The sequence below is a fragment of the Rattus rattus genome, chromosome 13 (genome assembly GCF_011064425.1).
Source record: "Rattus rattus isolate New Zealand chromosome 13, Rrattus_CSIRO_v1, whole genome shotgun sequence".
Taxonomy (NCBI): Eukaryota; Metazoa; Chordata; class Mammalia; order Rodentia; family Muridae; genus Rattus; species Rattus rattus.
The window spans coordinates 78,382,788-78,454,876 of NC_046166.1; positions in this window are offsets into that span (position 1 = coordinate 78,382,788).

A 72,089-nucleotide genomic window follows, 5' to 3' on the forward strand; every position below is an offset into this window, starting at 1 on the left:
CAGTGATGTTGGGATGAGTCTTATGAGGATGTCCTCAAGCCTGCACTGGTCAAAGAAGACAGGACCACCACTGACCATGTGAGGAAGAATATTAGTATGTGCCTGAATGTATATACCATTGGCTTCAGGTTGAATATGACCTGTAGATGTTTTTTGTTTTGGCTAGCTGATTGTTTCATTATTTTAAAATTAACTACAGGTATTAATAGAGAGTCAAATCTCACTATGCTGGCAGGAACCTAATATAGCTGTTTCCTGAGATGCTCTGCCAGAACAGGACAAAGACAGAGGTGAATGCTTGCAGCCAACCACTGAACTGAGAGTGTGGTCCCCATTAGAGAAGATCGAAGGAGCTGAAGGGGTTTGCAACCAACCAGAGAGCGCAGGGACTAAACCACCATACAAATAGTACACATGGGCAGACCCATGGCTCCAGCTGTGTATCTAGTAGAGGATGACTTTGTGGCACACCAAATGGAGGAGAAGCCCTTGGTCCTGCCAAGACTGGACCCCACAGTGTAGAAGAATATCAGGGCAGGGAGGCAGGAAGGGGTGTTTGGTTGGGTAGGGGAAAGAGGATAACATTTGAAATGTAAGTAAATATTCAAGAAAAAAGAAAAAAGGATACTCAGTGACATTATTTCTCAATTATTGATGGTAATGAGGGATTCTGCTTGAAGGCTGGTGTGCTGTGGAGATATCATTTTTCTCATCATTTCCACTCCAATCACATGTCAATTACTTTACCACTTAGAATACCCAATCTATTGGCTTTTGTTATTGTTGTTGTTTTGTTTGTTTTATGTGGAAATTCTTAGCATTTGATTTTGTGACTTTTAGATCTTTGTCATAGCCTCATGTAGATAGAATATTTTGTGTACTATATAAACGTGTCATCTGTCAATAAAATGCTATTAGTCTAATAGCTTAGGCAGAAAATAAGGTGGAAGTGCCAATACAGAGATGGAATTTCTGAGATAGAGTCAGGAGCAGGAAAGATTTTGCCCAAACTCAGACGATACAGACACAAGAATGGAAGGAAGAAGTAACCAGGTATGTGTCACTTAAAGAATAGAATAAACTAGTTAAGTTATGAGCTAGTTGGGGAACAAAGTCTTTTTGCCTAGGCATTTATTCATGAAGTAACTTAGTCTCAGAGTCACTATTTCAGGGAACAAAAAGGCCAAGTAGAAAAGATGTATGCTAAATTTCTGATTTCCATTTTTATGATAAAGAGATCTTCGTCATAGTCTTGGTCAATTTTGCTGTGCAATCTGAGATTTCAAAGGAAAAAAAGAGTGAACTAGCAGGAAGAATGTGACCTTTGCTGTTGGATGAGTCTAGGTTTAAATTCTAGCCCTGTACATTTCTGATTTTATAACTTTCACAGACCATTGTGTTATAAGGCATCTCTGCCAGACACACTTAAAGTCAAATGAAAAGTCTTTATTTTAAATAGCCATCCGGTGGATGCATAGGAAACTCACTCAAATCCTATGTTTTATGCATATACAAAACCCACCACATCCTGGTTTGATGCTCATCAATCAGCAAGAACTGTTAGCAATGAGTGGAGCTACAGAAGTCAAGAATGAAAAGTTGATACATTTAGAAGCTATCTTAGAACTATGAATTATGATGGGTTAGGTATTCATTCTTGTATTGGCATATGTTGGGGTTTTATATACTGTGTTCTTAGGTCAGAATGGTACCTTTTACATGGCATCAGTTGTGCTAAGGTCTGGAACTCTATTACATTCTTCACTGGTTCTATAGGCATGAGTCAAATCTTTGCTTTATCATCAGTCAGGGGGCTATATCTTCCCCTTAGTACTAATACTTTAACAACTTACAACTTACTCTCTGCCTTATATAGTTATGTAGTTATTGAGTCAGCCTTCTCAATGAAAATACATTTGAATAAATCTTTATAGAAAGGATATAAACTTTTCAACAGTTACATTTGCATATATATATAAATGTTATTTTGTAAATAATAGTTGTTTTGTGGCAAATAACTTTGTATTGCTTTTGTTGGTGTTGTACATATAATTTTTATTTTATATTGTATCAAATTAATATTTTGTTACCTACAGAAACATTACTTTGAGCATTTGCATAAAATTTACTAGACTACTGATAGCATTCTTAACCATCCTTTTTTGGAATGTATGTGTGTGTATTTGTTTATTTATATATGCACATACAATGTTTGAAAATTATAAAAGCAATTTAATAGTTAATGATGGTTTGCATAGTGATTTCTATGTATTTAAGCCTTTTTAAGGCAAAGGAGACATATTTCTTGGTAAATGATAATATTTTAAGAAACTTTAATGCATGCGGTAAAATCAAGTGAATATATATTTGTGCCATATTTCATCAAAAATCTATTAATCTGTTGATTTAGTAGTACTGTTAAAGCCATAGTTTTTCTATATTAAAAACCTTTCTGGCTAGGAGTCATGTGAAATGTCTATAATCCCAGCAGTCTGGAGGCTGAGGTGTGAGAATCATCACTTTGAGGTCAGTCTGGGCTACACACAAAGTAAGTAAGCCAGCATGTACTACAGTGTAAGATTTCATTTCAAAATTCTGATAACAGCAATAGCAACACAAAGCTGTATGTTTAATTGAGGTAATTTTTGCTATAGATATCAGTAATTTAATATCTCTCATGTTTTATTCTTTAAAATTTATTTTATTTATTTATCTATAAGCACTTTTTCCTTAGAATTTGGAAATTTAGGTATTTCAATTATTTTCATCTCATATTTACAAAAGAATTGAAATCCTCATGGAGATAATTTATCTGGAACAAAAGAAAACTGCACTCTAACACCTTCCATTTGGAATCTGCAAAGGAATCCTCACATGGGTCCAGCTTGCCTGCTGACTATCAGTAGATACTCAGTATGAGGATGCTTTCTCACCATATCCTGGCAGAGGATATTGGCTATCCAATAACCCTGAGTAGGTTGTATCTCTACTAGTTCCCAAACTTCTAGTCTTCTCTATGTCAGAGGTAAAAGAGGAAGTTTCTTTCTGGTTTCTTGATAGGGAGCTAAGGTTAAGAGATTGAAGAGAAGCTAAACTGATCATTAAAAAATAAAGCAGAGGAAATGCACAATGAGCAGAAAATATGACCAGCATAAGAGCATAGGGATCCGCATATATATACAGCCACCCAATTAGACAAGATGGATGAAGCAAAGAAGTGCAGAAGTGTAGATCGCTCCTGAGAGACACACAGCCAGAATACAGCAAATACAGAGGCGAATGTCAGCAAAACCACTGAACTGAGAATAGGATCCCCGTTGAAGGAATCAGAGAAAGAACTGGAAGAGCTTGAAGGGGCTCGAGACCCTATATGTACAACAATGCCAAGCCACCAGAGCTTCCAGGGACTAAGCCACTACCTAAAGACAATACATGGACTGACCCTGGACTCTGACCTCATAGGCAGCAATGAATATCCTAGTAAGAGCACCAGTGGAAGGGGAAGCCCTGGGTCCTGCATAAGAATGAACCCCAGTGAACTAGACTGTCGGGGGAGGCAGCAATGGGGGGAGGGTGGGGAGGAACACCCATAAGGAAGGGGAGGAAGGATGTTTGTCCGAAACCGAAAGGAATAACACTCAAATGTATATAAGAAATATTCAAGTTAATAAAAAAAATAAATAAATAAATAAATAAAAGCTGAGAAGGAAGGAAACAAAAAAAAAAAAAAAAAAAAAAAAAAAAAACAAAAAAAAAAGACTATTTTTAAATGTCTTCTTAGACACACAGATTGTATAGGTCCTTGCAATGATGTAATAGAAATAAACAAACAAGGTGATATCCACAGGTGGGGAAAAAAGTCATATCTTCCTTTGAGGGAGAACCATTTAGGGCCAGAAAGGGAACTGACAAACTACTAGAAGCATGTGGTATTATTAGTGCTAGGGTGGGGGACATCCCAGGATTTCCCCACATGCTCAGAGGAGAAGGGGAGGGGAATGGGAAGGATTATGTGAGGGAGTGACTGGGAGGGGGACAATGAGTAAGACATAAAGCGAATAAAAAAAATTAAACTAAAAAAAAAAACAAACAAAAAAAGAGCATAGGGATCCAGATGAACTGAGCCAGAGAGCAAAGACATCCAATTTAGACTAGAATTTTAAGCATACAAGAAGAGATTTTATACATTTTGGGAAGCTCAGAACTTTAGTTCCAAGGTAAATCTCCAGTGTATTGGACTGGTTTATTAGTGTTGTATCTTTCTTCTATCATTGACATTCAGTTCTTAGTTTTTCAAGGCTTGAGTAAGTTGAATGCTTCTTCCTTCCCACCACTGAGGAGAAGAAAGGCCCAAATTAAAGAAGTCCTTGGGACTTCTCTGGGTAGAATGGAAACAACCCTCTTTTCTCTGGGATCTACAGCTGTAACTATTGTGTATGCCTAGGATAACTGGAAGCCATTTTCACTGTCACAAATGCAGGTAGCATAATAGACTTCGAGGTGGTTCTTTTCTGGATTCTTCACGATTAGCTAAACTTATGAATCACTCCAAAATGTGGGAATTAGATACTTCTGAATGTTGTCCTGCTTTTGTGTGTGTTTGTCACATACATTCTCTCTCCTCTCTCTCCCTTCTTCTCTCTCTCTGTGTGTTTCTATGTAGGCGTGTACATTTGTATGTGTTGAGGTGAAGGCTAAAGGTAGATTAGGTATCATCGATTTCGCTACATTTTATTTATTTAATTTTAGCATAGCTATTATTTATTCTCTGACAATTTCATGCATGCATATCACGTATCTTAAATATATTCAACCAAAATCTTCTCTCCCAATCCTATGTGTTCCCACCATCAAAGTCTCTTCCATTTTTCTTTATAATCTACTGAGTCCAATCAGTGCTGACTGCTTTTATTTGGTTACATTTTAGTGAGGTATTTGTTTGTTTGTTTTCTTTTGGGGGTATTAATTAATTAATTAATTAATTAATTAATTAATTTTTAGTTTGTGGAGGTGGTTAGATTTGTATTTTGTGTGTGTGTGTGTGTGTGTGTGTGTGTGGTTTTATTTATTTATGTTTTTGAGCAAGAATTTAAAATTGACTCAGTAGGGAGAGATAGGATCTGGAAGGACTAGAGGTAGGGAAAGATCAAAATATGTTTAATTTAAAAACAGTTTTTAGTAATAAAAAGATACTAAAGGTATTGAATTGACTACTCCTAAATTTTTGAGTAAGTTTATCTCCACACACACAACACACACACACACACACACACACACACACACACACAAACACACACACATGGATATGCAAATTCACTTATGTATGACAGTTTATAATGCTTATCAAAATGACACAAAACACATTATAGAAATTTGCAGTTTTGGTTCACTTATAACATGACAAAGCTGAAAAAATTAAGTAAAATAATGTTGCTTTATTCTTTATTAAGTAATTCATTTATTCGTTGTACATCGTCCTCCTCCCAGTCCCACCCTCAAAAATCCCTCTGTACTCTATCCCTTCCACTTCTTCTCAGAGAAGGGGAAACCCCTTTGCATACCACAGGATGACCCTTGGACATCAAGTCACAGCAGGACTAAGCATATTCTCTCCCACTGAGGCTCCACAGGATATTCCAGCAAGGGGAAGGAGATGCAAAAGTGAGCAATAGAGTCAGAGACAGCTCTGGCTCCAATTGTTAGGGATCCACATGAAGACCAAACTGAACATCTACAAATGTGTAGAGGAACTAAATCTGTCTCTTGGACTCTCTTTTGTTGGTGGTTTAGTATCTGTGAGTCCTCATAGCCCCAGGTTATTTGACTCTGTACAACTTAAGTCAAGATCAAGTAAACAACAAGTTAAAATAGATCTATAACCCTTAAGGAAATAGAAGCAGTCATTAAAATTCTCCCAACCCAAAAAGCCCAAGGCCAGATGGCTTTGGCACATAATTCTACCAGATTTTCAAAGAATAGTTAATACCAATACTCCTCAAACTATTCCTCAATACTCATCTATACCATTCCTGAAGGATGCTTAACCATAGCACAAGGACACTTGCTCAACTATGTTCAAAGTATATTTATTCATAATAGCCCAGGACTGGAAACAACCTAGATTTCCTCTCAACCGAAGAATGAATAAAGAAAATACCATACATTTACACAACGGAATACTACTCAGATACTAAAATCAAGGGAATCATAAAATTTGCAGGCAAATAGATGGACTAAAAATTGTCATCCTAAGTGAGGTAACCCAGAACCAGAAAGACACACATGGTAGGTACTCACTTATAAGTGGATATTAACCATAAAATACAGGATAAGCATGCTACAATACAGAGACCCAAAGAAGCTAAATAACAAGAAAAACATAAGAGAGGATGCTTGAATCCCACTGAGAAGGAAATAGACATCAGGTGTGGATGGATGGGGAAACTGTGTGGGAAAGGGTGTATGGGTAGGGGAACTGGAGGGATCAAGTATAGAGAGGATGGAGGGAGACCTGGAATAGGTATGGGGAGTAGCATCTCTGAGAAGAACTAGAACCTAGGGCAAGTGGAAACTCCCAGGAACTATGAAGGCAACCCTAAGACGCCTAGCAATAAGAGATATGGACAGAACCTGAACTGACCACTTCATGCTATCAGGCAAGACTCTCAATGGAGGTATGAGGACACCAATGCACCTACAAAACCTTTGACCCACAATTTGTCCTGCCTATAATATGTATAAGGAAAAGATGGATCAGAAATTGAGGGAATGACCAACCAATGACCAGGCCAATTTGAGACCTATATCATGTAAGATAGCCAACTCCTGACACTATTATTGATGTTCTCCTATACTTGCAGATAGGAACTTAACTGTCCTCTGAGAGGCTTCATCGAGCAATTTATGGAAGCAGATGCAGAGACCCACGACCAAACCAAATAGAGATGGAACTAAGGGATTCATGTCAAAGACTGGGAGGAAGGATTGAGGGAGCCAGAGGGGTCAAGGATACCATAAGAAAACCTACAGAATCAACTAACTTGGGCCCATAAGGGCTCAGAAAGACTGAGCCACCATGGGCTCTCATGAGGTGGACCTAGGCTCCTTAAACATATGTAATAGATATGCAGGTTGGTCTTCATGTGGGACCTTTATGGGTGTAGGGCCTGTCTCTGACTCTTTTGCCTGCATTTGGATCCCTTTTCTCTAACTGGGCTGCCTTGTTTAGGTTCAATTGGAGAAGATAAAGCTAGTCCTAACGTACTTGACATGTCAAGGTGGGTTGATATCCAGAGGTCTCTCCATCTCTGAGGATAAAAGGAGGAGGGATAGAGGGGTGGGAATGAGAAAAAGGCACTGGGAGGAAAGAGTGGAGGGGAATTAATTGGGATGTAAAGAAAATAAACTAATTGATTTAAAAAAAAGAATACCTTAGATGATTAAGATATCCAAGGAAAAGGAGTAAAAGGATATTTTTAAAAGCTAGATTAAATAATTTCTTAGAAAACAACACACTCTTTAGGAATAAAGTTCACATTTTGTAATTCAAGTCTGCGAGACAGTGTACTTTTTAGAAATACTGATTAAAAACAAGAAACTTTAGGTGGTCTGTGGAGTATGGTCTGTAGCATTCTCTTTTTAAGGCAATAGTTCTGATGCCCAGCTCTTGCTGAGCTGTCATTTCTACTTCATACCATGTACTTTGCATGAGTGATCTTATCCACATCAAGTCTATATGACCTCATTGATAGCCTTCTTGAAGCAGATAGAGAGCTGCATGCTGTATTTAGACCTCTGGGAGAGACTGGGGATTGGGGGTATATGTCTCATGGAAAACCCTTACACTGTTCCATTTTGCACTAAATCCAAGTCATACACAACTTGTCACTGACCTGCTTTCAAAATTTCTGTTTCTAAAGTGATAAGAAATACAGTCTCTGGCTGAATCAAGAAAGGAAGGGTTATTCTGAAAATCATTCTGGCAGTTTGTCAGACCATTGGAAATACTTTTACCTGAAGGTCCAGCTATAACCACTCCTGGGCATACAGTCAAAAGATGCTCCACCATACCACAAGGACAGGTGCTCCACTATATTCACAGAAGCTTTATTTGTAAAAGCCAGAAGCTGGAAACAATCCAGAAGTCCCGCAATGGAAGAACGGATACAGAAAATATGGTTCATTTACACACTGGAATACTATTCAGCTATTAAAAATAAGAACATCACTCTTTCTTAACTCCATCTTCATGGTAGCAGTAGTGGCATCCACGGGTTAGCAGCCAACGTGCAGCTCTTTGTCCATGCCCAGGAACTACACACCCTCGAGGTGACTGTCCAGAAGATAGTCGCCCAGATCAAAGCTCATGTGGTCTCACTGGAAGGCATTGCTCTTGAAGATCAAGTTGTGCTTCTGGTAGACTTGTTGAAGGATGAGGCCACCCTAGACCAGTGTGGTATAGAGGCCCTGACCACTCTGGAAGTAGCTGGCTGCATGTTAGGAGGTAAAGTTCATGGTTCCCTGGCTTGTTCTGGAAAAGTGAAAAGTCAGACTGCCAAGGTGACCAAACATGAAAAGAGGAAGACAGGCCGGGCCAAGAGACAAATGCAGTGCAACCGACTCTTTGTCAATGTTGTGCCCACCTTCGGCAAGAAGGGCCCAGATGCTAATTACTAAGTCCTGTTGTGATCCTGCCACACTAATAAGGCCATTTTGCCCAGAAAAAAAAATGAGAATTTTTCAGGCAAATGGATGGGACTAGAAAATAATCATCCTGAGTGAGGTAACACACACAGTGACATGCATGGAAATTAAGGGAGCAGAAACTGAAGGAATGGCCATTGAGTGACCAACCCAACTTGGGATCCATCTCATGAAGAGGCACCAAACTCTGACAGTATTACTGATGTGCCATGTTGTGCTTGCATTCCTGGCAGGAGCCTAGTATAGCTGTCTTCTGAGAGGCTCTACCAGCAGCTGACTGAGACAGCCAACCATTGAACTGAGGTCAGGGACCCATAATGAAGAGTTAGGCAAAGAGTTGAAGAAGCTGAAGAGAATGGCAATCTCATAGGAAAGGCAACATTATCAACTAACCTGGACCACTCAGTGCTCCCAGAGACTAAGCCACCAACCAACAGAGGCCGGTCCATGGCATCAGGCATACATGAAGTAAAGGACTGCCTTGTCTTCAGTGGGACAGGATGTACCTAATCCTGAAGAGATTTGATGTCCTAGGGAAGGGAAAGCTGGTGAGGTAAGGTAGAGGTGGGTGGGTGAATGAAGGGGGTGGACGTGTGGGGGAGCACTCTTTCAGAAGCAAAGGGGAGGGGGTTTGGGTGAAGAACTCTGGGAGGGGGGACAGGGAAGGGGGTAAAATTTGAAATATAAATAGATAATATAATCTAATAAAAAAGAATGGGAGGGTTTGTGATTTGTATCCCATATCTAACACCCCTATAGATTCCTTACACTTCCGACTTCCTCTTCCTTCTCCCCTAGGGTTTTATTTCTGTTAAGAGACAACATGACCAAAGCAACTCTATAAAGGCAAATATTTAGTTGGCGCTGGCTTACAGTTTCTAAGATTCAGTCCATTATCATCATGGTGGGAAGCATGGTAGCATCCAGGCAGACATGGTGGAGAAGGAGCTGAGGGTTCTGCATCTTTATCTGAAGGCAGCCAGAAAGAGACTGTCCACAGGGAGGCAGCCAATACGAAGCTCTTTTCTGCACTGGGCAGGACTTGAGTACTAGGAGACCTCCAAGCCTTCCTACCCAGTGACACGCTTCCTCCAGCAAACCACATCTATTCCAACACCTCCTAAGAGTGACTCTTCCCATGTTCCAAGCACATTCTCACCACATCTCTCACTGCTGGACTTTTGAACAGCAACACTAGAAAACTTGTTCGGTCACTTCCTCCACATTCCTTTCTTCTTCATTTGCATCTTCAGCACCAAAATACTGTTCGAGGTACAGAACATTATGAGATTGGAAGATTCTTTCTTGTCTTTTGAGATCCAACTCAGAAAGAGAGTTTATGTAGTTCCCCCTTGGCCTTTTGTCTGAGGTAGGCTGGTTTCAATGTATTTTATTTTTGTTCTTAGGTCACTTTCATAAACTTGTACTATCATTCTGGCATACAGTGCTTATTTGACTACCTTATAAACCTGGCAACAGAGTTCAAGGGTGAGGGTGGGAGTATATATTTATCTTTCTGGCAGAACACATGATTATATATCACTAAGAAATACAGGATGAATTAAGAGAATATGGAGCAATCATTTTTCTTCTTTATTTTTAGTTTTTTAAAAACAAGAAGAGTTAGTAATGACCCATTTATATAAGTTTACATATAGCCAGGAATAAAAGGACTATTTAATCAAAGGATTAGGTTTAGATTAGATAGTCCGTTAAAAGGTTCTTTCAATTTTCTTCTTGTCAAGGATATGGAGGGTTATCTGAAGTGATAGTGCAAACAGAAGATATAATGCAATCCTAGGCGGTACTAATAGAGGAAACAATGCTATCGGGTCCCAAGGGATAATGAGTTCCCTATCCCCAGCGTTGTAAAAATCACAGTAGAACCCTGCAATTAATTCCAGGTGCCTCACTGAAGCAGAAGCGCACCTCTCTGACACCTGTACATACATACATGAGTGGTTGTCAAAGGTGCTTTATGTTTTTAGAAGGAAAACGATAGATCAGCACAGAAGCAAGTCACCCAGTATTTAAGGTCTAGGAACTGAATTCATTCTATTCAGCCTTCAGAGCTAGGGTTTTTAGACAAAAGTGACCCACAGAGTGTATTTCAGACAATTATAAGTAAAAATGTCTTGGCAATTGGAAAAGCTGCCTTTGATATTCTGGAGACTTTTAATGATTGAAGTGAGCAGGATGAAAATAATTATTTGATAGGTAGATCGTTTTAGCACATCCAAATTTCTCCTTAGATGGTGACCCTATGTTCTTCACTCCCTAAAAGGACTCAGGAAGAAATGAACTTGGGTATATCAGGACAATTCAGATAACAAAGACAAAGAAACTCACAAAAGACAATAATACTCATGGCTAGGTTCTCTAGAAGTCTTGGGAAATTTCAATTGCACATTAAACAGTAACATGTTTCAGATAATCTTTTATTAAAACATTTAATAACTCATGTTCAGGACAAAGAAGTAACCAGGCATGCTTTGATGACTACTGGTTTTATTTGATATTTAGAATGTTTTTCTTCATGGCTAATCATTTTTTAACATAGATGGATTTTAAATAACATAAGCAACACCAAAATAAATTAGAGAGAAATATGGAAGCCTATTTTTTTTTAATTTATCAACTCTATTACTAACAACATATATTCAGGAATGTGCATTTGTGCAAAGTGATAATTATTTTTCTTTTTTTTTTCAGCTAACAATTTGTCATAGATTTATTTAATGGGTGATTATACAGATATACATACATTGGCATGAGTAAAATTAGAAATTTCATACTGAAGAAAGGGGGAAATATACACAGTACAGCATCTGTTTTATAAATGATAATTATTTTTCTAAGATACAGATATTTATTCACATTTTAAAAGTCTGAATTCATTATTGTCAAACATTTAAATAACTTTGAATGTCTAAAAGCTTTTTTTTCTTTCAAATGATTGTCATTCTACATGTGGCATTTCTGAAGACAGTTTTATTTTAACAAATCAACAACTGTATATTTTACATTGGTAGTTGAATATAAAATTCTAATTGTGTTATTTCATTTTTTTTGGCTGCCTATACTATCTTTGTTGCATGCTTATAAACTCCATTATCATTAATAAGAGTTATTCTCATTAATGTTAATGAATCTCTCAAGGTTATCCTAAGGTATGGAAGTTTAATAGGTACCTAATGAGAATTCAAGTACTTCTGATTAACAATATCTATCATGTTTCAATACAGGTATCATATGCTAACCAAGGGAGTTGGTAAAAATTTGAGACTCAAATAACTTCATTATTAATTATGTGTGTGAAAGGCACTTTATATTGACAAAGTTATGACATTGAATATAGTCCATTAATACTTGAAGTCTGTTATTCTCAAAAGTAGTTCATCATTTAAATTTTCATATAGCATATGTCATTTTTTGTTACTGTTATATATAATATTGCACACTATTTGATCATGTTTTAAATAGAACTCATAGCTTTCTATGTTTGCATAAAATTAAGAACAGAGTATTTTTACTAATGATTTGAAAAGCTATCTACACAAAAGAATTAATAATCTGTCAATATGATTTTAGTGTGATTAATATGCAATTCTGGACAACCTTAATATATTTTTGCTAATATAGGTTTGCAAGTTACTATCTTAAGGGAGAAGAAACATGGTTAATGTGGAAGACATTGCAAAAACCAGCTAATAGTATGTCTTGAATATCTTGATCTATTTTATTTATAATTTTTTAAAAATCAGTGAAAATATGTTGTGAAAAATGCTTAAACAAAGTTCTTGGCACCTTTGTACATTTTTCATCTAAATAAACCTTTTAATATCACCATTGTTCTTGGTGGAAATAAAAGCAACATTTCCCAAGCCATTTAAAACAATTAACAATTAAGCAAAGAACTTCCAGAAAAGTTTTTTTCCTAATGGAATCAGTGGATGAATGTTCTTTGGCAGTCTGAGATAATGGTTATAATGATCAAATGAGATTCAAACATGCTTTATAATCTTAAATTTTTTCTAGATATGTTGTTTTTGTTTGATATTTGGGAAAACTTTTCTGCAGTGCTGATAACTTCTACATGGAGGTTCTATATAGTAAAATAAGCACCCAGTAGGGCCAGTTACACATATTTATTAAACAATGTGTCAGTACTACCTTTATTTCTTTCTTTGTGTCCCTGTCTTGATGAAATTAATGTGTTGTGGGAAGTAACGCAAAAGCTTAGCTTCAAATCACAAGTGTTGAAACTATTTTAAAAACATTTTGTTCACAACTTGCTCATCAAAATATACACAGAGCATAATTATGTAGTTGTATTCGTGGTCACAAAATGTATCTGCCTCTTGAGGAAATAAGACTCAGGTGGGAACATAGGCAATGGTGATGTTTCCCCTGCAGATAACACATAGTATGTCCCACTGTATAAAGTGTGCGATTGTATTCCAAAATGGACTTTATGTTTTAGGATATTGTCATGGGTACAATGAATTAAAGAGAATGGCATGGTGCAGAAATATCCTGGATGTCTACACTCAAAAGTTGCCAGGCCTTTCAATTACCAACAAACATCTTGTAATAGAGAAGTCTACCTATTGTCATTGGTGACTCAACACAAATGTGTGCTCATCACCCGACTCCACAGTTTGCATTAGAATTCACTCTATGTGCTGCCCAATATACAGATTTGTATGAATATATGGAAATATGGACCCATAATGCAGATATGTACAGAGTAAGTTCATATTTTAATAGTTATAATATTTCTCTTACCACCCTTCTAACATTACTAAAATAAAAACTGAATGTTTAAAGTGCAAATCTGTTAAAATCAACATTTGTTTTTGGTCTTCTGAAAACATGACTCAGTCACAAATTGAAAAGTAACTTTCTTGAGGGTTTAAAATAGTTAATTTGCAGACCGGACATGGTGTCAAAGCTTCAGCTTTTAGGACTTCTGAGTAGTCTCTTATATAAAAAAATTACATAGTCCAATCTGTGAAAAAAAGTCACTGATAATCTTTTCTTATTTTTATTTTGTGTTTATGGTCATTTTGTCTGCTCATATGTCTGTGCTTCCCAACGCCAGCAGAGGCCAAAAATGGTATCAGATCATGTGGGTCCTGGTATTTTAGAGGACTGTGAACAGATATATGGATGCTGGGGATTGAACCTTGGTCATCTGGAAGAGCAGTCAGTTTTCTTAACCTCAGAGAAACATCTCCTGCTCCAAGATGATGTCATTTTTAAGTGATAGGGCTGAAATTAAAATCTCGGCTTTTTTTGAATTTCTTGTTAATTTCAGACAATTCAGAACATTAAAGAATGAAGGATAAGTAACATAGAAATTGCTAGAAAAATACTGAGAGCCATTTGCTGATTTTCCTGTTATTAGTTTCTTCTGCCATAGGAGCCTTCTTTAAATTCTGCTTAATTTAACACTTGAGACTATTTCTGTCTGTAGACACTTCTGGAACTGCAGATTTTTTATTTGATGGTGTGATAATCAACTTAAGATTTAATATAGATTAGTAGATACTTTTGCTTTTGAATTTACTCTTGTTTTGAATTGAATGCATGATCACACAGCTGCACATTTTTTGGGGGGAATCAGCTAATATATAATCCTTTAGAAGCATCTTCACTTTGTGTGTTTGAATAGCTTCCTAAAGGTTTTGTAGCTTTGTAAATAAATTGGAATAAGATAAACATAGAAAAAATAGTCTGCATAGAATAAAACCAAAGCAGTAAGGTTGGTTTATGAGGAAAGATATCACAAATACACACACACACACACACACACACACACACACACACACACACACATATGCAAAGCTACAAGGTTTGTTTTTGTTTTTGTTTTTGTTTTTGTTTTTTGTTTTTTTTTTTTACTTTTCTTAAGATCATGTGGCTAATTACAGGTGTCTGATAGGGTTCACGAGAGCTCTAATTTCTGAGCAGGTTTGAGGATGTCTGCTTTGTACCAGATGTTTTAAATGTTTTTTTTTCAGTGTCATAATTTTGAAGAAGAAAAATATCATCTATATGCACATATTTGTGGAGAGTGGAAATGGAGCTATAGAGGCCTTGTAACTTTCTCAAGTCATAGAACCAATAAACTGTGGCCAAGAGAACTGAATCCACTGTACTAAGTACACACACTGGCTCAACATAATTACACCTCAATGTACAATTTTTTTTAGTTGAGCAAAGATTGTGGCTATATTTATAACTGAACTTATTCAGGACTGGTTGAATATTTTTCTGCAAGCCTCTGTTGTTTGGGAAGCAGTACTTGTGCTTAATAATAGGCAGCTGTTCACATCATGTGTAGTCAAGAAAATCAGTCAACATTGTAATGGTGAACTCAAGTTTTCTAAACAGTACTCGAGGTGACTGAGGGGCATTCATAGATATTTAATTCTTCATTTGTCTCAAAGGACTTCAAAATATGAATACATCCCAGAATGGAGATATGTATAAAATATTAAAAAATTATGCAAAGAGTCAGAGGGCAACAGAAAATAAGTTGACAAGGGAAAATGCAGGTGTAGTTACTTGGGGGTTTCAAAAGAAGGAACATTTATTATATGAAGCTGATTGGAAAAGGTCTTGGGAAGAAATGAGATCCAATTAAGTGCTCAGGCTTGCTTTTGCTTTTTAATTTTAATTTTATTATTTATAAAAGTCCAATAAAAATTGCACGACGATTCTACAAAACCAAGGAATGATATTTAGGAGATTGGATTCTGACCATCTTATAGGATGTTTCCAATAAATGAAATGAGGATGCATTGATTTTTTTCTGTACCCTGAAATTTTCAAGTCATTGTTTTGAGGTCTATAAACACAGCGTTGAGAAAAACATGTTTAGCAGTTAGAAGAAATGAGCAACTATAAAAGATACCCCTTGGGGAGAAGTGAAATGGAATTTTCCTTAGTGAATAGCTGAGGAAATTGAAGAGAAACATCCAGAGCTAAAGAAACCAACGTTAGAGTTTGGGTTCTTATTTGGTATCTCAGACTTTGATAGGATAGACTAGACTACTTGGAAGGCATACTGTCACAATAAAACCCACTTCCTTCATTATCTGGATTGTCTTCTTGTGTGACTTAGTTCATATTTTTTGTCACAATGAGAGCAGCTTTCTACTTAATAAAATGAGCAGCTATTTCCTGGGCTAATTCCTACACTGTTAACACCTCATGAAATAGTGTGTGTTTAGGGTGAGATCAGCTTGCTTGATGAGGTCTCACCTCTTATCCAAGCCATGCTTGGACACCTTTCTCAGACAGGCGTCTGAAACTGAAAATTCTCACCTTTTTAAGCTTCTTGTAACTTTAAGCTTGTTGTAGCCTGTGGCCACCATAGATTTAAATGTCATTTTAGTCACACATTTTAAATAGTCTTTTAGAAGTTTTTTTTTTCCTTTCGCTTGGAGTCATATGTGAATAGTTCAGTTATTCCTTTTAATTCCTGGTGAGATTATCAAAATAAAGTATACAGACAGGTGTCTGTTGAGGTGGTCAGATAGATTTCATGTTCTCTAGGAACACACTGTAATTGCAGAAAATGACCGAGAAAGGGAGGCTTTCTTTTATCCAGTGTTGTATATGGAAACCAAGTCTTCCTATAGATCATCTAATGGTTCTACCACAGAGGTGCCTCTCAAGTCATGGATGACTTATTGGGAAGAATTCTAAATAAGTTTGTTCTTTCTTTGATTGTACTAAGAACTAACCGAAGTATAAGGCAAAAATTAATAATAATAAAATCAGACATCTAAGTCTGATAGTGAAACTCACATGTATTTCCTTTCTTTTATTAGACAAATCTTATTAATATCTCAAGTCCATGTCCTGATACTGACGGCTCACATTTATATCTGATACCATGAACCTTTGACCTTCCCACATTATATGAACACATTTCTCATTAAGCTCATTTCTACCTTTATCCTATGTTTTGTAGCACTAGCACAGTGACCTTCCTGCTGTTTCTCAAAGTTACTAACATGGATGCTCCCTCTGAGCCTTAACACTTTCCTGTTTGTGTGATATGTCCATCTACTGCTGCTGCTCTGTGTGTGTGTGTGCAAGAGAGAGAGAGAGAGAGAGAGAGAGAGAGAGAGAGAGAGAGAGAGAGAGAGAGAGAGAAGAGAGAAGAAGAAGAAGAAGGAGGAGGAGGAGGAGGAGGAGGAGGAAAAGGAGAGGAGAAGAGAAGAGAAGAGAAGAGAAGAGAAGAAAAGAGAAGAGAAGAGAGAGGAGGAGAGAAGAGAAGAGAAGAGAAGAGAGGAGAGGAGAGGAGAGGAGAGACGAGAAGAGAAGAGAAGAGAAGAGAAGAGAAGAGAAGAGAAGAGAAGAGAAGAGAAGAGAAGAGAAGAGAAGAGAAGAGAGGAGAGAGACTTCCTGGGCAAACATGAACAAATGTATATTTTCCTCAGAGCACTGAAGACAGGCCAGGAAAGCAAGTCGACCCATGTCTATCTAGCGAGCTTAATGGACTGACTTACATGATCCTGGTAGACTATTCCATAGTTGTGCCATGGCAAAGCATATCCCTTTGTGCGTGACAGCTCAGGAAGGCTACATCCTGGGATCTTACTGTAGTATTTGTCCTCCGTTTCACTGAACATGTTTCTCTTCTGGTGCTGGATTATTACTGTTTTTATATAACTTTGGGAAGAGCCTTGCAAACGGTATAATGCTATGAGATTCCAGATATTTGTAACTATTCTTAACTTTCTGAGTAATCTAAGACTTTCTCCTCTTGGAGAGAATATTTTAATTCAGAGGAAGTAAGTTCACAACATTTGACATCTTTGTTTATTCTAAAGATTGGGGTTATCTTTTTTAGACTGTTCTGGGTAAGGAGCAACCAACACTCAGTCTGTGATTTCCATTCCATCTACTAAGAACCAAACCTGATATATATTAGCATATGTTTACTTTCTTTTCTCACTAGATCAAGAGGTGGGCCTCTTGATTTGGGAGGTGGCCTCTGCTACTTTTTTGGTTTTTTTGTTTTAGTCCACATTTTTTATAATTGACTTTTTCCATTGACAATGTATAAAACATATTCTGTTCTTATTATTCTAATCCTGCTCCTGGTGTTACTGTCACTCCAATAGTTTTGCATTTGATTTCAAGTGGATTCCAGCAGCCATGAAGATACTCTTCTTGTCTCTTTTCTGCTTCACTTCTGTCAGCTTCTGTGGGAACTGGATTCTGGTTACCAAACCCCATTTATGAATCCATAAGGACAACTGACAAGAAAGCCTGATATTTGGAATCCATGAAGTTCTTATATATATATATATATATTTCCTCTAAGTAGCAAGAACCTATGCTGTGTGACAGTTTTAAACATTTTTATTACAGTTATTTTAATTCATAATTGATTCAGTGGGGCAGGGATCTTGGTGGAGAAGTGTGTGCACCCAAGACACATGGATGACACATTAGCATAGAATGAATCAATAACTTCTGTTTAAGACATATTATGTATACAATTACTATAGTGATTGAATTTCAGTTTTTAATGGAACAGAATTTTTATTTGTCCAAATATGGAAATACTTGAAAAATTTCGACACCTCCTCTTTTTTTCCCTCCATCTTTATTAAATTGAGTATTTCTTTTTTTTCCTATTTACTTATTTCATTTCGATTATTATTCCCTTTCCTGGTTTCCAGGCCAACTCATTTGAACCTCGAGAATAGGATTATAACAGTATTTAGAACAGAATAATGCAAATGTATTAAGTGAGAAATTTGTGACCATATAAAATTGAATTCTGATGTATACCTGTTTATATTCTGCTGATATTTTTATGACAACGTATTGGTAAGGAATAGAAAATTTTCTAAACTTTACTTGTCTTTGGCTCGCTTATATTTCTTTTGATCAACCAACATTGGACACATATTTCATGTTCAAAAATGGAAATTATAGTAATAATGTCATGCTTTAAAAAATTGTCCTCAAAGACATTTTAGCTTCTTTTATAATTAATAAAAATATAATTTTCACGTGCTAGGATTTAGATTAACTAAGATGCATATATTATTATTATTCATGCTTCTGTTTCTAGTGAAAAATCATTTTGCTCTATTAGGAGCATCTTTCACTTTTTGTGGCTCCCCCCCTTTTTTTTACAAGGGTATCTAAAATGATTTTTTTGTTTTTATTGGTTATTTTATTTATTTACATTTCAAATGTTATCCCCCTTCCCAGTTTCCCCTCTACAAACCTCCTATCTCCTCTCCCCTACCCCTACCTCCATGAGGGTACTCCCGACCTGCACCCACCCATTCCTGCCTCAGTGCCCTAACATTCCCCTACCCTAGGAGCCTCCATAGGAGCAAGAGGCTACCTTCCCAGTGATGCCAGATAAGGCAATCCTCTGCTACATGCCCAGCTGGGGCTATGTGTCCCCCTTATGTGTACTCTTTGGTTGGTGGTTTAGTCCCTGGGAGCTTTGGGGACTCTGGTTGGTTGATATTGTTGTTCTTCCTATGAGGTCCCCATGCTCAGTCCTATGTTTGGCTGCCTGCATCCACATCTGTATTGGTCAGGCTCTAGCAGAGCCTCTCAGTAGATAGCTTTACCAGGCTCCTGTCAGCAAACACTTCTTGACATCAGCAATAGTGTCTGGATGGTGTCTGCAGATGGAATGGATCCCAAGGTAGGGTAGTCTCTGGATGGCCTGACCTTCAGTCTCTGCTCCACTCTTTGTCCCTGCATTTCCTTTAAACAGGAGGAATTTGAGGTGGGTGGGTGGCTCCTTCCCTGTCTATACACTGGATATAGTCTCTATAGGTTCTATCTCCACTATTTTGGAGTATATTTCTATGCCTGTAAAAAACCATGTTTTGGTTTTCTAGGTCCTCTGATGTCCTTGTTTTACTTATTATTAGTTGATGTACCCACTCTTCTCTCTTTCCATATTCTCTATTAATTACACACATGTGAGGCCAATTTCTTCACTTAACACTATTTCTGTATACAAAAATGTCTGTAAAGCCTTGTTCATCTTATGAGTATTGTACTGAGGATGGAACGAGGTTTCTGACTTGTTTTGTTTCTGTGACTTTGACTTGTTTTTCTTGTTGCACAACTACTCACAATAGCAGAGATACATTTCTATCTCACAGTTTGGTTCTTCACACAGCTCTTTGCCATAAGTGTGGGTCTTCTAAACCTTCAATACTGTTTTATTTAATATATGTACCATTGGTTCCTTATACTGGTATTATTGATTTCAGGAGTTGGGTCTATCACTGTGGTTAGGTTTTCCTGTGCATCGGAGGATATTTAACTAGTGTCTTTCTGAATTCTACCTACTTCCTTCCCTGCTATGTCAATTAAAATGTCTACAGACATTAAGAAATCCCATTCCAAAGGGCAAAAATTACAGGTACTGGGCAAGAATCATTAGTCTACATATTCATTTGCCCCCATCCACTAGTATCTTCCACATCCCCCCAATTGTTCATGCCATCTCATGGAACTTCTTTTTACCTGAGTAAAAAAAATTTCAAGGTTTCAAGATACAGTCACATTTTGACTGGGCCTCATGAATTCATCTTATAACCTCGTTGTGACTGATATGTGATCCCTTGAAAAATTATACATCATTTCCTTCCTCCTGGTGAGGTTTTTTCAAGGGCTCCCTTACACAATCAAATGTAGCAATGGGAAGAACATGGACTTGAAGCACACAAAGAGTCTCAAACCCAACTTAGCCTCTTGGGCAAAGATGGTTTCTATAATCTATTCATTGTGAATACTTTTCATTTTCATTTGACATTTAATAGGATCAATAGAACAAATAAGTGTTCAAAATCTGAGAAATATTATCTCTCTTCTTACCTTCTTTATTACACACTTGAGTACACAATAGTTCAATTATTCTTGGCTAAGTTCCAATTACTTTTTAATGCCAATCTATGTTTGCAAAGTCATTTGGAGTTTCTTATTTGTTTTGCTAGCTTGCTTACAGTCTAAAATATATTTTCCACTTTTTCTTTACTGTGTTTCCTTTTACTACTTAACAATATATGCTGTTTGCTGATTATTTTTCAAGACTTAACCCTAGGAGGGTTTTCACTGTGTGCTATGTTCAGATGACTGTGTTTCTAATATGCCTGTTGTTTCTTTTTCCTTTTTGACAATCTTAGCAATGTTTAGAATATTTAGTGTTTCTCTCACTAAAGTGAGAAAGAAAATGTCTCTGTGTATCTGCCTTGCAAGTTGCAGAGCCTACAACCATTTGCTAAACAGGTTTTGTCCGGGACAGGGCCAGTTCTAGTTTCTCTGAAATAAAAATCTTTGTGAGATTTATTAATTCATCTCTGCTAATTCTTTCTTGAGCCATTTTTTTGTTGAAATGAGAAATTATAGAAAAATTCTTTATGTGTGTGTCTCTGTGTGTGTGGTGCACATACACACACACACACACACACACACACACACACACACACACCTGTTTTCACCAATTTCCCACAGCATGACATAACAATTATATTCATCTAAATGTACTAACTTGTTTCTAGCCTTTCTTTTTTGCTACTGTTTGTCCATTTCTTCCCTCAGTTGCTAGGCACTACTGAGTGACATTTCTTTTTTGGATATTTTCTTATTTCTTTCAGTTATTGGATATTTTTTTATTTACATTTCAAATGTTATTCTCTTTCCTGGTTTCCTGGTCATAAGCCCCATACCCTATCTCCATACCTTCTTCTATAAGGGTGTTGCCCCTACCCAATCACCCCAAACTCCATTCTCGCCAGTCCAGACATTCCCTTACACGGGGGGAGGGTGTTCCAGCCTTGATAGTACCAAGGGCTTCTCTTCTCATTGGTGCCCAACAAGGCCATCCTCTGCTGCATATGCAGCTGGAGACAAGGATCTGTCCTTGTGTACACTTTGGGTAATGGTTTATACCCTGAGAGCTCTGGTTGGTTGGTATTGCTGTTCTTATGGAGTTGAAAGCCCCTTTAGCTTCTTCAATCCTTTCTCAAACTCCTCCAATGGGGAACCCATTCTCAGTTCAGTTTGCTGCTAGCATTTGCCTCTGTTTTTGACATGCTCTGGCTGAGCCTTTCTGGGGAAAACTATATAAGGCTCTTGTCAGCATGCACTTCTTAGCTTCATCAATCTTATCTAGTTTTGGTGACTATATATATATATATATATATATATATATATATATATGGGCTGTATATCCATGTGGGGCAGGATTCCTTTAGTATCTGCTCCAAACTTTGCCTCCATATCTCCTCCTATGAATATATTTTCCCCCTTTTAAGAAGAACTGAAGCAAACATACTTTGGTCTTCCTTGTTCTTGAGTTTCAGGTGGTCTATGGATTGTATCTTGGGTAATTCGAGCTTTTGGGCTAATAACCCCTTATCACTGAGTGCATACCATGTGTGTTTTTCTGTGATTGGGTTTACTCACTCAGCATGGTATTTTCTAGTTCAATCCATTTGCCTATGAATTTCGTGAAGTCATTGTTTTTGATAGCTGAGTAGTACTCCATTGTGTAGATGTACCACATTCTTTGTATCCATTCCTCAGTTGAAGGACATCTGGGTTCTTTGCAGCTTCTGGTTATTATAAATAAGGCTGCTATGAACATAGTGGAGCATGTATCTTTGTTGTATGTTGGAACATCATTTGGGTATATGAACAGGAGAGGTATAGCTGGGTCCTCAGGTGGTGGAATGTCCAATTTTCTGAAGAACCACTAGACTGATTTCCAGAGTGGTTGTCCCACCAAGAACAAACGAGCGTTCCACTTACTCCATATCCTTGCCAGCATATGTTTTCACCTGAGTTTTTGATCTTAGTTATTCTGACTGGTGGGAGATGGAATTTCAGGGTGGTTTTGATTTGCATTTCCTTGATGACTAAGGATGTCATTTCTATATGTGCTTCTCAGTCATTAGATATTCCTCAGCTGAGAATTCTTTGTTTAGCTATGTATCCCATTTTTAATAGGGCTATTTGACTCTCTGGAGTCTAACTTCTTGAGTTCTTTATATATTTTGGATATTAGCCCTCTATCAGGTGTAGAATTGGTAAAGATCTTTTTCCAATCTGTTGGTTGCCATTTTGTCCTAATGACAGTGTCCTTTGCTTTATAGAAGCTTTGCAGTTTTATGAGGTTCCATTTGTCGATTCTGTATCTTAGAGATTGGTGTTTTGTTCAGGAAATTTTCCCCAGTGCCCATGTGATCAAGACTCTACCCTACTTTTTCTTCTATTAGTTTGAGTGTATCTGGTTTGATGTGGAGGTCCTTGATCCACTTGGACTTAAGCTTTTTACAGATCGACAAGAATGGGTTGATTTGCACTCTTCTACATGCTTACCTCCAGTTGAACCAGCACCATTTTTTTTTGAAAATGCTATATTTTTTATTTGGATGGTTTTAGCTCTTTTGTCAAAGATCAAGTGACGACAGGTTCATTTCTGGATCTTCAATTCTATTCCACTGTTCTACTTGTCTGTCTCTGTACCAATACTGTACAGTTTTTATGTATTGCTCTATAATACTGCTTGAAGTCAGGGATGATGATTCCCCCAGAAGTTCGTTTATTGTTGAAGATAGATTTTGCTATCCTACATTTTTTGTTATTCCAAATGAATTTACAAATTGCTTTTTCTAACTCTATGAAGAATTTAGTTGAAATTTTGATGAGGATTGCATTGAATCTGTAGATTGCTTTTGGCAAAATGGCCATATTTACTATATTAATCCTGCTAATTCATGAGCATGGGAATTCTTTCAATCTTCTGAGATCTTCTTTGTTTTTCTGTCTTCAGATACTTGATGTTCTCATCATACAGATCTTTCCCTTGCTTGGTTAGAGTCACACTGAGTTATTTTATATTATTTGTGATGATTGTGAAGGGTGACATTTCCCTAATTTCTTTCTCAGCTTCTTCATCCTTTGAGTAGAGGAAGGTTACTGATTTGTTTAAATTAATTTATACCCACCAACTTTGCTGAAGTTGTTTATCAGGCTTAGTCTTTCTCTGGTGGAATGTTTGGGGTCACTTATATTATCATAGTATACTTATATTATCATATCATCTGCAAATATTTTGATATTTTGACTTCTTCCTTTCAAATTTGTTTCCCTTTTACTGTCTGAGTGTTCTGACTAGGACTTTGAGTACTATATTGAATAAGTAGGGAGAGAGTGGGGAGCCTTGTCTAGTCCCTGATTTTAGTGGGATTGCTTCAAGTTTCTCTCCATTTAGTTTGATGTTAGCTACTGGTTTGCTGTATAATTCCTTTGATGAATATGAAGTGTCCTTCCTTGTCTTTTTTTAATGACTTTTGGTTGAAAGTCAATTTTATTTGATATTAGAATGGCAACTCCAGCTTGTTTCTTCGGGTCATTTGCTTAGAAAGTTGTTTTCCAGCCATTTACTCTGAGGTAGTGTCTGTCTTTTTCTCTGAGGTATGTTTCTTGTATGCAGCAATATACTGGGTCCTACTTATGTATCCAGTCTTTTAGTCTATGTCTTTTTATTGGGGAATTGAGTCCATTGATGTTAAGGGACATTAAAGAATTGTGATTATTACTTCCTGTTATTTTTGTTGTTAGACTTGGAATTCTGTTTGTGTGTCTCCCTTCCTGTGTGTCATTGCAAAGAGCTTACTTTCTTGCTTTTTCTGGGATGTAGTTTCCCTCCTTGTGTTAAGAGTTTTCCATCTATTATCCTTTGTAGGGCTGGATTGGTAGAAAGATATTGTGTAAATTTGGTTTTGTCATGGACTATCTTGGTTTCTCCATCTATGTTAATTGAGAGTTTTGCTGGATATAGTAGCCTGGGCCTGGCATTTGTATTCTCTTAGGGTCTGTATGACATCTGCCCAGGATCTTCTGGCTTTTATAGTGTCTGGTGAGAAGTATGGTATAATTCTGATAGGTCTGCCTTTATATATTACTTGACCTTTTTCCCTTACTGCTTTTAAAATTCTTTCTTTGTTTTGTGCATTTGGTGTTTTGAATATTATGTGACAGGGGGAATTTCTTTTCTGGTCCAAATTGTTTGGAGTTCTGTAGGCTTCTTATATGTTTATGGGCATCTCCTTTTGTAGGTTAGGGAAGTTTTCTTCTATAATTTTGTTGAAGATATTTCCTGGTCCTTTGAGCTGGGAGTCTTCACTCTCTTTTATACCTATTATCCTTAGGTTTGATCTTCTCATTGAGTCCTGGATTTCCTGTATGTTTTGGACCAGTAGCCTTTCCTTTTTTACATTATCTTTAACAGTTGTGTCGATGATTTCTATCTCTTGTATTCTGTTGGTGATGCTTACATCTATAACTCCTGATCTCTTTCCTAAGTTTTCTATTTCTGAGTTGTCTACCTTTGTACTTTTTTATTGTATCTATTCCATTTTAAAATCATGGATGGTTTTGTTCAATTTCTTCACTGTTGGTTGTGTTTTCCTATAGTTCTTAATGATTTTTTTTAATGTTTCCTCTTAAGGGCTTCTATTTGTTTACTTGTGTTGTCCTGTATTTCTTCAAGGGAGAAATTTATTTATTTCTGTCTTCTTTAAAGTCCTCTATCATCATCATGAGATGTGATTTTAAATCCAAATCTTGCTTTACCGTTGTGTTTGGATATCCAGTATTTGCTTTGGTGGGAGAACTGGGCTCTAATGATGCCAAGTAGTCTTGGTTTCTGTTGCTTATGTTCCTGTGCTTGCCTCTCACCATCAGGTTGTATCTGGTGTTAGCTTGTTTTGCTGTCCCTGACAGTGGCTTGACCCTTCTATAGGCCTGTGTGTCAGCACTCCTATAGGCCTGTTTTCCTTCAGCTGGATCTGGGAACAGAGAGCTCCTCCTGAGTTTGTGTGACCTGAAGCCTCCAATCAGGTGGTTTGGAGCAGAAGTATTGGTCTTACCTCTCTTCTCAGGTATGTAGGAGCTCCTGGCACTGGCTTTCATCGCTTGGTGCAGGCAGAAACTGGAAGGGTCCTGCCCCTAACTGCTTCTAGGTCCCTGTGCCCAGAGGGCACGGAGGTCACTAGGCAGGCTCCTCTTGGGTCAGGAATGTGAGCAAAATGATGCTCTCCCCTGAGCTCTCCAAGTTGTCTGCATTTCTGAGGGTCCATCTCTCTTCCCTATGGGATTTGGGTGTGGGGAGCTGTGGGACCGGTTCAGTTCAGTTCCTGACACACGCAGAAACCAGAAGTTTCCAGCCACAGACTGCTCCTATATTCCTGTGTCCAGAGGACACTAGGCAGTTTGCTTTTGTGCCAGGAATGTGAGCGTAAGTGGAGGTCTCCATGAGCTCTCAGGATTTTCTGCACTTCTGAGAGTCCAGATCTCTCCCCCATGGTATTTGAGAGCAGGGAGCTGTTGAACCTGTCCCGAATGACATTCCTATTCCTGTTTTCAGTTTATATTATGAGACAGGGTCTCTCTAAGTTACCCAAGCCTTATTCTTGCCATTCTTCTGCCATAGCCTCTTGAGTGGGAGCACTTGGTTTTTTGTTTTATTTGTTTTTGTTTGTTTGTTTTTGTCTTTGTTTGTTTGTTTGTTTGTACTTGTTTTACTCTAATGTTCCTGAAACAACTTGGACCAACATAACAGATTATAGAATACCTGGAACTTGGATTTTGTTTCCCACCAAAATAGTTTTAGAATGGTTGATGCGTGAAATCACAATCCATATTCCAACCATCACAATTGCATTCTCCATCCTTTTCCTGTGCTAGGAGGATTTAGCTACATATATGTAATATCAAAATTTTCATGTCAGACGTAGAAAAAAAGTCAGTCATCTTAGTACTATAATGATTTTATAGAAAAGTGAACTTATAAAGTCAATGGCTTACAAGATAGGAATGCAGGTATATATAACTCTGTTTCTATCCGTGTTCATCTTTCTTTATGTGGTCAGGAATGAATCAAAGTGCACCTTGCTATGTTAGGAGACGAACCTTTGTATGGAGCTCCCTGAAAGACACTGTGAAGAAGTGTAGGATGAAAGCTCAGTGCCAGTGTTGGAAGTATAAGCATAGCTTTGTACTGAAAACCAACTCTTATCTACTGAAGAGAACCATTGTTAAATTTGCAGGAATTATATGAATTGTCAAACAGGCATTATTAAAAAATAAAATTATGTAATCTTATTAATAAATAAATGATAATAAAATCAAAGACAAAGCATACTCAAAATTTGTGATTGATAATTACTCCAATGCATATTACTGTGACCTGTAGTGACATGGTGCTAACTCTTGTGCCACTGTGGTAGGAATACCACACTGTAGCATGCTGATGTGCATTGCTTCAGCTCTGCCTACAATGACAAATTTTGGTTGCTTGAACATGGCCACAGTAGGAGTATTTCCTCTATGGAAAGAGGAAGATTACACTCACTTAATCCTCTTTACCCAGAACCTGTTGGTAAGCAACCATCAGAACAATATTCAAATTTGTATGTTGTATGAATCAGAAAAACATGTAAGTAATTATTTCCTATTAACCAACAGAGGGCACTATTATGTAGGCCACAGCACTAGCATCTAGCTCTTGTTAGTTCAATACTTATAGGTCTAGGTCAAAGCCAGACATTTTAAAAATGTTATTGATATTATACCAAAATATTAGAACATCATGATACTGGAACAGAGAATTTTATAAAATAAATTATTTTCTTGGCTTGATAAAAAGATAGAATGTAAAATCTTACATGCAGATACAGACCCCCTCTACACACACACACGCACACACAGAGAGAGAGAGAGAGAGAGAGAGAGAGAGAGAGAGAGAGAGAGAGAGAGAGAGAGAAATGAGTGGTTGGGAACTTAGAAACATATGGTATCTGTTTCAATATACACATGCCCATTTTAGCCCCTGGAAATTCTTTTAAGCCCTTAATCTTGGGTAATATTGGGTCCCTGAGAACCAGGCACTCTTTAAATTTTAGCATTTTTAGGTTAATACAATGTAAGCCAATAAAAACATGCTACCACATGCCAAAAGACACAAGAGTCATTGTGTCAGGCCAAAGAAATTTCCAGCAGATGGTGCCAGTGACAAATGTCAGTCTATACTTCCACACGTAAGAAATAAGAACTGTAAACAATGAGAAGAAACACCTTGATAGGATGTAGACTCCATATCCTAGTGTCCCTCTGGGCCTGTATTTTTGGTGACAATGTAGCTAGTGAAACAGACAGACAGGCAGGAGGACAGACAGACATTCAGAGAAAATTATGACCTGTAGTATCTGGTGAGTTCAGCTTCTCACCACTGCTGTTGTCTAGCTTCTTTCAGTCTGACAGCCCCAAACCTCACAGTGGTCCTAACTTTGCAGCTAGTTACAAAATATTCTGTCTTTTATTTCCAAGGTAGGTTCTGTTATGGTGACCTAAATATGGCAAAATTTTTGTGTTTTGTAAAATCTTGTTCAAGAGTAATTTCTAATTTAGGAGGTAGAAATCTCCCAGGACTCTGACTCTTGACTGAAAGAACTCTGTTTTACTAAGGATTCACACCTGAGTGTTGCTAGAAATCAATGAGGAAAATCTTGATCACCTTGGTTCTCTAACTTTGGTGACCCATTAGTGATTAAATGGTACCTTTAAAATAAATTCTGTTATTCACTTCTCTCTTTCATGAGTTCTTAACAATTGAGTTGTGTTTCAGAATCACCTACATGGGTTGCAGTAGTGCGGAAAGCTGCACTCTATCTCCAGAAGTTCTAACTTATAGGTCTGGTGTGAGGTAAGAGTATTTCTTTTTTTAATTTGATATATTATTTACGTACATTTCAAATATTCCTCTCCTGGTTTCCCCTCTGGAAACCCCCTATCCCATCCTCTCTTCCCCTGCTTCTCTGATGGTGCTACACCCCCCCTCCTGCTTCCATGCACTGCCTTTTCCCTATACTGGGACATCAAACTTTCACAGGATCAAGGGCCTCTCATCTCACTGATGTCCGACAAACCATCCTCTGTTACACATGCTACTGAAGCCTTGGGTTCCTCCATGTGTACTCTTTGGTTGGTGGTCTAGTTCCTGGGAGCTCTGTTGGGTCTGGCTTTTTGATATTGTTGTTCTTCCTGAGGGTTACAAACCCCTTCAGCTCCTTCAGTTCTTTCTCTAACTCTTCCATTGTGGACACAGTTCTCAGTCCAATGGTTGGCTGTAAGCATCTGCCTATGTATTTGTCAGACTCTGGTAGAGTCTATGATGAGACAGCTATATCATGCTCTTGTCAGCATGCACTTCTTGGCATCTGCAATAGTGTCTGGGTTTGGACTCTGTATATGAGAAGGATTCCCAGATGGGGAAGTTTATGGATGGCCTTTCCTTCAGTCTCTGCTCCATACTTTGACTCTGTTTTTCCTCCCTTGAGTATTTTGTTCCACCTTCTAAGAAGGATTTAAGCATCCACACTTTGGTCTTCCTTCTTCTTGAACTTCATGTGGTCTGTGAATCTTTGGTATTCTGAGGTTTTGGGCTAATATCCACTTATCAGTGAGTGCATAACATTTGTGTTCTTTTGTGACTGGAATACCTCACTCAGGATGATATTTTCTAATTCCATCCATTTTTCTAAGAATTTCCAGATGATTTTGATGGCTCTGCTCTCAGGCCAAAGTAGAAACCACAGTTCTCCATGTTGTAAAATAAAAACATGTTCAAAGTCTGTATGTTTTGGGAAAGAAAAATTTTATATATGAACTTGTGGAAGGTAGAAATAGATTGAAAAAAATGGATTGGAAGATGATAAGCTGTAAACATTTGAACTTGGCCATGGGGATTAGAGAGTTTGGCCCATCTCTGAACAGTTGGACCTCATGCAAATAAAATTACAAGCTGGTTATAGAATGGATCTACCCAAGTTGCTTTCAGGTGTGGTTGTAGTGAATGGGACCGCTGGGGCTCATACATTAATCTTGCTTCTTTTGAAGTTCTAGGTAGTGCTTGTGGTGCTGCCTGTACTTTACAATTTACTTGACAATTGTAAACACTACCTATGACTAGGCCACCCCAAAGCCATTAAGTCATCTTCAGAGATTGCAATGTAGATAGTGGACATTTTCAAGAATGTATGCTCTTTGAGGAACTAGGTTCCCCTAAAAGATTCTGAATTCTTTGGTGTGGTAAATATTTTTTAAAATTATCCACTATTTCGTTTTTAAAACTTAATGTAGGTGATTCTAACTTACACTTGATATTTAGAGCATGGTTTTCCTGTACTGAGCATGACAATAATGATTGCCATATTTTCATTTTTCATAAAAACTTGAGTTAGGGATCTTTCATTTTTGCCTGACTCATAGATTTGATGAAAGTAAATAAAATATAATCAATTAGACATATGAGGAGATTTGAGTATATACCAGGGGTGCTCAATGTACAAACTTTAGGCTAAAACTGATCTACCATCGTCTATGTCAGCTTTCAGCTTATATATCAAAAGAAGTAATATTACATGTGAAATCCAAACCTAAGTACCCATACGTTTTTAAAGGAACATAGGTTTATATATTGTTTTCATTCCATGCCTAGACCTTTACTAATTGGCCCTCACCAATTCAAAAGTATTACATCTTTATTCACTGAGAACTTTTGTTGATCTTTGGTCTAGGGTGTGAGTGGTAGAAATAATGATTAAAGTTTAACGTTGGCAAGTATGATGTCTTTGAATGTATGATGACACTACTAGCTCTGATTCTATGAAGAAGAAGATTGTTGGTAAGATTTATTGTATCATGATATGATGCATTAAGTTGAGAAACAACAAAAACTAGGGACAAAATATAATGTGTATTCCATAAGCCCATGGTCCTTGGAAAATCTTGAGCAAATCAAGATATTTTAAATTCTGTTTTATAACTTGGAAAGGAAATCAGTCAGAATGCTTTTTGGCTCTATACAGCTTGACTCTCTCTTTCCCTCCCTCATTTGTTCTATAAAAGATGAGCGATGAGTGGGGGCATAGAGGTCATAGCTGACATACTGTGATTTACAAGCTATGAATGATACCCTCCAAGGCATCTCTTTAAACACTTTAAAAAGCTGGATAATTTGCTATATGTAGAGTACACTGGATCTATGTGCTCCTGTGTTGGCTTAATCTCAATTTCTGATTCTATTTCAAACATTTTAGAGAGCTTTCTGGACGTATCACCAATACCACCTTTAATTATCACAGTTATTTATAATTGGGTGTTTTGATTTGATTCTTGCAGCTTCTTAGACACACAAAATCAAATTCCACTAGTGGCTTAAACATTTTTATGGGGGTGGCAAAGTGGTTTATTTGGTGAAGGTACCTGTTACCAAGCCTACCAATCTGGGTTCAGTCCTTGAGTCCCACATGGAGAAAGGAGTAACAGATTCATGCAAGTTCTCCTCTAACCTCCACATGTAGGCCATGTTATACACACACAACATAAAAAATGTCAGGGCACAACAAAATGAATAGGCTTCTCATAGTCCCAGGCTTTGGGAAAGGGAACAGGTACTACAGTTGCTCCCTACTGCAAAAGTTCTGGCCTTGAAACCAAGACATCCTAATATTTCTTCAGTCAAATATCCCTTAGGATACTTCTTCTTTTTTTTTTATTAACTTGAATATTTCTTATATACATTTCGAGTGTTATTCCCTTTCCGGTTTCCCAAACATCCTTCCTCCCCCTTCCTTATGGGTGTTCCTCCCCAAAAGTCTAGTTCACTGGGGGTTCAGTCTTAGCAGGGACCCAGGGCTTCCCCTTCCACTGGTGCTCTTACTAGGATATTCATTGCTACCTTGAGGTCTCCAGAGGGGTCTAACCCCTCCTGGTTGCTTGGCACATTTGGCATATGGGGTCTCAAGCCCCTTCAAGCTCTTCCAGTTCTTTCTCTGATTCCTTCAACGGGGTCCTATTCTCAGTTCAGTGGTTTGCTGCTGGCAAATTCTGGCTGTGTCTCTCCCAATCGTCATCTGGCTTCTTGTCTGCACTTCTTTTTTGAATCCATCTTTGTCTAACAAATGGGCCACATGTGGGCAGGCTCTGAATGGGTGTTCCTTCACATCTCAGCTTTAATCTTTTTGCCTCTCTCTTCCCTGGGGTATTCTTCCCTTTAAAGAAGGAGTGAAGCATTCACATTTTGATCCTCGCCTTGAGTTTCATTTGTTCTAGGCATCTACAAGCATTTGGGCTAAAATGAGTGCATACCATGTATGTCGTGATTGGGTTAGCTCACTTGATATTTTCAGTTCCAACCATTTGCCTACGAATTTCAAAAGGATAGCTGAGTAATCATTGTGCTTTTCTGTATCCATTCCTCTGTTGAAGGGCATCTGGTTCTTTCCAGCTTCTGGCTATTATAAATAAGGCTGCGATGAACGCATAGTGGAGCACGTGTCACATCTTTTGGGTATATGCCCAAGAGAGGCATAGCTTTCCTCAGGCAAATAATTTTCTGAGGAACCTCCAGACTGATTTGGAATGGTTGTACTTCTACAACCCCACCAACAATGGAAGTGTTCCTCTTTCTCGAATCCTGGCCAGCATTTGCTGTCACCTGAGTTTTTGATTTAGCCATTCTCACTGGTGTGAGGTGAAATCTCAGGGTTCTGATGACTAAAGATGTTTTTCTTTTAGGGTGTTTCTCAGCCATTCGGCATTCCTCAGCTGTGAATTCTTTGTTTATGAACCCCATTTTTAATAGGGTTATTTGTCCTTTGTATATTTTGGATATAAGGACCTATTCATTGTAGGATTGGTAAAGATCTTTTCCCAATCTGTTCCTTAGGATACTTCTTAAAGCTCCACTTTATACTTTCTTCTTGGAGAAGTTCTTTTGAGAGTTTGCTATTATGATTTCTATGCTGCCCTTTTTAAGGTTTTTCAATTTGGCAATACCTCTGTTAAGAAACTCTGAGTCAATGTTTTGCAATTCCATCAAGAAATACAGGATCTCTTTACTTCCTGGACTCATTGAGAGGTTGAAGCCTAGCATTCATCAGCTTCAATTAGCTCAGAAACAGTTCCACTGACCAAATTCCCTCACATCCTCTAAGCACATTTCTACTAGATTTCCTACTGTTTAAACTCTCCTGCTTTTTGTACCAGTCCGGTGTTTATAAGGCTTTCCTAACACTTGCAATAATTCACTGTTCTTGCTATGATATTGAATAATCAGTTCTCACCGTGGCAACTTATTCTATAAAATCTCCCTTTCATCTTGATATTGAGGATTGAATTTTCTCCCCTAAATGATATAGTGATAACCCTAGTAACTGTGAATGTAACCATATTTGGAAATACGTATATATAAAGACATTATTATGAACATTGGAATGAGAAAATACTGTGGGTGGCTAATGGTGATTGTCAACTTACCAAGATTTTGAATTAACTAAAAGATAAATAAATCTTCCGCATGTCTGTAAGGAATTTCTGAGTTGGCATAATAGAGATGGAAGGGATGTCTCTAAGTGTGATAGCACCAGGTCTGGAATCCTGGACTGAATCAAAAGGAGAAACCAAAAGAATCACCATCTTTCTGCTCTCTTTGTTTCCTATTTCAGGATGCAATATGATCAACTATCTTGTGTTTCTGCTGCCATGCCTTACTTTCCAACACAGACCATGCACTCAAAACACTTCTTCATTCTTTAAGTTGCTTTTGTCAGGTGTTTTGTCACAGCAATAAAGAAAATAACTAATATATTGAAGGCTTTTTGCTCTTGCCCTTAACCAATTAGACTTATATAACCTGATAAAAATACAGAAGTAATTGAGATATGTATTTATGTAGAAAAGATATCATAGGTCAATAGAAGCAGATGCTGCAGTCATATAGTTGTAAAATGATGGCTGAGGCCATTAGAGGCCAAGAGAAGAAGATTTCTTAAGGGTCTGATAAATTAGTTACATTCTTCTGGTTTTGAAAACTTAGGTTATCAGGTTTGCATGGAAATTGGATCTTGCAGCTTCCCATTTCTCATTTTGTACCAAAAGGGAAGGCTAAGATATTCCCTTTGAAGACATGCTTTGTTATCAGTTCCAACAAGGCTCCCAACTTCCATGGTTTTACCACTTCCTAATTGTTTACTCAAATTTTGAACTACCAATGGGTTGAACCCTCATGATCTAATTGGCTCTGAAAACAGCCTCATAAACACATAGATAGGTAGGTATATTTTACTAATCCTTCAGACCAAACTCAGTCAAGTCAACAAAAACAAAATAGCCCCCCCACCATGCATGTGGTACTTCATTGATGTCCATATCCCCAAGCATTGTTACATTGGAACAAAAATTTCTGATCTCTAACTGGTGCCTGTATGCATCATGCTATGTCTTCACATAAGTAAGAACATGGGCCCCAAATTTGCATGATAATTCTAGGAGAAACTGCAACAAGCAAGAACAGAAGCATGCTGTGTGCTTTAAATACCTGCAAACAAAGAGGCCAAACTATAGCAGAAGCACAAAGGGGCTATTCCATGCAGGCAGAGTCTTTACATTTCCCTGATGAGGGGACACAGAAATCTCCCTATTTTGTTGTAGTCAAATAATCCTTGTAATATCCTACAAGGTGACAAATAAATTATGCCATTATTATTTTTATTTATGTCTTAATATAACACAGTAGTGGTTAGATAATTTGAAACTGAATATGACTTTGGTGGATTAATCAGCTAAGATATATCATAATGAAATTTCAGAGCTCAGAGAAGGAAAAGGGAGGGAGTGCTTCACACAAATGACTGAGTCAGCACATTGTTGCAGTGGTCTGCATCCTCATAATAGATATTTGAGAATAATTACGGAGCATCTGTGGAGAATTCATCAACCTCAGCTAACAAATAATACCTTATACTATTGTGGGAACTGTGTGAATTAAGTTAGAACATCAGAAATACAGATCGTGTCTCCTTATTTCCCTCCCAGAAAAGTCAATCTGCATAACTGATGTTATAGGTAGAAAACACTATTTTAATATTGCATACTAAATCAAACTGTATTTAGGAAGTGAGATCATCAGAAAATAATGGCCACATGGGATAGCTGTAACAGCATCCATAATTTTCTGGTGCATGAAAAAAAACATACTGGTGTTTATTTTCTAAACCTCAACATATTATATTCTAAGAAATCTCATTGTCTGAAGAGAACAAAGACAATCCAGTGTTCAGAGACAGAGTTACTAATGAGTTAGTGCAGTGCACAGAGGCACTCAGTACAAGGAGTGGTCAAGCCTTGGAGCAGGGAAAGGTGGCATCCAGAAACACGACCTTTTAAATCGTATAGGAGATTTCTGAAACCTGTGGTGGGAAGGATCTATACTGAGACCATTTTGTGATAAATTATTTTGACAGCTAATCCATTGTCAGGTGGCTGGATTAGAATTATCTCTGAGTCTGTCTGTGAGGGTGTTTCCAGTTTAACTGAAGCCCCACTCTGAACACAGGTGGCCTCATACCAATAAAAAGTGAACTGGAGTACAGTCAGGCACATGCTGGACTTCCCCTCTCTCTGCTTCCTGGTCTGCTGAGGTGAGCACAAGCAGTCTCATGCCCCTCCTGCCATGCCTTCCTCGTCACGATGAACTGTACTTCCTTAACTGAATAGCCCAAGTAGATATTTTTAGGTTGCTTTAAATTGCTTTAGTCAGGTATTTGATCACAACTGTGAGAAAACTAACTAACACACACACTAAAGAACATGTCTGGTAACCTACCATTGCATTTTCAACAGTTTATTTGGTGTTGATATTTTAATAATTTATAAGTAAATTGTAAGTATTTCCTTCACAAGTAGATAATTTATAAATGAAATCAACTTTGTAATATTTAATGGAGAGATTCTTATTTATTGTAATCCTCAGTGTTCTTTTCATTCAGAGTTCATACCTAGAAATTATTGGATAGAAATATTCATTCTTCCTTCCTTGGCTTCTTCACTGGACACTCTTGCCCTTTTCCACTTTTATCTTCTTGTCACTAACTCTGAGAGACCAGTTTGGATGATTTATAATAAGATAATTTTCTTCTCTATCTTGCTTCTGGTTGTATTACACACACATACACACAGACACACCCATACCCACACACACACACAACACACAATACCCACAATACAAAGACACACACACACACACACACACACACAAACTCATGTCTGCATGTGCATGTCTGTATACCTGAAGCTTGTGGAAGTCAGAAGAGTGTGCAAGTATGCACTTGATCCCTTGAATTGGGTTACAGATGGTTGTGAGTTGCCATGTGGGTGCTGGGCAGTGAACCCAGGGATAACAACTACTTGCAAACACCAAGCCATGTGGATTCCATTTTTGTTTTGTTTGTTTCTTTTTCTTGTCTTTGCTGCTGATTCTATAGATGATTTCTATCTCTAGGCTCTCAGCTGAAAATTATCAGCTCTACAAGGGCACTTTTTTCCAGTTAATACCTTCATTTTATAGGCAGCCGTTATAGGTCTTTGATCTTACTGTTGTACAAAACTATACTTTCAGTTTCTAGCACAAATCTGTCAGGTCTCTATTCATATAAACAGGAACTGGCCTACGTCTCCACACATAGGAAGCATTAAAAAAATAAATAAACCAGGTCAGATAAGCAGGCATGTGGATCTTATTCAACATTATTTCAGTGGGGTGGGAGGTTGAATTTACCAATATGAGAAGAAAAAGAGTGAGAACAATTAAGTGCTGAGGTGAGTTGATTGAAATGTATTGAGGACATGGAAACAGGGTGCTGATGACAGGTCTGAGAACTCTGATTTTTTTTTTTTTGAGGAAAAGCATATTTCAAAGAGATAGCCCATAATTCCTTAAGAAAGACAATGATGATTTGTAGAAAATTGTACCTCAAATATGCAAAAGTGCATACATGGGCCAATTTTATGAAATGAATTATTTGAAAGAAGGTATGTCAAGGGGCTAAGGTCAGGAAGAAGGCTCTGGAAAGCTTAGCAAAGTAGAGGGGAATATCTTTAAGTTTTTGTTTGTTTGCTTTGCTTATTCATTTTAGACAGAACCAATTGGTGATTTCTGTACTCTTCTTTTTTATTTTTGAGACATAAAACAATCTCTTTATTTTTAGCCCCCATAGTATAAAGAACAAGTTGCCATAGGTTTAATATTCAATGGAACAAAGTAAACATTCCCCTCCCACAAAGAGAGAATTGGGGCATAGTGAAGAAAGATTGTACCAAAGGGAGTCCAAGATCCAGAAGGGCAGACACCAAATACTGTACTCTTCTATGTTCTCTATCTGGTCTTACTCTGGTCATTTTGTATGTTAGGCCAGTGATATCAATTTGAAATTCACTCCTCTCCTCTCTCTCTCTCTCTCTCTCTCTCTCTCTCTCTCTCTGTGTGTGTGTGTGCACAATTTTAATTCTTAGAACCTAATACTTACAATTGCAGCTTTAAGATTACTGCCCTTAAGAGAAAATGTTTGCATTTTTCCCATGAAGAAACACTTGTAGTAAGACACTTGAGCTACCTGAAGCCTTGTCACCCTCACAAGCTTTGAGAGACAGCCAGTGCTTGAGGCTCAGAATTTTTGCTTTTGTTATTGAATGAGAAAATAGGACTTTCTTCCAAAAAAACCAGATACAAATGCAAGTTAATTTAGGATATAATTATCAGATTATGGGAAACAGGAGTTCCGGTTCTGCTGGTTGATAATTAGATATACAAGAGCAGGCCATATAAACTCTGAGTCCCCTTCTTCTTCTTCTCCTTCTTCTTCTTCTTCTTCTTCTTCTTCTTCTTCTTCTTCTTCTTCTTCTTCTTCTTCTTTCTTCTTCTTCTTCTTCTTCTTCTTCTTCTTCTTCTTCTTCTTCTTCTTCTTCTTCTTCTTCTTCTTCTTCTTCTTCTTCTTCTTTTTCTTCTCCTCCTCCTCCTTCCTCTTACTATTACAACTACAACAACAACAACAACTACTACTACTAATACTACTTTTTGTAAAAAAGGCTTTTATTTATTGCAGAAAAGATTTTGTACAATTAAATGAGATACTGCTTATCAAAACACTGATGTTCTTAGTGCTTTGTAAAACAGTCTCAGCATTTTTTCATCCTACACAGTTGTTCTCTTCCCTGTATACATAATATGGTTGTCTACCACAAGTAGAGTCACATATAAAGTTTTCATGGAACATGCTGCTTGCTGCCTCTCACCTTTTTGATCTGTAAAAGTGAACTCTATGTATAATTCAAAGGGAGTCATTTATTTTACCTCATTAATTAATTTGTCCTTCAGTGTGGCCAAAGCCAGTTCCTCTGAGTGTTAAAGAAGAGAAGCTAATCACAACTACAGAGTCCAAGGCATGAACAACCTTGAGTGCCGGGTTGTTCTACTGGGCAGATGTGAATATTGCTATTGGGTCAAACTGATTTAGTTTCACTATTGGGTGCTCCCTACTGATTCATATTTTCTGATAGACTCTTGCCATTCTTGGTTTGGCTCTGGACCCTTGAGCTTGTGCTTGACTGGGTGGGCTTAATTAGCACTCAGGGTAATTCAAGTCTTCAATCCAGGATGGATCTGTTGATTAAGTTAAATTTTAGAGAGAAAATGATATCACACTACTGCTCTAATAGAAGAAGGAGCATGTATGATGAGATGTGTTGAAACACATTATTACTCTTGAGAAATTTTGTGCATATCAAGGGGCACTACAAGGTAGCCTTTAGACAAGATAATTTAAATATTGTTTTTGCTTACTTGCTTTACTTAATATAGAAATTAAACATGATAGTAGATAATTGGATTAAGGTCTTTTTCATATACATATTTTGCTTTCACTAAAATACCACATGACTGTTATGAAAAAACCATTTCTTACAGAAGCTTTGCAATTTTATGAAGTCCCATTTGTTTATTGTTGATCTTAGCGCATAAGCCATTGGTGTTCTGTTAAGGAAAATTTCCCCTATGCCCATGTGTTTGGGGCTCTTCCCCAGTTTCCCTTCTATTTTTTTCAGTGTATCTTGTTTTATGTGGAGGTTCTTGATCCACTTGGGCTTGAACTTTGTACAAGGAGATAAGAAGGGATAGATTTGCATTCTTCTATAAGCTGACCTCCTGTTGAACCAGCACTATTTGTTGAAAATGCTATCTTTTTCCCAGTAGATTGTATTAGCTCTTTGTCACAGATCAAGTGACCATAGGTGTGTGAGTTCATTTCTGTGTCTTCAATTCTATTCCAATGATCTATCTGCCTGTCTCTGTATCACTACCATACAGTTTTTATCACTATTGCTCTGTAATACAGCTTGAGGTCAGGAATGGTTAGTACCTCTGAAGTTCTTTTATTGTTGAGTATAGTTTTCTCTATCCTGGAATTTTTTTTATTCCAAATGAATTTGCAAATTGCTCTAAATCTATGAAGAATTGAATTGGGATTTTGATGGGATTACATTGAATCTGTAGATGGCTTTCAGCAAGATGGCCATTGGGAAAGACCTTTACCAATCCTACATCTGATAGAGTGCTAATACCCAATATACACAAAGAACTCAAGAAGTTAGAATCCAGAGAATCAAATAACCCTATTTAAAATGGGGTACATAGCAAAACAAAGAATTCTCAATGGAGGAATATCAAATGGCTGAGAAGCACATAAAGAAGCGTTCAACATCCTTAGTCATCAGGGAAATGCAAATCAAAACAACCCTGAGATTCCATCTCACACCAGTCAGAATGACTAAGATCAAAAACTCAGGTGACAACAGATGTTGGTGAGGATGTGGAGAAAAATGTGTTGGTGGGATTGTAAAGCTGGTACAACCACTCTGGAAATGTGTCTGGTGGTTCCTCAGAGAATTTGATATAGCATTACTTGAGGACCCAGCTATACCACTCCTGGGCATATACCCAAAAGATGCTCCAACATATAGCAAGGACACATGCTCCAGTATGTTCATACCACATCCTTATTTATAATAGCCAGAAGCTGGAGAGAACCCTGATGTCCTTCAACAGAGGAATGGATACAGTTATACAATGGAGTACTACACAGCTATTAAAAACAATGACTTCATGAAATTCCTAGGCAAATGGATGGAACTAGAAAATATCATCCTGAGTGAGGTAACTCAAAGAACAAAAGAACATACATGGTACGCACTCACTGATAAGTGGGTATTAGCCACAAAGCTTGGAATACCAAACTTTGGAAATACAATTACCAGACTGCATGAAGCTCACAAAGAAGAAAGACAAAAATGTGGATGCTTCAGTACTTCTTAGAAGGGGAAACAAAATACTCACAGGAGGAAATATAGAGACAAAGTGTGGAACAGAGGCTGAAGAAAAGGCCATTCAGAGACTACCACACATTGGGATCCCTCCTACATGCAGTCTCCAAACCCAGACAATATTGGGGATGCCAGGAGGTGCATGCTGACAGGAGCCTGATAAAGCTGTCTCCTGAGAGGCTTTGCCAGAGCCTGACAAATACAGACGTGGACACTCGCAGCCAACCATTGGACTGAGAATAGAGGAGTTAGAGAAAGGACTGGGGTATCTGAGGGGGTTTGCAACCCCATAGAAAAAACAACAATACCAACCAACCAGACCTCCCAGAACTCACAGGGACTAAACCACCAACAAAGAGTATACATGGAAGGACACATCACTCCAGCTGCGTGTATAGCAGAGGATGAGTCTTTTTGGGCATCAATAGGAGGAGAGGCCCTTGGTCCCATGAAAGCTTTTCTCCCCAGTGTAAGGAAATGCCAGGGGGGGGGGAGGATTGAGTGGGTGGGTGGGGCGGCACTCTCTTGGAGGCAAACAGTGGGGGGTTGAGATGGTAGGTTTCTGGAGGGGAAACCAGAAAAGAGGATAACATTTGAAATGTAAATAAAGAAAATATCCAATAAAACAAAGAAAAAGCCATTTTTTACACTTTCTGCAAGACTGATGTGCTTCTTTTTGCTATCTATCACATTGGACAGCTGACACTTCTATTTTAAATGATAGGGCTATAAATGATTAATTTAATGGAATACATGTTACTGTGATAATGGCTGTGTGATATATAATGATGCTGAGAAGTCACTGCCTGCCATCCATTTAAGTAGTCCTTCCCTTTCTTCTCTGTTACTCACTTCAACATCTCAGAAGTGAAGTTCTTTTGTTGTTATTGGCTTATCCTTGCTAATTCCTTCTGGCTAGGTTTAGAGGAAGAGGAGGTATCTGTCTACATGCTGAGGGGATGTGTGTGCTGCTTGATGGGACATGTGGGAATGTCCCTGATGTCAGCATTAATATTTCTAGATCTTGATACAAAATACATTATTTATAAAATAAAAGCTTCCTTGGGCTATTTCTAGTCTAATAATTTTAGAATGATCTGGGGACAGTTAAGGCATTTGCTTCACATTAGTTTTTTTTTTTTAACATTAGAAAACATCAATATTCTCTCTCTCTCTCTCTCTCTCTGTGTGTGTGTGTGTGTGTGTGTGTGTGTGTGTGTGTGTGTGTGTGTGTTCTTCCTTTTCCTTTTAGAGGCTGTTTCAGTGATGTAACTTGTGCTTCATTCTCATTTTGGCCACTGCATAAGGACACATACTGGGGCTGAAGCTATAGTATAAACTTAGACTGACCTTAAAATGAATGTGTATTCCCTTTATAATATTTTTCTCTTCAAAGTACAACTCTAGAAGGACATTTCTTAAATCACTTGTTGTTCAGGCTTAAGGTTGTGCATGAGGGTCCAACACATAGGCCCTGACTATCTGCCTATGTTGTACTAACTTGTTTAAACTGATTTTCACATGAAGTAATGAATGACATCCAATTGCTTGAATGAGAGGTGTAGTTCAGAGCTTTATTTACCTTTTCAATTATTGTTATGAGGTACAAATTGGATTAAACATGACAGATAGTTACCAGTTACTGCCTGGCTTGGAAGTAGAGCCCTTTACATTTGTAGCCTTCATCCTGGAAGTTAATCAATGATTGGTTATTAGCCCCAGCATTCACTGCCATTAGCAATGACTCCTTCTAGGATCTCTGATGGTGTTCTCAGTATAACACAAATCATCTGTTCCAGTATTAACCAGAATTAATTACCTTAAGTTTATGTGTTAGTTATTTTGTGTTGCTGTGATAAAATATCAAAGCAACCTATGGAAGAGTTTATTTGGTTTATTGTTGCAGAATGATACAGTCCATCATGGCTTAGGGGGAAGGCAGGCATGGCAGTAAACAACAGGCAAGATAGGAAGAACATGAAGTTAAGAGATAACATGTTTAACCACAAACAAAGAAGCAGAGATAGCAAACTGAAAGTGGAGCAAGGCAATGAACTCTCAATGCTGCTGTTCCTCAAGCAAGACCATATTACCTACCTCAAATAGTACCACCACCTGGGAACTGAGTATTCACATACCTGAGGCTATGAGAATATTTCTCATTCAAACCACCTCAAAGCACAAGTAAATAACAGCATTATTTTTTCTAGTCTTGATATGTTTGAATTACAAACATTTATGAAATTCATGTTCTGCTTGATGCTACACTGTGACTTTCATTTTACCTCATATGAATTTAGCAAAATAATTTTTAAAGAGCAAAATCATTCCTTAAGACACTTTATAAATGAAGATAGTAGAAAAAAAACTTTTTCAACTTTATACTTTGGCCAGTGAGTTTATAGTGGATCGGACAAGAATTAAGAAGGTAAATAAAAGAATCTACAAACAGCACGAGCAATGTGTCAGAAATGAAGAGATCATCAAATAATGTAAAAACAGCTATGTAAGAGGCCAGGAACTTCTTGGCTTCCCCAAGAGTGTCTGGGTTTCATGACTGCATGTGGGATGGATCCCCATGTGTGGCAGTTTCTGGATGGCCTTTCCTTCAGTTTCTGCTCCACATTTTGTTCCTGTATTTCCTCCTGTGAGTATTCTGTTTCCCCTTCTAAGAAGTACTGAAGCATCCACACTTTTGTCTTTCTTCTTGAGCTCCATGTAGTCTGTAGTTGTATCTTTGGTATTCCAAGCTTTGGGGATAATACCCACTTATCAGTGGATGCATTCCATGTGTGTTCTTTTATGATTGGATTACCTCACTCAGGATGATATTTTCTAGTTCCATCCATTTGCCTAAGAATTTCATGAAGTCATTGTTTTTGATAGCCCAGTAATATTCCATTGTATAAATGTACCACATATTCTGTATCCATTCCTCTGTTGAAGGACATCTGGGTTGTTTCCAGCTTCTGTCTATTATAAATAAGGCTGCTATGAACATAGTGGAGCATGTATCTTTGTTTTATGTTGGAGCATATTTTGTGTATATGCCCAGGAGAGGTATAGCTGGGACCAAATTTCTGAGGAACCCTTGCAATCCCATCAACAATGGAGGAGTGTTCCTCTTTCTCCACATTCTTGTCAGCACCTGCTTTCACCTGAGTTTTTGATATTATCTGTTCTGACTGGTATGTGGTGGAATCTCAGGGTTGTTTGATTTGCATTTCCCTGATACTAAGGATGTTGAACATTTCTTTAGGTGTTTCATGGCCATCTGATATTCCTCAGTTGAAAATTCTTTGTTTCGCTCTGTACCCCATTTTTAATAGGGTCATTTGATTCTCTGGAGTCTACAGGAGGCTGATATAGCTGTCTACTAAGAGGCTGTGCCACAGCCCAACAAATACAGAGGCAGATGCTCACAGCCAACGACTGGACTGGGTACAAGGTCCAAAATGGAGGAGTTAGAAAAAGGACTGAGGTAGCTGAGGGGGTTTGCAACCCCATATGAAGAACAAAAATATCAAACAACCAGACCCCTCAGACCTCCCAGGGACTAAATCACCAACCAAAAAGTACACATGGAGGGACCCAGTGCTCCAGCAGATATGTAACAGAGGATGGGTCTTGTTGAGCATCAATAGGAGGAGAGGCCCTTGGTCCTGTGATGGCTTAATGACCCAGTATAAGGAAATGCCAGAGCAAGGAGGCAGGAGGCAGTAAGTGGGTGGGTGCGGAAGCACCCTCATGGAGGCAGGGCATTGGGGGGACAGGATAGGGGATTTCTGGAGGGGAAACCTGAATGGGCATAACATTTGAAATGTTGAAAAAGAAAATATCCAATAAAAACATGAATAAAAAAAAGGCAAGCACTGGACACTTCATTATAGAATCGGTTGCTAGCTGTCCATAGCCACTGTAACCTTTCTAGGAGGCTGACAGTTTACAAAGAGCCTTGAATATTCTCTCCTATTTTTCCCTGCATGTCTACAGAAAGGAAAGAGAAAAGGAGGTGACTGTCGTTAACCTCTGTTTCCTGTCAGTTCACATCTCTCTTGCTCTTTTCTTGGGGATTCATATGAAAATCCTAGACCTCTTTTTTTTAATGATACCTACAGCAAAGCCTCTATATCATTCATTATACCAGAGATAGACAGAGATAGAGACATCCACATGTATGCACACACACACACACATACACACACACACACAAACACACACATATACTCAAACACACACACACACGGGGAGGGGTGCAGGGAGAGAGAGAGAGAGAGAGAGAGAGAGAGAGAGAGAGAGAGAGAGAGAGAGAGAGAGAAAGACACACAGAGCAAGAGAGACATACACACAGAAAGACACAGACAGAAAGACACACACACACACACACTCTCACACACACACACACACACACACACACACACACACACACACACACACGGGCAGGGAGCACCCATACAAAGAATAGATGGTGGACTGCAAAGGGTTAAAAGGATAATCGATTTCTCATAGTGCCTATGAAGTTCATCTGGGTAACCTTTTGCCATTATTGCTGATGGTGGACAGTGCTCTTGTCTGTCCTTGGCCTGAAAGCACTCTAGATAGTCCTGCTGTCAGTGAAGCATTGAGCAGATTTAGTTTGCAGAGATTCGTTGAAGATATGGGCAGAATTTTGTTTTCTTCCAAGAAAAGAAGGCATTCTTGTTTGCCCTTTTTTGTTCTAGGCCTGGCTTTCAGGATTTGATACTGACTATGCCAGAAAGCCAATCTCATTCATATATGGATAGCAATTGAATTTCAAAGATTTCATTTTGTTCATGTCTATGCATGTGTGCTTCTGTCTGTGTTTCTCAAATGCTATCAGGGCATCCTCTAACGCTATGACAGGTTATCTGATACCCTGAAGGTATGATTACAGGTGATTGTGAGTTATTGAACTTGGGTACTGTGAAACAAAACCTGTGAATCCTGGAAGACCAGAAAACAATTAATGAAACATCTCTCCAGCTTTGCCCTTGAGATAGAATCCCTTTTATCTCAATCTGGCCTGGAACTCCCTGGGTTGTCAGCAGTGACACCGAACATGATCTTGGCTCATTTCTGCATCCTTGGATTACAGGTGTATACTAGTTCATGTGGTGCTTGTGATGTAACACAGGGCTTTGTGACTGCTGGGCACATGTACTGTCAACTAAGCTTTATCCCCAAGACATGGATTTCCTTTAAATATTATTTAAAACATAAACTGTTAGTATTCAGAAAATTGGATGCAATTACCATATGTTATTGTTAGGGAGAGTATATCCCAAGATCTGGGATTTGGTTACTTAGAAACCATCCTAGGAAGTGGAGTTCAGTGTGGAAGTAGGTAGAAACTGCAAGATTCCCCTTGAAAATAGTTAATTTTAAAGTTTTGCTGCTGGGCACTCTTTAAAACAAACATGGTAATAGTGTTTTGTCAATAGCTAATGATAATGGTCCCCTTTCTATAAAGTTCAATCATCTATGGATATAGCTTGACACCCTACTTATTTTGCTATTCTGCTGCACATTCTATTTTAGTCCACATTACCTGTTTTGGGAACGAGAAAGCTATTCTCTGGGGGTAATTACCAGTATAATCGCAGCACCATCTGCTTGCCTTATGTTCTGAGGACGGCTCAAAGGAGGTAGTTTCAGGAGAGACCTGGGGAAGGAACATTTCAGGACAGAGGAAATGAAGATAACCAAAATGAAAGTAATAATTAGAGGAATTTAAAGAGGAAAAGCATATGGTAAAGAACACATAGCTTAGAAAGCAGCATCTTAGACTCCTGGGCCACTTGAGATTTCCCTGGAAGTAAGAACAGAGGGAAATCCAAGGCTAGAACAGTGAGTAGCCAATTAACCTAGGGGGAATCTCCAGAGGGACATAGCAGAGAGGAATAGCAGATGGTATTCATTTGTGATTTAGTGGGAAGAAGTAGCCGCAGGCTCGATGGAGCCAGCCAAACCTGGCTTTTCATACACTAAGACAAAGGTTTAAAAGGGAAGCCTGAGCCCAGAAGGATTTTCATGCAGTCATCATTCATTTAAAAGATGTACTTAGCACTTGCTCGGCAGGATGTACTCCACTGAGCTATTGGGGTCCATACACCGATGTGCAAAGTCACAGTTCCTACCCTTGGAGACTATACGATGCATAAGGAAGCAGGGGAAATTAGATGGGTGCACATGTAGATACACAGAATCCATGGCACATGAGTATTGTGTGAAGGAGATGACATGCTACGATGTTTCCCAGAGGCAAGAGATAATTCATGCCAGGACATTGTGGGAATTTTTGTGGAATTTAAACAAAAACCTATGAAGATAGATAAGCATCGAAACATTGACTAATGTGGAGCTGAGAATCAACACCAGGACTCAAGGGCCACGAGTAGAGTGGTTCAGAGTTTTAATATTGCTCAGATGACACAGTAATCACATAAATATTTCTTAAGCCTATAAACTTCTAAAATTTGACTCTGCTTTCTTGGGCAATGAAGCTGTACTTAAAGAAATGTTGTTCTTGATGTAGCATATGTTAATCTACCCCTGCAGCTGTCACCCCAGAAATAGCAATTTAGCAAGAATCTTTTTTTTAAATTTTTTTTTTTAACTACAGCAAACAAAAGGGGAATGGCTTGAACTGCAAAAGCAATTGATGATGTCAGCACCTCTTCCAGTTAAAGGCAGGTGAGATCTGGTTTAGAGGAAGTGGAGTTTCTGTTGTCCCATAAACATGCCTTATTCTTTAGTGATGCTGTTTAAGTCTTTCTAAGACATCTATATCCACCTCTTTAGTGTCACAATATAAATCATAACTTGTTATAATTAAAACTGTCGAAACTATGATGTTATAATGCAAACTATCTTTCTTTCTAAAAAACCAAGGTATTTATACGTTTTTTAAAGGTGAAAGAAACATTGAAATTGCTATCTTTAGTCCTGTATTAACTAACTGACCATTTTTACCTTTTGTATTTTCCCCCTCTTCTTAAGTTTTAAAGCACATAAATGTGAGCTGCCTCCTCTTGCCACAAGCGCAGGCAGTTCTTCTTCCTGTATAATTGCTCCCTTGACATTCCTCAAGTCTGTTAGCAATAGGAGCTGATAGGATCAATTGAGGTGTGAATTATATTTAATTAAAACCCATCACTTTAAATTGAGTGAAGGAGCATTTTCTGTTCTTTCCACCTCAGCTACTCCAAGCCTCTCAGGATTATATGACAGGGGACAGGTTGTATCCTGGGGCATGATTGGATCAACACAGCTGTCTGCTGCTTGTGACAAGAAAGGCTCACCAGCACTCACTCCTTAGCACCAAGGTTGGGACACTCCAGCGTCAGTATTATAGAACATCTTGACCTCTTATTCATATAACTAATGCCTCATGGGACTTTGAAAGACCCCATGATTGATCTTTCATACCCTCCTCTTCCCTAGGGCTCCCTTCTCTCTAAACGCTCAGCTTTTCCACACAAGTCAAACTAAAGTGGTCACCTTCAACACATTGGCAAACAAGAATATTTTTCATGAACTATCCCAATTATCTTTTTCAATTTTAACTTTGATCTTGAAATTTCCAACAAACCGTGGTCCTCTTAATTTATACCTTCCTTTGAAATCTCAATAATCTATGAATCTCATGTGGACAGGGGCTAACTGATGATTTTTCTCAGAAGCAGATGGTGAGAGGCTGGTGAAAATCTACCAACCAAGAATTTCTGAAATCAATGGAATACAATCAAGGAGGGCCTGGACCATATATAAGCAGGAATCACTATCCGTAGAGATAAGCTGTTGAGAAGTAGGTAAGAAAAGCAAATAATTTTAAAAGATTAGGCAAATATCATGTTAATGCATTGATAAAACTATATCTGAGCCAGAATTAATTTCACCATTCTTAAAGGTTGGTGTACTTCGGTGCATTTGAGTTGCACTGATACTTTTTATATTTGATAGAGAAATTTTTGGTTTTGCTAATAAATTAGTCTGTTTTCTTCTATTATAATGCTTTAAAATGTTATGATGATTCTCAATTAATCAAATATCTCCCAGTTCCTCTTCCTTTGCTGTTTCTGTTGACTCAAATTGTGTCTTTAAGGTAGCTCCTATTCCTTTGGATCATTCTTGTTCTCTTTTGCATAGTCTATGACAACAGTCTCCTAAAATTCTTATTTTCAGTGGTGTTCTACACTGCATTTTTTTTACACAGTTGCCAACCTTTTTATGCAATTGTTGAATATTTTTTCAAATGTTGTACATTTTTCAGTAGCGTTTTTCACATTCTGTTTATGATTGAGAGCATTTCCTCTGGTCGTGGATGAGACTTTCTTTTATTTAATTGCAACAAGTTCTAACAAATTCTTCCTATCACTCCCCTTCAGGAGCTATTGGTAAGTAGAGGAAATGCTGCTTTGTGTACCCCTACTTCACATCTTCCTCTCTTGGTGGATCCTGCTCCCTCTACCATATCATATTATTTAATTAGAAATATCATAATATAATTATATAATTTTTCTCTTCTTTTTCCACCCTCTAAACTCTCCCATCTACTCCACCTTGTTCTCTTTTAAAATCAAGCCCTCCATTACTTTTAATTGTCCACACATACACAAATAAATATACACACATATGTGTGTATTCTTAAATATAAAAGTATAACCTGCTCAATCTTTATAATGTTCACACACACACACACACACAAACAAACACACACAAACATACACAAGCACACATAACACATAAAGTTTTCAAGGCTGATCATTTGATCATTCAGTATTGGATAACTAATTAGGGGGATTTTCCCTGGGGAAGACTATTTCTCTTGCTGTCAGAATTCTTTATTTTTCTGTGTTTCTTTGTCTAGGGTTAAGGCCTTGTGTGCTTTTTCCCATCAACATTAAAATTTCTACTGATGTTATTATTAGTCAGGTCATATTTGGATATCCATGTTGCTATGTTGCTGAGATTTAATAGGTGTAGCTTCTCTGATATTTCTAGGAGACAAAAATCTCATGGCAAAGTCTTGGTCATACATTCTTCTCTCTCTCTCTCTCTCTCTCTCTCTTATGATTCCTGCACTAATTAGGATAGGGTCCACAGCTCTTCATTTTTTATCTAAACTACTATAATACTTATCTACATTCTAAATATTTATCCTTATACCCACAGGTAGGTTTAAGTGTCACTCTTCACTAATAAAAATTTCTTTTTTGCAACAGAGGAAACAATTTCAGAAAACCACAACTGATCATATTCTTTTTTATACTGATAGTATTTTAAATTATTAAATCCTACCTGTTCTTCAGTTCAAATGTCACACCTTCTGTGGAACAACTTTAGACAGAATTATATTATAGTTTATTTTTTGTTATGTATCTGCATTATAATGCTTTTGAGTAGTGAAACATCATTCAATTAAAACTATACTCTGTGTGTTTGTTCAGTCTAGACCATGTATAATTCACTGATAGCAGGTGATATTCAGGAGGTATTTGAGTGAACTAATAAATGCGTGAAACAAAGACTGGACTTTTTCATACAGGTATGTATGTAGTGTGAGTACAAGAATGATTGCATATGATTGTGTATGCATGTACATGCATAGTCATAATGTGAGTGATTGGGTCTTGATTTGCTATCTTAGTATCTCCCCATCAACTGAACCCAGAGCTTACTAAATCTGTAGTACATGTAATCATGTTACTCTAGATATCCTGCCTCCATCCCCTGAGAGCTGAAATTTCAATAGGGTAACCACATCCATGGGATCTAAGCTCTGGTGCTCATGCTTGTATGGAAAGTTCTTGATCCATTAAGGCATCTTCCTAATCTTGGAATGGATCTTTATTATGGCAATGCATTTCCTAGAAATTCTACAATTCTTATTGCTTGTGGGTAGAAGCAATTTTAGGGTTCCTTCCTTTATAGGACCGAGGAAGGGGGAAATTAAACCATTCAAGAAAATGAAGACAAATGCCAAGTTATATTTAGAAGGAGCTAATAGGAAACTGAGTTCATACATCTAAATAGTTTGATCTGAGAGAATATTATTTGGTAAAACAAAATCCTTCTGGAAAGTTAAAAAAGTGTAATGATTCACTAGGAAAAGGAATACAAGCTCTGAACCTTATGATTTTAGGAAAATGGAGTTTTATGGGCTGTAATTCTATAAGGCTGCACGTTTGGTTGATTTTTCTTTATTAGATTTTGTTTATCTACATAGAGTTCACCAAAAATGGGTCCTGCCACCTCCATTGCTAAGAAAAATACTATGTTTTTCTTAGAAAATGACTATGTATAGTTTGTGATTTCTTCACTGTCATTTCTTCACCATCAAAGCTCACACCTCTGCCCTCCTTTCTAACTGCTGCTGTCAGAATGTCGAAGTTTAATGATACTGGTAAAGAAAAGCAGCATGAGGGAGGTTGGTCAAATCCTTCTAAATGTGGGAGTTTTGTGAAACTTAAAATGGAAAGAAAATTCTAGGTGGAATTTATATTTTTTGTTTAATAGATTAAATATATATTTTATTTAGCTTCTAACACAGATGACTTTTCAAATCATTCCACTTATTTAAAAGATGACTTCATAGTTCATGTCCATATAGGCTGCTTTGGAAAGCTATATTAATTCAAAATTGCAAAGTAATGGACTGTGTGGAAGTTTAAAGGCATTCTGAAAGAACTGGAGAAAGGAGATCCAACTTAGGGACCAAATTTATCTGTGGTACTTCCTCACCTGAAATACTGTCACCTCACTGAACAAAACTGCCAAGTTTGTAATGATAGACAGACTAGAGAAGGACTTACTTCAAGAGATCTCATGGTGAACAAGGATTAGACTAAAGTGAGCTTAGCCTTGTAGAGGACAGATGAGAGAAGGAATAAAGATATGTGTGTGTGTGTGTGTGTGTGTGTGTGTGTGTGATTGTCTTATGAGATCTTGTTTCTTATGTAGTCCCAGATTGGAGGGTTACTCTACTTCTGTGCTGCCACCTGTCTCTTGTTAGAAGTCTAAGCTGAAAAACTACATTATCCCTCTTCATTCTTCAATAGGGGAATAATAAAAACAAGTTACTAGTAGTAGGTGTCCTATAGGAACTGTTTAGAAAGAGAGATGCTGTCCTCTTGAAGCAAACTGTGCCCTCTGTTAGGAGAGTTTGCTTTGATGTTACTTGGAGTAGTTGCTCACTTAGCACAGGAGATAATCAAGATATAATGTGACAACCATACATACAGTTCTGTCTACCTTGGCATAATTTGGGTCATGAAGCCTGTTGATGTTGGGTAACTTTTTGGCAGGTATATATTTAGAACCAAGTGACACAACTATGTTCTATTAAGTTGGGACTTAGAAGAAATTCTGCAACATTGAGATTGTTCCTCAGCTACATGTGTGTATGTAGGAGAAGAAAGTCTGTGTATAAGTGTTGGTGAGTATGTTATATGTTTGAAGGAGTGAACCTAAGTGCATAAGAGAAGATATGCATGGATGTTTGTGGTGGGTGTCTTCTGTATGTGTTTCATACCTGTACAGAGGAGAATGCAGAAGGGAGCCATTCATGCTATCTTTGATATCATTTATTGGAAAAGTATCTAGAGATTGTACAGTCTTAGAATTTCTAGTTGTTTATGAATGGATTATTTCTGTTTGGGGTAGATTTTAGCTATTTTACTCTTATAATATGAGCCTTTTATTGAATTACTACTATGTTCTTATGAAAGGGATAAGAGATTCTAATTGGTGAAAAGCTCACCCCATGGATGTGCTTAAAAATGGTTTTGTTTTCAGCACAAGGCAGATTTAAATGTAAATATTAAAATGTATTTAGAAGCTTAAAAATAAATAATTGCTAAAGAAAAAAAAAGAAAAACAAAACAAAAAGCCAAGAAATCCAAACTGTTGCGCTTTAGACTTGTTATCCTAGAGTTTGGCAAGCTGCCCACTACAGAAGCTACCCTATTATGGCATTACACATCATTTCCATACATCTTCATTTTATGATCTTCATTTTGAATGATTTGATAGTTCAGAGGTGTGGTAATAGACATGAATTCTATTTTGACATGTGGAAGAAGGCATTTAGATGCAGGAGTGTGTGAACTGTGAGATGATTAGAAATTATTATGGGGTAGAAAATTTGTGATTGAATTTGAATGATTGAATCTATTTTAAAAATGTGCCGAGCTGTTAGCTTTCAACATAATTTGTACAGTCAAAAGAAATCAAAATTCATTTCAGTTATTCATACTTTATTTTTGAAATAATCCATAGCTATTTCATTATTTTTTTAAGGAATGGCTTAACAATGACCCTGTTCCTGCCAAAGGGGAAAGATCAGTTGGAAGTCCTGGTGAGAGAGTGCTTTTCTTTAAAATGGAAATAAGAATTAGTAAATTAACAGTTATCTTTAATTAATTATTTGCTGCTTCTGATTCACACATTCCACGGCAAAGCAGGAAGTAGCTGTCCGAGGTCTAAAGACTCATAGAACACACCTCTCATTTCAGATGAAAAATATGTTTGTTAAGATCCCCATATTGCTTCTTGTCTATTGTTTAAGACATGTTACCTGATTATCCCATAGGAAAATTGGTGGCATGAGGTCTGAGAACAACACTCTTTAGCCTGGTTTCTAGGATAGATCTGTTTATCCTCTTGTTTTCTAATGTATGTACATTCGTTTTCCCCAGCAACACACAATTATTCAGTGTGCCCAGAGGTGTGGCTACTCTTGTCTGCAGTATGGGAATATCTGAAATCTCAAGAAGCAGATTATTCTGTTCATTCATGCTTACTTTTTGTCTCCATTTACTGACTCTTACAGTAAAATATGTGACTTCTAACCCCAGTAGCTATTAAGGCCTCCATATTTTCAGGATCAGATGCTCCAATGCAGTGTGCAGTTGATACATGGAAATTCTTTCTTTTCGTAGGCAACAGGATATAGTTAAGTGTCTCAAATCATCCTTTCCTATTCCTAGAATTACTGGAGCGTTTCTACGATGACAGATTATCTCTACCTGTCTTCAATCCACAGAGTACACATTTTTTTATGGTTATAAGAGCTTTTCATGGCCACTTTATTTATTTGAAAACGACCCTTTCTCAACTTTCCCCGCCTTGAAATATATCTTAATATACTGTGAGTCTGACCCTGTTTATCTTTCATAACTATTGCTCACAAGTAGAGATTATTTTTGTTCTTCTAACAGTTACATAACTTTTGACTATGTCGAATGTTCACCTGTTAAATGAACTATCAGTTTCTTACAGTGAGAAAAATATAACTTCTTTCTCTAGGAAAAGGAATTTAACACGCAACTGAACTGTTGTAACTGCACCTGAACTTTATGTTGGCTCTCACATGAAGGTTATGGTCACTTTCCTTGCATTCATTTAGTAAATCCCTTCAATACTTTGTTACAGTAGATACTATTCTTATAACCCTTTTAATTGTGAGGAAATGGTACTTAGAGAGAATTTTGTCTTGTCCAAAATCTAGAAAGAAACAAAGCAGGTAAGAGATTTTATTAAACAATGCTTCTCCCATCGAATAAATAAGGCACTTTCCACAGAATCCCTACACTTGGATTATTATTCGCTATTGAGGACAAAGATTTTGCACTAAATTACCTTGAAGACAAAGGCTAGAGATAAATAACATAGTGTGGCACTGAAATAATCATTTCATTTAAAAAGGCAGAAATTTTATAGAGATGTAAAATTTTATTTTTCCAAGCACACTTTGTATAAAATCTGTGTGCTATGCTGGACAGATGGTTCAGTGAGTAGAAGTGCTTAGTACACAAGCATAAGGACCTGAGTATGAATATCCAGAATTCATCTATTGTTATGCATTAGGGGTTGGAATTAACTGGTTTCCTCAATTTCCTCCTATAGAAATTAATGAAAACACTTTTTTCCTTTATGGAGTTTTCCTTACCATTTATTTGCAGGTAGGTTAATATATTTCTCACAAAACAGTTAAAGGTGTAAGAAAACTCTTCAATAAAGACTTAATAACTCTGTATAGTAAACTTTCAATAGATTTGAAAGCATCTCGGGACAGTGTACTATAAAGTTTTTTTCTAATTACATACTACCAAATCAGTTGGTCTAGATAGAAATATTGTAAAAATTAACTCAAGATGTACTAATGCATTTTTAAGCCAAACTCATTGGTATTTAAATGTTTTTGATTTCCCAGCATTATTTCACTCTAGTTTCATTTAGTACTACCAAGGAGAAGTACCAAGGAGAAAGAAGTTCGCCCAGGAGGAAAAAGCAAAACAAAACAACACTGAGTAAATGGGTATGACATTGCATTATTATTGATTATTATTATTGATTTTACTTTCAGAAGTTGTCCTGAAAGTGAACTCCCTATGAGATAGGGTGAGACTGTAAGACACATTTTGGAGTCAATGCTGATTGTTAGATTATTTTGAAATTGACATATGCCTAAGTTTTTTTCCTTCTGTTCAAGAATAACCACTGAGTCAAATCTATTCATTTTTTAGTTCAACTGTAGACATTTCCTGGTTTCTAATTGTTCGTATTGTTGGAAAATGGATAAAGGTATTCATCCCAAAATGCTGATGCATATTTTGTTTACTAGGAAATTCATTGGCACATACTCATTTTGTACAGTTCACAGAAAAGTCAGCCCAGAGCATTAGAACTTACTATTTATAGGGAAGGTGATTTTTCTGTATAAATATTTCTGGCACCTGCAACTGAAGGGAATGACTGCCCAATAAGGTTCATGACCACTCTCAGGCATTCTATGAAGCTAAGGCTTTGAATTTCTGCCCTCTTTTATCTCAATGGATGCTATTAATTGGGAGTGGACACTTACCATTCTGGAGAAGTTTACAATTTGGGTTCCAGAGACTATTATCAAGGTGACAATATCTCTCTGTCTCACTTGTACTGCTGTGTAAGTGTGAAAAGAGTAGGAACTTGGGGAGAGTGATAACACAAAAAAGAATCCATCTAAATACTATTCCAAAGAGATATATGGAGCTCTCTATATACCAGAGTAGACAAACAGAAGGACAGTAGACATCTGGATCTGTTCAGCAGCTCTAGAGAGCAGAGCTTGTGTTGGTTTTACCTGAGAACTAATCTCTAAAGACTTGTATCAGAGGATGGGTACCAAGAAGGAAATGTTCTGTTATTTTGGGTGTACTTGTCTGTTCTCTTCTCCATGTGCATGTCTTGACATTTGAAAGATAGAGGTCAGAGAGAGCAAAGCTTTCTGTGTCTTCTGGCAACCCAAGTCTCTGACACCTAGGGGTCAGGATGGTACTACAAAGAAAGGAAAAGGAGATATGAAAGTTGGAATGCACACCCATGAATGTGTCTGCAAAGAACAGTCTCTGCTCTAAGAGTAAGTTATTTTGACTAGCATCTCACAATATCTGGAATTTGATGACAAAATTGCTGATAGAAGAAGAATTAAATGCAAATCAAAGCATGGGTCACACACAATTCATGGTTAGCTAAAGCCCACATCCAAACTGTAGTGATGATCCTCATCCTTGAAGCAAAAGATGCCAGGACTTTACAGTTTCCAGAAAGTAGTCCTGTGACACAGCTGTTCCATGCTGAAAACATTCAGAGGAAAACTTTACGTGCACTTTCTAAAATAGAGATATTACCTACCTACCTTTTACATGGAATTGTAATTTGATGCTCAAAAAGTCATGGATAATATTTGAAAAGCAAAAAAAAAATGCTCCCTTTATAATCTTTACAAATACAGTTGAATGTTAAACTCACCTAAACTCTATTTACAAAGATTTTTTTTACCAGTTTTCAACTTAAAATGGTAAATTTTCTTCTACTGTTGTAAGTATTCAAGAATAGTCAAAGAACGATACCCCAGACTCACATAGGATGCAAAGGCAAAAAGCATGTATGCAGCAGAATTTCCTGCATATTTCCTGCATCTATCTGGGAATGGAAACCCAGGTGTGTGCTTTTAGGGTTGGAGTGGATGACTTTTACCTTTTCCCCCCCCTTGATTGGTTGTCTCAATCTCCAGGGATTTTGGTGCGTTTGTGATTGGTTAGGGCTCTGGGGACTTTCCAGGGTGGCAAGATCGGCTGTCCACAGCTGTGCTTGGCAGACCACAGGTTCCTGGATCTGAGTTCTAATTTCTAGGAAACAGAAACTTAGGCCTCATCTCCCAGACTACCAGCTTGCAGCCTGTCATGGAGTCAGCCTGACTCTGGCTAACTCAGTCCTCCCACTATGTAATTGGAAAATTGACCTTTGCACTCCTGAGTGTACATTAAAAAAATAGATTTCTTTATTATTTTTCAAAAATTGTATAACTAGTGCTATTAATTTTTTCTGCACCCACTCCTTTTAATTTCGATTGGAGTATATATGGTGTATGAGTTGATTCACTGTAAAGATCAATTGAAAATTGTTTAAAATTAGAAGTGTTAGTGTATCCCATATTTTCCAGTAGGGGGCAAGAAAGTACTATATATAAAAACCAGAATTTTTTTCCTCCTCTTTTCCCTCTCCCTCTACTTTTGCAAACCAATTAAGTTCCTGAATTGGGAAATGCTAAACATGATAGAGAAAAGGATATTCAAATACATTAAATATAATCTTTCCATATATCAGAGGGCTATTAAGCATGATCTTTCACTGCACAGTAAGTCCCTCTGGGAGACAGAGAGATGAATTTGGGAATTTCGGAAAGGCCCAGAGAATGGGATGCTATTCTTTGGTGAAGGCTTGTTGTCAGCCAGCCAGCTAATATTTTTCAAGGTCTTGCTACCCCTTACCAATACCCTACCTCCCCAAATAAAAATATTAGCTGGTTAAAACGCTATCTTGAAGATACTTTTCTGTGCATAAGCACACATGCCTGTCATTCCCCTGGCTCTGTGTAAGGAGTAGCTTTCAGCTTGTATTAGAAGAGATCATCTAGAGCTAAAAGCCATATTGACCAAAGCCATTGAACTAATCAATGACTCAAGATTGATCCAGGCTATAAGCAGGATCATGGTTGGGGTACTCCTCTAAGATTCTTATGTAGTTTTCAGAGCAGATTTCTAAATCCAACCCAAAACTTCTTTCCCAGGCATATTATCTCTTCCTCTCCCTCCCCTCCCTCTCTCTCTCTCTCTCTCTCTCTCTCCCTCTTTTATAACCATAAATTCAAATACTTTTTATTTGTATGTTTTTTCTCTCTTAACTTTGATTGTTTCTTTTAAAGGAGCTATTACCTATGAAATATATCAACTTGCCATCTGATGCCTCTCTCTCTCACTCTCTCTCTCTCTCTCTCTCTCTCTCTCTCTCTGTGTGTGTGTGTGTGTGTGTGTGTGTGTGTGCAAAATTCTCAATTGTTTTATGTTTAAAGTCTAATTGATAATCATTTTGGTATAATATATCTATGGAAGTAATGCTCTTTGTTACTTCTCTAACTTTGTTACTTTCCTTGTTTTTCATGATGTTTCTTAACTATAGAAGTCAATAGCTTCCACATGAATAGGCTCTGTTCACTGGTTACTTGAAAAACAGATGGCAGTTTGCACATAAACTGAGGTACTTAAAGGGAAGACATTTAATGTGCATGGATATAAAGACTATGGTAAAGTTGTCAAAATCATGTAAGTGACTCCCCAAATGTCAGTGTGGCATTCCACCAACTCTTCCTTAGAAAGTAGATCTCATTGTTTACAAGAACTTGTATTAACATGATTTATCCAGTCAATAAAAAGGAATACAAAATGCAGCTTCCTCTTAGAAGTAAATTCTGCCTTTTTATATTCTCTACTTCACCAGTGTCAGAAACTTAGAAGTTATAATTTGGAAAAATATAGTAGTCATATTAGAGTGAGGATCTATTCCCCTTACCAAGAAGTGAGCTTCCACATATAAAGCAAACATGACGTACAGACAGAACAAGGGATTGGTTTGTACAAATTTAAAGATTTATTGGATTTCTGTAGAAACTTATTTTCCCCGAAATATTTGGTTTTATTTCTAAGCATTTGTTTGATTTTTTTTCTTCTTCCAGAAAAATCTTTGATCACTTCTTAGTAAGTCATCTGGACCAGGATCATCATAATAAAATGCATCTGATCAACCATCTTGAGACCTGCTATTTTCCTGACTTATATTTATAGTACTTTTCTCAGCAGTTACAAAAATAGGATTTGTGAACAGAGGGAGGAAATACAGGAACTGTTCAATACAGTTTAGTTAAAATACTACTTATATATAATGGGCAATTGTAGTAGTTTGTTCACCTAGGTCTCTTACAGATGAAATTTTAGTCTTATTCTTATCTTTGAGCTTGAGTTGGCTTCCTTACTGAGGAGAAAGAAAATGCTTTTAATACAGCATAGATGATAGTTTGCTGCTGTTGTTATTTTTCAGTGCTTGTATGCAACCTGGAGCTTTGTACATGTCAGAAAATGCTCTGCCACAGAGCTATATCTTTAGTCCTGTGGATCATATTTTCAACTGTGTTCTTCTATTGAGAGAACTTTCTTTTTAAAAAATTATTTTTCTGGTTTTGTGTGTTTGAGCATTTGTGTGTTTGTGCACCATGCAACTTTGCAGTGTACACAGAGGTCAGAGAGGCCACTGCATGCTTTGGGACTGAAGATCCAGATGGTTTTGAGCCACCAAGTAGGTGCTGTGGATTAAACCTCATTCTTCTTGGAAGAACAGACAATGCTCCTAACTGCTGAGCTACCACTCAGCCCCACAACATTCTATTTCCAAATCAACTGAAACTCTGCAGAAATACCACCTTGTAGATACTAACATTTTGAATTATCCAAAGGAAGAACTATCCTAGAATGATTGTTTTACCTTAGCTGAAATTCTCCCAAGTACATAATTTTAACAATATTCTGCAAGTATTTGCAATCATATTAGCTTTTCTTGCTAATCATATTAAAGGGGATAAGTTATTGAATTAAAAAAGAATATATTGATAGATACAGATACAGATAGATATATTTGGAAAATTTTTGGAAGACAGAGAAATCCAAACCACTAGACTACCAGTGGCTGTGGAAAGAATCAATTCTAATGATCTTATGAATTCAAGGAAAGTGGAAACATGTAGGCACTAATTTAACTTTCAATTAAATGAACTTGACACACTGTCTTATGAAAAGGAGTGCTATTGGAAGTAAGTGTTAGTCTGGTCTAAATGCTTTTTTTAAAGTGTAAGACCAACCCATAAATTCAGAGATTCCTAAATGCAAGGTTGATTTTCACACCCTGATTAGGAATCCTGAATACTATGACCTCCTTTGGGAGTGTGGGTTTGTTGGTTAGGAAACCATATCCTCTATTAGAACAAGATTCATCAAAGATGCAGAATGAAATAATTTCCCCAAATTCTGTTGCTTCTGTGGCTTTCATTGCTTTTTACAACTTTAATGGGTTTATAAAGAAAATCAATCATCTGTAGGGTATAGACAAGGAATAAGGAATGTGTAGTGACAAGGTTGTGTGTGTCGGGAGGGTGGGCATATATTCGTCAGATGTTGCTACCTCTGTTTCTGAGAAAGAGTTTCTCATTATTCTGAATGTACCAAGTAGGCCAGGTTGACCAGGAGTCTAGCCAGTAGTCTCTACCTCCCTAATGTTGAGATTACAAGTGTATATAGCACTGTGCTCAACTTTTTACACTAGGTACTGGGGAATCAAATTCAGGTCCTCATGTTTTAATAGCAAGGAATTTCCTGAACAAGCTTCCTCCCAAGTTCATGTAGTGGTGAATTTCTTTAGAAGACAATATGAATTCTAGAGAACAGAAGGTACTTTTGGGTATTTTGATCTACGTTGGGTTAGTGTCTGAATCCATAGACAGAAAAGCAGATCATCTCCCTTTTCTAAGTATACCATTCTGGTCTCATTGTCTCTCTAATCACAGTTTTCCTGAGCATTTGTTCTAGAAAGTATAATTCTCTATCCCTATAACACACAGAATTCATTAGTGTTTATCATTTATCTGAAGTTTTTAATCAGCAACTACATGTATTACATGGTAAAAATGTACACCTGTCATGTATATCCTTCTGAAGTAATTTATAGGCTATGGCACTTTATTTTTGAAGAGTATAAAACTTAACAGTTTAGACACTGAAAAAGATGTTTTAAATTGGTAATGTAGCCTATCTTCTGTGAACTTCCATGGATGCAAATAGAAGACTATTTTCAATGATTACTCTTAATTTCCACTTGGCTAATATATGTGCTTATTTTAGTTTAGTGATGTATCTGGGGAAAACACATTCTTTGTAGGTCGTCTATGTGAGTTATAGAACAATAGGCTTTTCTGTTCAGACCTAGGCATTTTTTTTTAGGGTCAGAACTCTTAGGTCAAAGTTATTCTTGCTTTGTATACATTTAGGAACACTGCATATTGAACATTTATGAGTTTTCTCAAAACATACTTGATTTTACATATTTCAACAATACCTCTTTCACAATAAAATGCCTAGAAATGCTTTATTCATGTTTTGGAGGTGATTCACAAAATGTTCCTTGGAACTTCAAAACCCATAGACACGGACATTCTGAATGAAAGAAAAGAGAAAAGAAAGCAAATTCTTTAGCTTCAGAAGAAACCCAGATTTCTGGCACAAATGAGAACAAAGTGAAAAACTGTCTTTATTTTGTATGACTTGAAGACAGGACTAGGGAGAGGAACACAATAATTTACACTTTTTGGAATTATTTATTTTTTAAGTTAGTTTTGATTTGGTTAAAAATAAGAAGACAGCCTAAACTGAACTCAAAATTTGAACAGATCACAGCCTATGTGACAGACATAGTTTTTTTTTTTTCTTTTTTTTCGGAGCAGGGATGGAACCCAGGGCCTTGCACTTGCTAGGCAAGCGCTCTACCACTGAGCTAAATCCCCAACCCCGACCGACATAGTTCTAATGTTTACCATACCACTTGGGGACAAAGTGATGAAGAAGAGACATTTCAAATCAATAAAAAGCATATTTATATCTCTCATGAGCTACCTGTGTGGTAGGAAGTTTCTTGTCCCTGAAATTTCCACTGATAACCTGAGAAGCCCGTGTTAGAAGCTATGATATGTGCTGTAGCTCAGGGTCCTTTAAGCATTTTGATGAAAGTCTGCAACTACACAGGAAACGTGCAGTGTTCTCTGTGGGGCTCAGTCATTTCCTGAGTCTTTCCCAGATGGAGGTAGAAGCCATCCAGACAGCCAATTAAATGACGTTAACAACTAGGACCACATGATCAATGGCTATGCCTAAAAAGTAAAGCATCTTCTCTTTTTACCCAGCCCCAATTCTCTTTCTTAGTTTTCATTATTCACCCCAAATACTAAAAAGTCAGTATTATGTCTCACAGGGAATAAAATGGGTCAATCATTTTCCAGGGCTAGTCTCTGATTCCTTAATGGCTATAAGACAGAGGGAATGTAATTAAGGTAGGAAAAATCTCCACACTAAAACCTGTATCCCCAATCTAAAGAACACAGTTTTATGGGGAGGCAATTCCACAGAATAAGTTAGATTTCCAGGGCTTCCAGTCTGGCATAGTTTCAACAATAAATTTAAAAAATTTAAAGAGGGGAAAAATACCTGACCTGCCAAATATATCTATATTGTCAATAAAATCAAATGAACTGCTTTTCGTGAATATTGGTCCCCAAGGAAAAGAGCTTGCTGATTACTCTAAACCTATCACAAATTCTTTTCTTCCAGGTATTTTTCACTCTTTAAATACTTTATTGAGAATGATCAAGTATTTTCTATTAAAACCTGACCTTTTGGCTAAATTAATCATTAATATTTTAAACTAATATAGATTATGACAATTTGGTGCAGGGCATTTCCCTACACCATGCCTGGAGGTCTTATAAAAGCAAATTGAAATGCTAGCTATATTAGTATTATTTTACTGAAATAATTTTTCCTACTTTTGGATATCGATGTAATATATATTTTTCCAAGAAGCATTTACATAAAACTCAGTCTGGAATGTTGACAATTAAAACAAAATAAGAACAAAAATAAATTTCACTTTTTTTTTTAGAAGTACAAAAGTGTAATTATCAGCAAAAACAGGTAAAGGCCAATACAAGCGGCCATCCAAAACACACAGAGGGGAAGGTGTTTGTAATGAACATTTAATGAGAACTAAGTTGCTGAAATTCTAGTTGTTGCAGTGTTGGCCGAACGGAAATGAAAATGTGGTCCTCAAAGTAAAGTATCTTTTGATTAACTATAACCTCGAAATCAAATTAAATACTGAAACGAATTATAAACAGAAGAGGAAAAAAAACCTACAAAATTCTAATGTTCTTTGAGACTTGGGTGTAAATAATGGTCATAGATTAGCAACACGTGAAGGGACTTTTCAATGTTTATGTTAATGGGAGTTTTACCCTCAGATAAAGAGGCACTTCTTCCTCACAACCATCAACCACATGAACTCAGGTATGTGAGTTACAGTAAATTACTTTGAGAAGAAGCAGTATCTCTCATTTCAGATATGTGTCACTCTTAAAGGCGACACTTTCAAATTGGAATGATGGTTTGGAGACTTAGTCTAGCACTAATGGGTATTATAAGCCATTTTCACTGAGATCTCAATGCTTGCAGACTGATTCATTGGGAAATTTTGAAATATTAAGGTAAAATATTTAAAATGTAAATATGGGATAGGAGTGTAGAACTTAATATTATGTATATAGGGGAAAGCATAGTGTGTCTTAGGGTACCAAAAATCAGTGTCAGAATGCCAGAATTGTAGTTCTTGTCTAGTCATTTAAGAGTTAAGTTGTCTGAGGCCTTTGATAGTCAAGTTCATGCTTTTCTACATGCCAACTATGGATAGGAGAGTTCAAAGCACACATTTTTCGTTCATTTCCTTTCATCAGTGTGTGTATATGTACCATGTAGTTAACTTTGCCACATGCTCTTCAACATGCCTTTACTTTGTTACTATGTGACATCAACAGTCTTGCATAACTGTTATTTTAAGACAACTTAATTTCATGTAACAGTGACTTATGCTTATATTTACATGCAGGTACTTGTTAAACTTGCAAACTATAAAGCATATAAGACTACTATGGCAAGTGCTCTGTATGTGGGCTTATCAGTTCTTACAGTCACTCAGTGGAAAAAAAGTATTATCTCATTTTACAGGATGAAAATAATGTTTTACTGTATGATAACATATAATTATAGCACAGGATTATTTTTAGCGCTTCTACAAAATAGCCTAGCTAAATTCTACCTTCTAAAAAACAACACAGCTATGTTCCACCCATCATGGAAAACAAAAATGTCTGAGAATCAGAAGGAATCAGGTTTTCACATGAACCCAATGCTTAGTTATTTGCTATGAATATGATTATTTAGGTTATCTTCTTTTCATTGTTCTTTGTAGCAGGTCTTTTACTTGGAAGCATCATCCAAACAGATTAGTTACACAGAGAGAGCACTTGACCTAAGGCCTCACACAACCATGGTAAATGCTAGTTTTGTCTCCTTTTTATGACTTAATGACACTTGAGCTTATCATATGCTACTAGCGATGTCTGCAAAGCCTCTGTACTAAATATGAATCAGTGATTCCAATGACACAGGGAGAATCCTCATTTGTTTTGTAGCAAATGTGTTATCTGCCATGAATTTTCCATTAACAAATGGGGTGTTCAGATTCCAAACAAGAATCAAGGGCTATTCTTTGGTGTCTGCTTTCATAAAAAATTGTTAGTTTCTTTCATTTGACTTCAGTTTAAAGACAGTTTTAACATTAAAAGAAGCAAATTAGAAATGTGTAGCCATCAAGAGCACCAGGTCTAAGTACTTCATATTTTCATTTATTTTGGGTGTTTTATCCTGTTATCCCATCTTCATGATGCAAAGTGACCACTGTGCATGAACAAAATTGCCTCTTGAAACATCCCAAAGTTTATTCCATATTGTGTTCCAATTAGTTTTGGCATCTAGAGGCAAAATTTGTCTCAAACTAGACTTAACTTTTTTGTTTGTTTGTTTTTAATCTTCTGCCTTGGAAGAAACATATTACCAGATTGTTTGTTCTGATCTGAAGTTCTGGAAATTCCCTGAAATTTCAAAATGTACCTTTTTTCATAAGCTTCATGTCAAAGAAGTCACTTGGGTCTCCTTTCTCACTTGTTTTCTGTTTTCTCTTTAATAAAGAGTTCCCCATTCACTGCTCTGTGTTCTTCCCTTACTCCCTTCTATAAGCACTTCCAGTTATTGTGTATTTTTCAGGGGCCACGATTCTTCCAACTCTAATCCTGGTAACATCTGTAACCTAAGTTTGAATGGAGTAGTCTTGGTTTTGTTCCTAAAAATTTCCACTTGCACATAGCATTTATGGTAATAAAGGAACAAGTGGCAGGCTGTTTATTTCAACATTTTATCCCAGGTAATGGGAGGCCCAGGCAGGGCAAGATTTATTTTCAAGGTCTAGGTCTGCTCTATAAGAGGGAGAGAATAACAGACACACAGAGATGGAGCTACATTTAGTTCTCTTTTGTGATCAAATGCTGAGGGACAAATCTTCAGAAAGGAAACACAGGAGGAGGCAAAGGGACCACAATATGAATTGACCAGGTTCCCCACGTGTTGTAATTTAGCTCCTGGTATGTCTTTAGTATCTGTGCTGCCTCTGGCTTAAAATCATGAAGTAGATATTGGCTCTCTTCTTGAAACTGTGGGCACTGATGTATGCAAACTGTTGTTGAGAATGTAAATTAGTATAGCTATTATGGGCAATAGTAGCAGGGTCCTAAAAAAATGAATGCCCATATGAAGCAGTCATTTCATTCCTGGGTATATATCAAAAGCAAATCAGCTCAGTGTGTTGTAGAGATTTCTGTCACATGTGTCACAATATAGTTCACAGAAGCTAAATATGGTAACAATCTAAGTGACTATCAGTGAATGAATGGTTACAGAAAATATGACTTTGTTTCCTATTGGGGACCAAGTTTATATATGAATATTCATGTGTTAAATGACATCTACATATCACTTAGAATTCTCCTTGGGGACAGTAGCAATAGTGAAGCATGGAGTCCCTTCTTAGCAAGGAGAGTCTCACCATTGGTTAGATCTGAGATCTGTCCTGACACCATGCCTGGTCTGGCATCCTGTTCAGTACCCTTTGGCTATACCCCTTGTTCCATGTTTCTGTGTAGTTGTTTTTCTGGTTGCTGCACAATGATTTGAGATAAAAGATGTGCATATCATTTTCTCCTTTGTGTTTACATCATGTTTTCTCCTTTACACACTCCATATCTTATATACTTAATCATAAAAGTCATAGCAGTGAGTGTTGAACATGAGAATAGCAATTTCCCAGCTAACTCCTATTCTTTATTCAATTCATATATTTTTAGCTTTTCTGCTTTCTTCCCTATAGTATAGATTCTCTCCAGTGGTCTATCTAGTACCCAGATTCTTTAAACCATGAGTCATGACAAAACTGATTATAGAGGTTGGGCAAGGGGCAATAGTAAAATGATTTTGAAGGAACAATAGCTAAAAATCAATTAAATATTAAACTCATAATGAAGCAGAAGACTTTGTAGCAGTACTTACCTGTGTTGAATCATGTGTCTTCACAGCATCCTTTTTTTCTGAGAATACAGAATGAGCTTGGCATTACGCATATCCTTATGTTATATAAGGCCAATGAATGCAGCTTGAAACACCTTGGCTCAAATGTGAGACTACTGTGTGCAATGAATTATAGTGAATTTTATTTGTTAGCCATACGTACAATGCTCTCTACTCTTACAGAAAAAAACATGAGAGTTTAATTGTAGAAAACAAAGGCTTTTGATATTTTCCTACCATTATTGTAAGTATCAAATGGATTCATTATCTGTGTTTTGTATGTTGTTAGCATGTGCAATGTCAAAAGTAGGTCTTTGAGTTGTTGACTTCAGTTCCAAGAAAATTCCACAGACCAACATTAGGCAAAGCTCAGGGAACCCCACAAAAGATGAGGATGAATTAATTATGTTAGGAACCAGAGGGATAGGAACCACAAAAACCCTGCCTACAGAATCAACTAATGAAGCAAGGATCGCAGAGGTTAACAGAAACTGAAGCAAAAATTAGGGACCCTCTATGGATTTGGGCTAGGTACTCTGTATTTATGTTACTTCTGTTTATCTTGGTGTTCTTGTGGAACTCCTAACAGTGGGAGGGAGGTTTGTCTCTGACCCTCTTGCCTGCTTATGGGACCCTTTCAGCCTACTAGGTTGCCTCGTCTAGTCTTGATATGAGTGTATGTGCTCAGTCTTATTGTAACTTGTTAGTTCATGCTCAATTGATATTCCTGGGATGCCTACTCTTTTTTGAAGGGAAACAAATAAGGAGTGAATCTGGGGGAGAAGAGATGTGGGGAAGACAGGACTGGAAGGAGGGGAAACTGCAGTGTGAATGTAAGGACACTGGGTCAACTACCAGGTAGTATACACCAGCTGATAGGAGGGTCCCAACACATATACAGAAGAGGACTGCCAGGTCTGGATTCACTCAGAGAAGATGCACCTAATCCTAAAGAGACTGGAGTCCCCAGGGAGTGGGGAGGTCTGGTGCAGTGGGAGTTAGGGGGTGAGGACATCCTCTTGGGGGCAGGTGTTGGGGAGGAGGTATGGGTGAACAGTCAGAGGGTGACCCAGGAGGGGCATAAAGTCTAGACTGTAACAAAAGATTAAATAAAAAATTTAAAAAACTAAATAAATTTGACATTGAGTCAGAATAGAATTTTCAATAATTTCTGGAATGGATCTAATATTCTGCCTTTAATACTATGGATTGAAGCATGAGAGAATTTTAAGCATCAAAGATTATAAAATCAAAAATGTAGATCAACACTGCAAAGCATTGAAAATGCCAGAGTCCTATAGTTTCAAATATTAAGCTAAGATTTAACTTTATATGTAAAAATAAGTAAGCAAGCACCTGTATTTCATTAATATACAGACTTGCTTTTGAGTTTTTTTATTAATTAATTAATGTATTTTACATCTCCATCACAGCTTTTCCCCTCTCCTCTCCTCCAGTCCTTCCTTCTTACCTCCCATCCCCTCTCTTCCCTTTCTCCTCAGAAAAGTGGAGGTCTTCCATGCATACCAATCCTCCTTGGCATATCAAGTTCCAGTAGAACAAGGGCATCTTCACTTATTGAGGCTAGAAAAGACAGCCAAACTAGGAGAAAGAGATCCAAAGGCAGGCAACACAAGACAGCCCTTGTTCTTGTTGTTAGAGGTCCCATGTTACTTGTGTGCAGAAGGCCTAAGTCAATCCCATGCATGCTATCTGGTTCAGTCTCTGTGGGGCCCTATATAAAATAAATATGGCTTTATTTTATTTTATTTTATTTTGTGATTTTCTTTACCTCTCTGGCTCCTTGTCACATAATTGTTTTAAAAAATTATTTGTAATTTATTATCAGCAGATGTTTTATTTGTACATGTCTATTTTATACACCTATATAATCAAAACCGCATAAAGATTTAAGGTAGAAAGAGGTCACAAATTGGAAAAGTTTAAGAATCCCCGGTCTAGAACATAAACAGTACTATAATATCCACTACTCATGTGGTTATCAGGGTAACTGATGCTTTATTTCCATCTCTGTTGTGCTCAGGAATGTATTTCCATTGCTATTATCCTCAATCCCAATGCTTGCTAAACTTCCATTCGCTCTACCATGTTGCGTTCCTCTCTCTCTAAAATGCTCTTACATTCATTAGAACAAAGCAAAACAAACACACTGTAACATTTTTGTAGGCTTCCATGTAGATTTCACCTTATCTAAGACTCCTAACCAGAAAGTCAGCCTAAACATGCTGAGTGTGACAATGGACCTTCCTCTTCTCATATGGTTTTTATAGGCTGGCAACATCATATGGCTATATCTAAATGTCCATACTCCTTGCTGTTGAATCCCTGATGCCTAACAGGAGTGCTAATGAATGCTGCAAAATGATGCATGGCAGCCCATCATTAAGCACTGGATGATCCATGCTTACTTAACAGACATTCTTACTGATCTGTAAATTTGTCTAATTAAAACCTCACTCACTCTAATCTGTATACGGTTACTTTACTTAATAAATGATAAAGTTGCGGTATAGATAAGTTGAATAATTTAACACTGCTACATTTAAATGACTGAAATTTGGATGTGCACATAGATTTTTCTATAGACTTTAAAGCCAGTGATCCTAACACCATGACCCACATAGTAATTTTACATTTTATGTCAAACGATACATTAGGTTAAAGTTTAATTCAGTAATAGTTCTGAATAACTGTGCCCTCTTTTGGTTTCTTACTGATGATAAAATACAACAGTATACAGGAGTTTAACATTAAAATTATGTTGTGTTCCAGGGAAGTAAAGGTCCATGACAGGTTTCATGAGCTAAATTCTAGATCTAGGCATGGATTCATTCTCTTTGGAGACTTGACAAGAATTTGTTTATGTGATTTTTCTATATTCCAGAAGACTTTTATTCCTTACTTCAAGACAGTTTTTCTTCATCCTTGAAGTAACAAAATAGCAGATCTCTAGCCCTGTTTTCCTCATTGCAGCTTCCTATTCTCTACCTTCCTAGTTGGTGTTTAAGGACTCTTTAGATTAGCTTGGGCTGCCTGAACAATTTCTCTATTTTCAGGTCATTCGAATAACAACTTCCATTCTATATACTGTCATGTTCTCTTGTGTATTCACAAGTTCCAGGACTCATAGGTGAACATATTGGGATAAATTATTGAGTGGTGAAGAGAATTGCATAGAGCATGACTCTTTCAGCGCACATGTGCATACATATCATTAATAAAGCTTTACATTTTAAAGTCTTAAGCTTTTGTTAAACTTAAAGATAGTATTACAAATGGGCTGGGGTAAGTTAGTGACTCAATTTTAATGGAGGAACAATAACCTCAGTGAGATGCTTAGTGAAATTTTAGTGTCCTGAACATTAAGTTAGCCCATGGTACTCACACCAACATTATTTATAATACAACAATAAAGACATCCACTGTTTATAAAACAGCAATAAAGGCTCATTGTTTTCAATTAGTATCTTTGAAAACTTAAATTCTTATCTACTTACAAGAAGCTTCTCCCAATGTGTATAATTTAAATAAAGCAAGGTACAGAAAATTGTGAGCAAAGAAGCATATGTCTTTACTGCCAGAACATCTATTCTAAATGGTACCCGTTCTTAATGATTACTGTATTAGTTAAGGTTTCCATTGTTTCTGAAGAGACACCATGACCAATGCAACTCGTATGAAGGGAAACAATTAATTGGAGCTGGCTTAGACTTTCAGCAGTTTAGTCCATTATCATCATGGCAGGAAGTGTGGAAGCATACAAAAAAACAAGGTGCTGGCAGAACTGAGATTTCTGCATTCAAACTATCACATTCTACTTCCTGGGCCCAATAGGCTTGCAGCTATTTGAATTATATGATAATTCAAAATGCATTTAGTCCAAATTCAAAGTTCCCATAGTCTATAAAAGTCCCAACCTGTTTAAAAGTCCAAAATTCAGAGTCTCTTCTGAGACTTATGTAATATCTTAACTGTAATCCCCTATAAAATGAAAATTCAAATCAACAGATAATGGCATAGGGTATGCATTACTACTCCAAAATGGAGGAAAGGGAGCATAGTTAGGAAATACTGGACCAAAGCAAAGACCACAAAGCACTTGTGCAGACTCCAAACTGCACCTCCATGTCGGATGTCAAAATGCTCTTCAAATTTCCAACTCCTTTCAAAGTTGAACCAGCACCATTTGCTGAAAATGTTATCTTTTTACCATTGGATGGTTTTGGCTCCTTTGACAAAGATCAAGTGACCATAGGTGTGTGGGTTCATTTCTGGGTCTTCAATTCTATTCCACTGATCTATCTGCCTGTCTCTGTACCAATACCATACAAGTTTTTCTCTCTATTGCTCTGCAATACTGCTTGAGGTCAGGGATGGTGATTCCCCCAGAAGTTCTTTTATTGTCGAGTACAGTTTTCCCTATCCTGGGTTTTTTTTTTTTTCCAAAATAACTTGCAAATTGTTTTTTCTAACTCTGTGAAGAATTGAGTTGGAATTTTGATGGGGATTGCATTGAATCTGTAGATTGCTTTTGGAAAAATGGTCATTTTTACTATATTAATCCTGCCAATCCATGGGCATGGGAGGTCTTTCCATCTTCTGAGATCTTCATCTTTTTTCTTCAGAGACTTGAATTTCTTGTCATACAGATCTTTCACTTGCTTGGTTAGAGTCACACCGAGGTATTTTATATTTTTGGGACTATTGTTTGGGTTTTTTTTTCCGGAGCTGAGGACCAAACCCAGGGCCTTCCGCTTGCTAGGCAAGCACTCTACCACTGAGCTAAATCCCCAGCCCCTTTTGGGACTATTGTGAAGGGTGTCATTTCCCTAATTTTTTTCTCAGCCAGTTTATCCTTTGAGAAGGGGAAAGCTTCTGATTCCGTTGAGTTAATTTTATACCAGGCCACATTGCTAAAGTTGTTCATCAGGCTTAGTAGTTCTCTGGTGGAACTTTTGGGGTCACTTATGTATACTATCATATCATCTGCAAATAGTGATATTTTGACTTTTTTCTTTCCAATTTGTATCCCTTTGACTTCCTTCTGTTGTCTGACTGCACTGGCTAGGACTTCAAGTACTATGTTGAATAAGTAGGGAGAGAGTGGCCAGCCTTGTCTAGTCCCTGATATTAGTGGGAATGCTTCAAGTTTCTTTACATGCTTCAATGTTGGTTACTGGTTTCCTGTATATTGGTTTTAGTATGTTTATGTATGGGACTTGAATTCCTGATCTTTCCAGGACTTTTATCATGATGGGGTGTTAAATTTTGTCAAATGCTTCCACAGCATCTAATGAAATGATCATGGGTTTTTTGTTTGAGTTTGTTTACATGGTGGATTACATTGATGGTTTATGGTATATTGAAACATCCCTGCATTCCTGGGATGAAACCTATTTGATCATGATGAATGATCGGTTTGATGTGTTCTTGGATTCAGTTTGCAAGAATTGTACTGAGTATTTTTGCATCAATATTAATAAAAAAAATTGGCCTGAAGTTCTTTCTTTTTTGGGTCTTTGTATGGTTTAGGTATAAGCACAATTGTGGCTTCATAGAAGGAATTGTGTAGTGCTCCTTCTGTTTCTATTTTGTAGAATAGTTTGGACACTATTGTTTGTGGTCTTCTATGAAGGTCTGATAGAATTCTGCACTAAACCCGTGTGGTCCCAGTCTCTTTTTGGCTGGGAGGTTTTTAGTAGCTGCTTTTATTTCTTTAGGAGTTATGGGATTATTCAGATGGTTTATCTGATCCTGATTTAACTTTGGTACCTGGTATTTGTCTAGAAAATTGTCCATTTCATCCAGATTTTCCAGTTTTGTTGAATATAGGCTTTTGTAGTAGGATCTGATGATATTTTGAATTTCCTCAGATTCTGTTGTTTTGTCTCCCTTTTCATTTCTGATTTTGTTAATTTGGATTCTCTGTCTGGTTAGTCTGGCTAAGGGTTTATCTATCTTGTTGATTTTCTCAAAGAATCAGCTTCTGGTTTTGTTGATTTGTTGTATAGTCCTTTTTTTAAATACTTGGTTGATTTCAGCCCTGAATTTGATTATTTCCTGACTTCTATTCCTCTTGGGAGTATTTTCTTCCTTTTGTTCTAGAGCTTACAGGTACATTGTCAAGCTGCTAATCTATGCTTTCTCCAGTTTGTTTGGAGTTACTCAGAGCTATGGGTTTTCTTCTTAGCACTGTTTTCATTGTGTCCCATAAGTTTGGGTGTGCTGTACCTTCATTTTCATTAAATTCTAAAAAGTCTTTCATTTCTTCCTTGACAAAGTTATCATTGAGTAGATCATTGTTCAACTTCCATGTATATGTGAGCTTTCAGTTGTTTTTGTTGTTATTGAAGACCAGCCTTAGTCCATGATGATCTGATAGGATGCATGGGATCATTTCTATCT